Here is a 69,459-nt window from a genome sequence, read left to right as displayed (position 1 = left end):
CAGCCACCAGCTGACTCCACGAGAGCCCTTTGGACCGATGCCCTGCAGGAGCAGAGATGGGCATGCAGCCTCGACAGGTAAGTCCTTCACCTTTGCCACAGTGGCTCATGGCTGTAACATAGATCCATAGAGTTTGTGGCGAGATGGGGCCAGCAGATCACCCCAGTTGGTCTCCTGTGTATCCCAGGCTATTAAATTCACCCAGCTACCCCTGTACTCAGCCCAGTAACTTGGGTTAGGCAAAAACATCCCAGGAGGCAAAACCGTTGTGCACCCCAGGCAAAGTGCAGGAGAGACCGGGGTTCTCCCTGACATCTTTGTCCTGGGAGGGGACCGATGAGGAGAGATCTATCCAGATGACCCACGCTGCAGAGGAAATCAGAACAATCTTTCTGCTCCTTAGCTGTGATCAATAACCTGCTCGTGACTTTGCTTTCCATTGGAAACAGCCCCTCATGTCTCCAAAGTGCTCCAGCCACAGAGCCAGATTCTGAGCCCCGTCTCTGGTGGAGTTACTCCTCTAAATCACAAAAGGGGTGGAGGGAGGGAGCCAGGCCAAATTCACACAGCGGGGCAGGCATGGAACTCAGGCGTCCTGAGTCTCCAGCCAGTGCCTCACCCACTCGTGGGCCAACCCTTCTTTTAAAGGGATTTTATACTGAGCTAGAGCGATTGATGCTGCCATTAAAAAAAACCACCCAGGATCTGAAGCATTTGTGGACTGCATTTCAGATCTCTGAAAAGCCGGGGGGACTATTCTGATCTGTTGCAGGGGTGTAACAACAAGCCTGCCACCTCAAACGGCACAAAAACACAAGTCGGGTCCTCAAAATCCCGACGGCGTCTTAAAAAACGTGAGATGATTGTTTCAAAATGGATTTGGGGGCTTTGCTCCACAAACACGGTGGCTGGAAACAGTCATTATTTTGACAATTGAAGCTGAAAGCCTCGGGCCGCCCCTGGATTCCAGCAGCCAGGGCTTTCAGAGAAACCCCGACTATCACAAGACTCGCAATGATTTTGTCACAGCTGGCAACACAAAGTCAATGGAATCATTCCGGGTTTACACCGAGATTGGCAGCAGAATCCGGCTCTCTCTAGAGCTCTGCTCGTCTGCCAAATGGCCCCCCACCTTGTGTCCTGGTTGACATCCCTGTCCATGATCTAGCAGGCTTTGCACAGGTGCAAATGACCGTAGAAATGGCAAGACAGCAGAGGACTGGGCCCACTAGGCCCAATAAATACCGTTGCCCCTTTCTGTCCCGAGCGGCTAGCCAAAGTCCAGGGGCCTGGGGCCATTCCAGAGAGAAGCAGACATTGATGGAGTCTGGTATTTTCTTTGTTGCAACCCTGTTCATTGCCCAGGAATGTACAAAGGCCAGTGACTCTGAACACAGACGGCACCAAGACCAAAAGAAACAGTCTCTGAGCTTACAGCCCTCTACCGGGCTGCCCCTCCCGAGCCTCTTTAGCCAACCCCAGGCCCCCGAGTTCTCTCTGGGTCTTTTTCCAGCTGAGCTTACAGTTTCCTGCTTGGCTTTCTTGCCTCTCCCTCTCCCCTCTCCAGCCTTGTCTGCTCTCCATTTCTCTGCAATCTCGCTTTACCCGTCCTTGCCGGGTCACAATGCCTGGCTGAACCCTCTGCCCACATGGGGCTAGTTTCTATGGGGCTTTGTTTGAGGCACAGGCCGCTTGACTGTCTCTGAAGATTCATTCACGCATCAGTTTGCACTTAACCCATGGTGAGGTTTCACCCGGCTCATAGCAGTAATAACTCCCAGTTCTTATCCTCGCTGCATCTCAGTGTGCCTAAAAAATGGGGAAACTGAGGCACAGAGCGGGGGAAGACCAAAGTCACCTGTCAGGCCAGCAGCAGAGCCAAAATAAAAGCCACATCCCCTGAGCCCCAGTCCAGTGCTCTATCCGCTAGGCCAGGGGTGGGCAAACTACGGACAGTGGGCCGGATCCAGCCCATCAAGACTTTGGATCTGGCCCACGGGATAGTCCCCCATGGTGCCGTGGGCCCCGTGCTGCTCTCAGAAATGGCTGGCTCCACGTCCCTGCAGCCCCAGGGGGGGGGAGTGGGAAGGGGGGACAGAGGGCTCCGTGCGTCACCATTGCCTCCAGGCACCGCCCCCTGCAGCTCTCACTGGCCGGGAATGGAGAACCGTGGCCAAAGGGAGCCTGGCCTGGTCCCGGTGCGTGCCACTGCCACCCCGGAGCCGCGTTAGGTAAGTAGCACCGGGCCAGAGCCCAAACCCCACCTGTACCCCACCCCCCAACTCCCTGCCCTAAGCCTCCTGCCTGCACTTCACACGCCTCCTGCACCCCAACTCCCTGCTGTGAGCGTCCTGTTGTAACCTGCACCCCAACCCCCTGCCCTGAGCGTCCTGCTGCACTCTGCACCCGTGTACCCCAACCCCCTGCCCTGAGCATCCTGTTGTACCCTGCACCCCATGCACCCCAACCCCCTGCCCTGAGTGCCCTGCTGCACCCTGCACTCCTGTGTACCCCAATCCCCTGCCCTGAGCATCCTGCTACACCCTGGACCCCTGTACACCCCAACCCCCTGCCCTGAGCCCCCACTGCACCCTGAACCCCTCCTGCACCCCACCTCCCTGCTGTGAGCCCCCTTGTAGACCCTGCACCCCAAACCCCTGCCCTGAGCGTCCTGTTGTACCCTGCACCCCATGCACCCTAACCCCCTGCCCTGATCCCCCACTGCACTCTGAACCCCTCCTGCACCCCAACCCCCTGCCCTGAGCCCCCACTGCACTCTGAACGCCTCCTGCACCCCAACCCCCTGCCCTGAGTGACCTGCTGCACCCTGCACCCCTGTGTACCCCAACCCCCTGCCCTGAGCATCCTGCTGCACCCTGGACCCCTGTACACCCCAACCCCCTGCCCTGAGCCCCCACAGCACCCTGAACCCCTCCTGCCCCCCTGCCCTGAGCCCCCTCCTGCCCTCTGCACTCCCTCCCTCCCGCACCCCAACTCCCTGCCCTGAGCGTCCTGCTGCACTCTGTACCCCTGTGCACCCCACCCCCTGCCCTGAGCCCCCACCGCACACTGAACCCCTCCTGCACCCCTGCCCTGAGCCCCCTCCTGCCCTCCGCACTCCCTCCCGCACCCCAATCCCCTGCCCTGGCCCTGCATACAATTTCCCCACCCAGATGTGGCCCTCAGCCCAAAAAGTTTGCCCACCCCTGTGCTAGGCCTAGCTAACCTCGTTACAGAGGCGAACGACAAAGGGGGAAAGCCTACAGCGGCGTTGAAATGTACCCGACTGGGAGGAACACCTGCTTCCTTAGGCTCCAGGCTGGCCCTGTGTTGTTGATAACTAGAGGGATGCAAGTTGCATGAGCGACCAGTCCCCTTCACTGGGCGTAAATCCACCCTCAACGTAAAAGGCGTTTCTGCTTCCGCCCAGTGCAATCCCAGCCTCCTTGGGCTACACGTGGCCCTGGGAAATGTTCAGAACAAAACCCCAGAGGTCTTGGATTCCAAGGTGGGGGGTTTAGGTGTCTTATCTGCAAGGATCTGGGCCTGGGTTCTAGATTTAAAAGCCAGCAGGGCCCTTCATGATTACCCACTCTCATCTCCTGCATATCCCAGGCCAGAAATGCCGCTCTGCGCAGAGCTGATGGCTGAGCCTGAGCCAGAGCCGTCCCTTGGGTATGGCAAATCGGGGCGACCGCTCCAGGCCCCGCGCTCTGGGGGGACCCTGGGCTGGTGCAATTGGCCGGCATCAGAGACCCTGGGTGTGTGGAATGGAAGCCAGGACTCTGGGAGTGGGGCAGCAGCCAACACTCCAGACGCAGGGCTGGCAGCTGGGAGCCTGGGGGTGCTGCAGCACCCCCTGCACCCCTAGTTCCTGTGCCTATGGCAGGGGCTGATTTGTCCCAGGACCCGCCTAGGGACGGCCCTGGCCAGAGCAGAGCTTAGAGGGAACACCCTGAGGTCTAGTCTGCACACAAACATTCTGTTCCTGCTTGCTTGCTGCGTGCTTAAAGCAAGCATCAGTTTGCTTAAAGATTAGGTCTGTTTGGGGGACTGGGGGCTGAGCCAAGTAGCCTGCTAGGCTAGGCTAGGAGCTGCCGACCGAGGCTGTAGCCTGCCTCCCTAACCCTTGGCAAGGGGGCTGTGACATATGAGGTACAATCCAGCCTAGTGAATAGCTGTGTCACTCCTGCTCTCTAACTTGGGTGCCCTTCACACTGCTTCGCTGCTGTATCCTCCAGCCTGGATTGCTCACAAAGAACCTCCAGCGTGCAAGTCACTCCCAGCTATGTGCTCTGCAGGAACACCCTGCCTCTTACCAGCCCTGGTTAATTTGCTGGGTGACCCCAACACACTCCCAGCCTTAGATTCCCCCGCAGAAATGTCTGTCCTGTGCTGCCCAGCCCTCCCCTGGACAATGAAAATGATACAAAGTCTGTTGTTGGTTTAATAGAAATAACACGTATGCAACTTGCCATCCCAAATGAAGCTGCCCAGACACTTTAGTTCAAACGCACAGGATTTGATCAAACAGTGAAACAAGTTTATTAACTACAGAGAGAGGGTTTGAAGTGAGAACTAGTAATGAGGCATAAAAGCCAGAAATGGTTACAAGAAAAGTAAAGAGAAAACACAACCAATGCTTAATTTAACAAACTCTGCTAAATTCAAAGGAAAGATTTCTCACCACATGCTTTCAATAGTTTTACTGACCAAACTTCTTAGGACCCCTTCTCCCCAGAATCCAAAGAATGCTTCTTATTGCTTCAGATGCCATGAACGTGAAGGGCAGAGAGAGGGGGATAGAGGGTGGGGTGTCAGTCACCCTCAAAAAACCTTTCCAGCTGAGATTCAGGAGAGAAAGTGTCTATTAGGAAGGATGTTCCCTGCTGCTTTTTCCTCACTTGTTTAAGCACCCTTTGCCTCCCTTCCTGCTTGATGACTTTGTTTATTGCTTAAATGCAAACTAAGCAGAGCCCATATTCCTTCGATCAGGAAAAAGGGGTAAACAATGAGGGGGCAAAATTTGCAGACGATATAAAAATTACTCAAGATAGTTAAGTTCAAATCAGACCACAAAGAGTTACAAAAGGACCTCACGAAACTGGGTGACTGGGCAACAAAATGGCAGATGCATGGGTCAGTTCAAGGTGTCTTTCAGGGCAGTCCCAGGGATCTCTGGCCCTTTGGAATCCAACCAGCCAAAAAGATGGAAAATATTCCTGTGGCTTTATTTGATTTCCTTCCTTCAGCTTCCAAGCTCACAGATGGAGCTTCCTGGCACATGGCATTTCTCAGGTGCCAGAAAGGGCCATGAACCAATCATTTGTATTGCAATGATCCCTGATGGTCCATCTGCTTTCGACAGTCCTTCTGGAAAGGAAGGCTGGGTGTGGGGTGGGGGACGATTCCTGTGGCTGGGTTCACAAGTTCAGAGTGAACCTTTTCAAAGTTATAAAGCAAAACAGAGATAATTTCTTACAGCCTGGCATACGGGCATTCCACGTGGGATTAATGCCTTACACCCCCACCCGTCTGCCTTGCACACCAGGAAGCTGCCCCCACCCCCTCCAGTTGCCCTGTGCTTTCACTTGGGTCCAACCTCTCCCTGGGCCAGAGATTCCAAGGCTAGGAGGGGCCATTGTGACCATCTAGGCTGACCCGCTGGATGACCCAGGCCATAGGGCGGCACTAGATTCATTCCCGGTTGAGCCAGAGCAGATCTTATCGAAAAACAGCCCATCTTGACTGAGAAAACTGCCAGGGATAGAGAATTCGCCCCAGCCCCCAGTGAGCTGCTCCCTCCCTGCTATTGGAAGTAGTGGCCGTATAAGCTATGATGCTGGATATATGGAAATACCTAGCGTGCACAGGCCCGTGGCCCGTGGATAGCCACTGAACACTGGGAGGATTCATCCCGTGTCCCTCTGATTCCCTCCCAGTGTCTTAGCCCTCAGGAACAGGGGAATTGGGCATTCTCAGGGTCTCTCCCCCAGATCACAGGGGCCCACCAGATCCTTTGGTCTGACCTGCAGATCACAGGCCACTGACCCCCTCCCAGCTTCCCCCTCACCAAACAGACGTGTAGAATTCGACCCCCGTAGCTCAACCCCCCTGGGGCGGGTTGGCCGTACGCTGAGCTCTGGTTTCCCTCCGTGCAGCGGTGCCGACGGAGCGTGGAGATACAGGAGTGCTGATGGCCCAGCGAGGCGCCTGGATTAACATGGCCAGCATCCCACCTGCCACAAACGCCGTCCCCAACTCGTCCTTCCTGCCCACCCCCTCCCCAAGCTGCCCAGGGTCATCGAACGGGAGCTCGCCCGGCCTGGACGTGCCCTACTTCCTGACGGAGACCATCACGGCGGTGCTGTCCGTCTTGGGCAACCTCTTCATCTGCACTGTCATCCTGCGCGACAGGAAGCTGCGCGCCGTGGTGACCAACCACTTCCTGGTCTCATTGGCTGCGGCCGACATCCTGGTGGGCGCCGTGGCCATCCCCTGCGCCCAGATGGCAGACGCAGGGCTGCCACGGGGCCAGCCGACTCTGTGCTTGCTGATGCTCTGCACTCTGCTGATCTTCACGCAGGCCTCGATCTTCGGCCTGTTGGCCATCGCGGTGGAGCGGTACATCTCCATCCTCAAACCCTTCCAGTATCCGTCCCTCATGAGCCCCCAGAACTCGCTCCTGGTCATCCTGAGTAGCTGGGTGCTGGCCACTTTCATCGGGTTGCTCCCCCTCATGGGCTGGCATAAACCCTTCCCACCTGACGGCCAGTGCACCTTCAACGCCTTCATCGAGGGCACCTATGAGGTCTATTTCAACTTTGTGACCTGCATGCTGGTGCCACTGGCCACCATGCTGGTCCTCTATAGCCGCATCTTCCTGGAGGCCAAGCGGCAGATCCGCAAGGTGGCCGAGCGGGAGGTGGACGTGAGCCGGCATGCCCGGCGCCGCCGCGTCCTGCACAAGGAGCTGAGACTGGCCACCTCGCTCTTTATCGTCCTCTTCTGCTTCGCCCTCTGCTGGCTGCCCCTCAACGTCATCAACACCCTCCAGCTCGTCTGCCCCAGCTGCCCCGTCCCCAGCCCACTGACGCTGGCGACCATCGTCCTGTCCCACGCCAACTCCGCCATCAATCCTGTGGTGTACGTCTTCCGCATGCGCTCCTTCCGCCAGGCCTTCACGGCCGCCTTCTCCTGCGCCTGGCACCCCCTGCCCGCCTCCGCCCAGGGCAAGTTCTGCACCTCTGGACTCACGCAGTCCAATCAGCTAGAGCTGGCCAGCCGCAACAGCCCTCTGCCAGGAAAGTGACGTGGGTTGGTGGCCCACGGGATTGGCCCCCTCTGGGACTCCCGGAGCCTCTTTTATACCTAGAGGGTCACCGCTGAGCTGGTGAAGTCTAGTAAGACTGTCACTGCTCCCTAGTGGGAGTATGACATCCCCCTTTGCGGCCTCCTGGGCTAGGGACAGGGCAGATGGAAGAAGAACCCAGGAGTCCTGGCTTCCAGCCTCTTCACTTTAACCCACTAGACCAGCGGTTCTCAAACTGTGGGTTGCGAGCCTCTTTGAATGGAGGTCGCCAGGGCTGGCTTAGACTTGCTGGGGCCCAGGGCAGAAGCCGAAGCTCGAGGGCTCAGCCCTGGGCTGCAGGGCTCAGGTTGCAGGCCCCCACCTGGGGCTAAAGTCCTTGAGCTTCAGTTTTCGCCCCAGAGCGGTGTGGCTCGGGCAGGCTCAGGCTTCGCCCTCCCCCCACCCCGGGTCGTGAAGTAATTTTTGTTGTCAGAAGGGGGTCACGGTGCAGTGAAGTTTGAGAACCCCGCACTAGAACATGGGTGGAAGGTATAAGAGGTCTGGGCGGGGGGCTAAGTCTCCCCCCGAGGACACGGTGCACCTCCCTCTGGAGGTGTGCCAGCCCGTCCCCTTTGGGGTGCCGCTGCCCCCATGCTCTGCCCTGAGGCCCCACCCCCACTCGGCCTCTTCTTCCATGGCCCCACCCCTGCTCCCCCTCTTCCCCCCATGGCCCTCCCATACTGCTCCTCTTCCCACCCCCTTCCGCCTCTTCCCCCAGAGGTCCCGCCCTCACTCCGTATCTTCCCCCAAGGACCCCCAGGCCCACACCTCTTCGCCCCATCCCCCGAGGGTGGAGGGTCCTCAAGGTAGGGGGCCAAGCAGGAACAGAACCTGCAGTGGAGCCTCAGGGTGGAGCAGGGTCATGGTCTGGTCACCAGTGCCCCCCCACAACACTTTTAGGGAGTATCCCAGGCTCAAGCCCCGCCTTCCTGAATGTGGGAGTTATGTGCCAATCATGCACTAGACCCCACTCCCCTCCCAGAGCCAGGGCTAGAACCCAGGCGTCCTGGCTCCCAGCCCCCCTTGCTCTAAGCACTAGACCCCACTCCCCTCCCAGAGCCAGGGCTAGAACCCAGGAGTCCTGGCTCCCAGCCCCCCTTGCTCTAAGCACTAGACCCCACTCCCCTCCCAGAGCCAGGGCTAGAACCCAGGAGTCCTGGCTCCCAGCCCCCCTTGCTCTAAGCACTAGACCCCACTCCCCTCCCAGAGCCAGGCCGAGAACCCAGGCTCCCAGCCCCCCTTGCTCTAAGCACTGAGCCACTCCCAGAGACAGCCACATACATTTTAAAAAGCCCACATCCAGAAGCAACGTGCCCCCTCCCCGGTTTCTTCTTTCATTCTGGGTTTGGATGGGGTTGGTTTGACAGGCCATTCCTTGAGGCAGTGGCCACCTCCACCCCAGGCCCTTGGGTCAGCACAGGAGAACCCAAGAGGGAACTGGCCCAGCCTGTGTCCTCAGCCCCAGGCAGGAGAAAAGCAGTGAGGGAAGCAGCAGCAACAGGCCAGCTGGGTTTGCCGGGTGATGCAGGCGAAGCCGAGGAGCCAGGGGTGGAATTTCTCCTCTCAGGGCGCCGGCAAGCAGCTAGTTGTGGCTAGATCGGTTCAGACTTTCAGCTCTCCTTTAAATCAGCCCTGCGGGACCCTCGGGCCCAGGCCAGATCAGGCAGCATCTCCAGCCGTTCCTGGATCATCTCATTAAAGGCATCTCCCTGCTGACTTCAATGCTGTGCCGTCCTTCAGGAGGGGGGCGGGTATTGGGATGGCATGCAGGCAGGAGTCCTGGGAGCAGTTCAGAGGTGTGTGAATGCACCCATCCATGGGGCAGTGCTGGGCTGTATATTCATTTTGGGGCACCAGGGACTCCCCCTGCACCCGACCCCAAGGCATGCCTACAGTGCTGCTGTTTCCCAGCAGGGGGCGCTATGACACCACAGCTGTATTAGGTACAGCTGACCCCAGCCAGCGGAGACCCCTGGGCCAACAGACCCCCATCCGCACAACTCAGGGGGCTCAGGCCATGAAGACCCAGTTACCTCGCACCCCAGTGCTGGGTGGACACCAGAGCTCGGGGAGGGGACGGAGTGAGCCTGGTCCCAGATCCTAGCCTGGCAGCCCCATCCATGCCAGCGCTGTGCCCCCAGCCCCTCTGGCATGGGCTCCCCACAGGCGCTGGGCTGGATCCTGCTAGAGGCAGCCTGGAGCCTTGCAGATTAGCACACAGGGTCCCAGCTTCCACCCATGCCAGGTCCTGCTCCTCAGCCTTTCCTAGCGAGGGCGTTTCGTGGGGCGGCCCGGGCCCCCTCCTGTGGCTGTGGGAGGGGCTGGATTGTGGAGGAGAGGGTTGAGATAGATGGGCAGAGGGAAGAATGGGGTGTGGAGGTGAACACCAAGGGCTGGGAGGAAGGAAGAGATGGGGGCAGTAGAGGGGATGGGGGGAGAGCTGAAGGAAGGTGCAGTGCTGCAGTTGCAGGGGCGGGCACATTCACACACGTGCTGTCCTCCATGAGATGGGTGGGTTCCTGGGTCATGCAGCCTGGCAGAGGCCAAGCTTGGAGGGGCTGTTGGCAGCCAGCATTGGCCAGTCTCCCCAAACGAAGCAGGGGACATAACCGGACTCTGCATCCCTGACAGTGCCCAGATCACACCCAGGGCTCCCCGCTTAGCCAGTTCCCCAGCTCCCAGCGAGGGTGGGCAAAGGGCACCCACAGGGCCTAGCACACCACTAGCCAGCGGCCGGGTTTGCATTTCATGGGCGTGTGTAGGGGGCAAGGAATGGGGGGCAGCGGGGAACCCAGACCTTCTGACAAACCCTGCAGCTCCCTGGGATTGCAGCAGGCGAGTGATCTAGGCAGTGAGTTTAGCCCAGCTCGGAAACCCCCCTCCCCATTCACTCCTGGCCATTCCCCAGGCAGCAGACAGCACATCTGTGCATGGGTGGAGAGCCAGGCTGCCGCAAATCAGCAGTGGGCGCTCTCCCCTCACAGTCAGTGCTGGCCCCAGTGCAGTTAGGGGGTGCTGTGCTCCCAGGAGTGGGGCAGGGTGCGCCTCCCTTGAATGGTGGCATTTCACTGCTAGGTGAATCATTCCTATGTTTGCACGTGGCACACGGACCCTGCTCTGGGACTGGTGCCTTCAGGCCGTCCTACCACACAAATAACAACCCGCTGCCACTGGCCCAGCCCAGAAGTGGCTGCATCTCAATGCTAGGTGAAGTATTCCTGTACACATAACTGCCACACCTCAGCCTAGAGGTGGCTGCATTGTGGTGCTGGGTGCAGGTCCATTGAGACATTTAGGCCCTGGTACATCATGTTCACTGGGGCCCCACCTCCTGCCATGTCACCTAAGTTACATTTTGGGAGCCCCCTGTGCTCAGGGAGGCTGGTACAATAGGCCCCTTTCATCTCATCAGCCCTGACTGGGCGAGGGATCCTGTATAAACAGCTCTGCCCCCGACCCCAGAGGTCGCCGCCTCTCCGCCCACCTGGGACAATCTTGTCTGTGCTGCAGTTCCCAGGACCTAGCTGGGGTGAGAGGAACCAGCTCGATACGGCAGCTCAGGTTCAGCGCAGGCCGCAGCTTGGATTTCGCCTTGTCAGGTGCTTTTCCTTCACTTCCCCCAGAGGCAGTGACAGGAGGGAAGGGGATGATTTGGTTCGGAGGCGCAGCAGCAAAGGGCCGGGGTGGCTGAGCCAGCATGGCCTTATCACAATGAGAGTCCGACACCCGAGCTGGACCGGAGCTCGGGATCGATCCCTCACCCCCTGGGATCCTGGCCAGGCCGAGCTGCAGCTGGATGGCCCTGCAATGGGGGGCCAGTGACCCCCTCCATCCATCTCACCACTGCATCCCTTCCCCGCTCTGTGCTCCCCCCACAGCTGCCTCTTGTGCCAGGATCTGGGGAGACGCAGTCCCCCATTCCCTGGGAGTTAACTGAGCCCAGAATCTTTCAGTGGGGCTGGGAAGTGACCCCACACTCCCAGGAGCAGAAAGGCTCCTGCTCTGAGACACCCCAGCTCCCAGGGAGGCACCGGTGCCCAGCTAGCACCGGACAAGTCCGCAAGGGTGCCACAAGCCAGGGGTGCTGGCGCAAGAGTGGGCCTGGCTGTTTCTCTGCCTAGGCTGGGTCAGACCTGCCAGGCAAGGAAACGTCAGGGACAACGTGGAGCCGGGGTCGGTCAGGTCTGACGTAGACAGATGATCCCTCTGCCCCATGCCACGTTGTCCCCCCTTCCCACCAGCCCAGGCCCCCTGAACCCTGCCCATCGGGGCTCAGCGCCTTGCCCCAGGTGAGCAGATGTCCTGCCAAACAGCCCATCTGTCCCTTGATCAATAATTCATCCCCCCGGCAGCAGCAGGGGGCTTGTCCCCCCCGGCAGTAACCGATCCGGCCCAGCGGCTGCGCATCGGGAAAGGGGCTGTCCTGTGAGAGAGCAACACAAAAGTCACTTTGAGAGCGGATCAGAGTGCGGGGGCCCCGGGGGGCCGGCAGGCGGTCGAGTTTCACTGGCTGAGGAGCAGCTGGGCCCAGGGGTGAGCTCACGCTGAGATAGCCTGAGGAAGAGATGCCCGCAGATCTAGCAGTGCTGCGAGCACCGACCCACAGCGGCTCCGTGCACAAAGGAATAGTGTGGGGCTGGCTGGATCAGAGGGGCAGGGAATGGGACCTTCCCCCTCTAGCCCAGGGGGTCTCAACCTCTCTGAGGCCCCCCCGAACAAGCGATAACAGCACCCCAGCCTACCTGTGCCCAGCAAGAGGCTTTCGGCACAGTTAGTGGCTGAAGAGCTGTATTCTCTGGCTAGCTAGTTACACCCCCGCCTAGAACACACAACAGGAGAATACAGGGACAAGAAGAAACCCGAGCCAGGGCTTACGCCTAGTTTATTTTGGTGGGTCCTCAAACCACAGCTGAGAACCGCTACTCTATGGAGTGCTGGTGCCAATCTAGCCCTAGAGGTGGGGAATGGGGCCTTTCCCCTCTGGAGACACTGGCTCCCATCTGGCCCCTGGCAGGGCATCTGGCTGGGAGGAGGGGTTTGGACCTTTCCAGATTATTCTCCCATTCAAAGCCCCACCCACCAGGCCAGCAGGGACCATCAATTGTTCCCCCAGCTGCCACGCGGTGGCCCCCAGAAAGGAGTTGGGAGGTCTCCCTCCCCCCTCAAAGGGTCAGCTGCTCCCGTCCCAACAGACTCTCTGTGGCTGCCCCCTCCTCCCAGCCCTAGCTGGAGCAAGGGGTGTTGAAAGTGCAGGGCGAATCAGCCCAGCCTGCCGCTGCTGCTCGGTTGACAGACAGAGGCCATCAGGCCGCAGGGCCCTTGAGCCAGTGCCTGGGCCCAGCCCTGCATCCAGCCACAGCTTTGTAAGGACTCCGCAGCCCCCTGCAGCTTGCCCTGCCTGCGGGTTGCCTAAACTTGTGGCATCTGGCCCCCTTCGGCTCCTCACACAGAGACCAGCTCTGGGGGAGGGGAAGAGCCAGAGCCACGAAGAATGTAGCTCTCCGGGCTCCTGCTGACTCACAACCCACAGGAGAAGCCAAACAGCCTGGTATCCAGGGGAAGATGTGAACCAAAGTTTAAAGCATGTGGGTCCCATCCCTGCCCCATCTGACCACCCCTCTATGGAGGGGAAGCAGAGGAGTGTGGGTTTAACTCCGAAACAGGCATTCGGCTTCCCCGACTATTTACAGCCAGCAGCAGGCCCTCTCCTGCCCCAGCCTGGCTCACATGACAGTGCCTGCCAACAGCATAGCCCCCACATGGAACGGCAAGCAAGGTTCATCCCACGTCACCGGCCGTGCTACCTCTCTGCCCCAAAGCAGGCAAGAGACAGCTGAAGAAATCGAGCTGGTTTATTACAAAAGACCCTGGTGTCACCCATTTGCTGCAAGCAGAGGAGCTGCCCTTGAGGCTGGAGCTACAACTTACAAGATCCCGCTCCTGAAACTGCCCCATGGATACAAGGAACCCGGGACACAAGGAGCCACTAGCTCAGATGCCGCTGGAGGATCAGGGCCAGGAGAGCTATCAACACGAGATTTCTGCACCGATGAGCTGTGGGATTGTACCAGACATGACTTACCCCCAGCCCAGGCAGCGTCCAGAGGTTCAAGGTGAGGGGAAGAGGATACTTGGTCCCTGTCCCGCTTTATAGCAGAGTAAGGACCAGTCCTTCGTGCCCAGTGCGGATGCAGCTGAATCGCCTCAGCTGGTCCCGCTGGAACCAAGCCAAGGCTGACGCCACCCAAAGCTGTCTACACTAGGAGCTGAGCGGTGTTTCACATCACATTTGCTACCTCGACTTCCCTGGTGCCTCGCTCAGCTGGAAAGCGGGACCCAGACTCAAGTACAATCGCTGCTCGTCTGGCTGGGTCTGGGGAAGCAGAGGGTCACAAGAGGGGCAGCAGTCACATACACCTGGTGCCTCTCTGCAGGGTGTTTGCAGTAGGGTAGCTCTGCAGGGTGGAAATCCCCAGGGTAGACGGCCCCCACTCAAATCAGACAACTACAGCAGATGGTCCCCTTGAAAAGATACCTTTGAAGAGCTGTTCAGAGACAATTCTGTTGAGAGGTCCCCACTTCTGTTAGGCTGAGATTCCTGGTGCTTCTCTTTGTACCCAGCTCCCTTAGGAAACCTCAGTGCTCCCCATTCCTAGCAACCAAGCCCAAGAACAGGCCAGTCAGGGGGCCTATGAGCTAAAGAGCCTCTCACCTCTATGCAGCCTCCCCCAGGGCCAGCCGAGTCTGCAGCACCCAGCAGCAAGGCTACGGGTGGGCACAGAGATCCGGGGTAAATCCAGAGAAGCAGCGCCAGGACTTTCAGCTTTGGGCAGGTGGGTAACGGACGTGGGGAAACACCAGCCTGGAATGGACTTGCAACAGCTGGGGTCTCCTGACCAGTTCTGCTCCCAGACACCCCCTTCCAATCCCATGGGATGGTGGGAGGGGAAGGCAGCAATGGGGCGGGCGGTGGGGGGGGGGCGGTCTGTGCTCAGCCCTCGGCAGTCTAAGGACTAAAAAGGGAGGTACAGGCGACACTTGGGGAGAGCTCAGAAGAGTTGTTTCTGAACAGGACGGTCTTCACAAGTGATGCAGCCAGCAGGCTTCATCCAGAAGGGCTGGAGGCAGGTCCCCTGCTCAGCCTGGCTCTGGGTCATGCCAGGGTGAGGTTGGGGCCTTGGGACAGTTCTCTATTTGCCGGCAATGAGGGGGTTCCTCAGCACCACAATGACCGAGTCCCCCCGCAGGAACATCTTGGAGATGTAGCGATCCTTGTTGACGGGCTTCGATTTCTTCTTGCCCTTGCCGCTCTTGGGCACCTCCGTCCACATCTCCTTGACGTTCTCCAGCACCATGTTACAGTGCCTGGAGGGAGAGAGTCGGGGAGGGGGATCAGGGACACAGCAATGGAGCTGGGAGGAACCACTGACAACCCAGGCCCCATGGCCGGAGAGGAAGCTGCTCATTGCAGCCTCTGACCTGGCATCCCCTCTGCTAAGCCTGCCCCGCTGAACTCATTCCTGCTGGAATCAACTACTTAGTGCAGCAGTCGGGGTCTACCAAGGAGGCGGAAAAACTGTAGGTCCTTCCACTTTCCCTCCCAGACCTGAAAATACATCCCTGCAGCTCTGCCACCTCAGTGCCCCCACCACACCAATAACCACCAGGTCACCCTCCCACAGCAGGAAAAAGAATCCAGGAACTCTGGCTCCCAGCTCCGCTGCTCTGACCACTGGACAACATTCCGCCTGCTCAGTACTGCAAAATGGGTAGGGGACTCTTCTGCTTTTGCTGGGGAACAGGGCAAGCATAAACTGCATCCCCCTGGGTCCAGCTGTGAAGGAAGGGTATTTTAAGTGTATGGGGGGAGGAAACCGCACCTGTCGAAGGCCTTGACACGTCCCAGCAGCTTCTTGTTGTTGCGACAGTTGATCAGCACCTGAGTGTTGTTCTTGACCGACTGAGTGAGGACAGACAAGGGCCCTGTGTTGAACTCCTCCTCCTCCCGCTTCTGCAGCTCCTCAGGGGTCATCTCGCTCTTCGGTTTGTTTAAGAGGCTCCTGCAGGCACAGAAGGGGAAGATACGGCATTCATGGAGCCTCTGCCACTCCCTCCTCCTCCTCCTGCCACACCATCTGGGGCGTCCCAGCAGGGCAAAGGGCCCATCTCTCGGGCTGCCTTGTCCCTGACACCCCACGGTGACAGGGCACTGCCAGCTGGGTGATTCAGTCCTCGCTTTCCCATAACCCCACCCATCTCTAGATACCTCTACATAGCAGTAGTGGTGATTCCCAGCTCGCCTGGATGTACATGTGCTAGGGTCTGCTTGAGCTAGTGTGTCTGTGGTGGATCGGGCCTGCTGTCCCAGTATCTGCCTAGGGTCTGACAGGCTCATTCTTGGTGCAGCTGGGCATTTCGAGACGAGCTAGCATGGGCATAGCTAGACGAGTGGGAATCACGCTCCCAGCTGCAGTGGAGACGTACGCTAAGACTCGCTCTATGGCCTGTAAAGCTGCCCGGCGGGAATGTGTCCATTTCAATGAAATTTCATTTAGCGCAAAATGTAGCAGTGTCTCCATCAGGCCCAGCGCTCTATTTCAGCCTGCCCGGAACGTTTGGCGTTTTCCTTTCAAAACCCAGGTGATAAATGATACAAACCAAACCAAGTCCTAGTAAAACGCCTCGATTTCACGCCACCGGAAATGTCAGAAGTTCAGTTTTGCTGCAGTTGGGAATGGGAACATTTCAAAGTGTCGATATTTCCCGCAGAACAGAGAGTCCTGGATTGGATCCGCTCTACCGCTGCCCTGGGGTCTCCCTGCGGGGGGCCCCGCTGTCCTTTGGCGGGGGCCCCTCAACTCTCAGCGCGAGCGGGTGGCACGTGCTTCTGCCTGAACGTGGGTGGGTGGGAGAGAGGCTGAGGGGGGGGGGAGACTAGCCCCCTTCCTCAGGCTTTCTCAGCTTCCAGTCAGGGGCGGGGTGAATCAAACCTCCCGTTACCCCAACGCTCCCTTCCCGGGATCCCCAGCAGCATCTCGTCTGAGAGCCGAGCCGAGCCGAGCCGAGCCGAGCGCCCCCCGAGCCGGGCCCGGGCGGGGCTCCCTGGGCCAATGCCCCGCTACGGAGGGGGCTGGACGCGCGATCAAGGAACCGTCCCCGACCCCGATCCCCGGCACAGGCCCCCGCCCCCATCACGCGGGGGGGGGTTAGGGCCGAGGCGCTCCAGGCCCTCGCCCGGGGGCGCTGGTGAACGGACGGAGGGGACCGGCGCAGACTCCATCTGCCCCTCCCCCACCGGGGCCCCTCCCCTGTGGCCTCCTCACATGACGCCGCCGCCGCTCCCGCTCTCACACACGCGCCGCTAAGAATCTCGCGCCGCCGCCGCCTCTGCCGCTGCCGGGACTTTCCGCTTCCGGGTGACGGGTGAGCGCGCGTGCGCACTACCCCGGCCTGGCGGTGTGTGGCGGGGCCGCACTTCCGGCTTCCGAGCGGCCGCGCGCCTCCCGCTACGGGGCGGCCGGAGGGACCAGATTGCCCGGAGCGCGAAGGGGCCGGTGCGCCGGGGCTCCGCCAGGGGGCGGGGCCAGAGTCGATGGAGGCGGGGGCAGACCCACAGGGGGCGGGGCTTCAACCATGGGCAGAACCAGGCGGGGGCGGAGTTTGCAGCTGGCACAAAGTGACCCAGGCTGGGCCCAGCAAAGGGGGCGAGGGGGAGCCCCATGACCCCGGCTGCCCCATGCTATGGGGCTGGTACCGCGCCTGAGGCAGAGCTAGGGGGGCCCCTCACCCCACGTGCCCTGTGCAGCGGCCAACACAAGGGGGAACGGGGCGGATAACAGACAGCCACTATCACAGGGCCTCTCTATAAAGCCGGGGGGCGACCGCAGCTCAGACACGGGGTCGCCCCATCTCCACCGAGAGAGAGGAGACTAGGGACAGGTGGGGAGAAGTGCAATAAAAATGATGTGGAATATGGAACGACTTCCGCATGAGGGGAGATTACTAAAACGGGGCCTGGAAATGTGACGGCTAACGGGGGGGATATGCTGGAGGTCTTATCAAATCATGGCGGGGGTGGAGAAAGTGACTAGGGAAGGGTTATTTACTCCTCATAACACAAGAACTAGGGGGTCACTCAATGAAATGAAGAGGCAGCAGGTTGAAAATAAACAGAAGGAAGTATTTCTTCACCCAGCGCACAGTCGATCTGGTGGAACTCGCTGCCAGGGGTTACTGTGGAGGCCAAAAGTATCACTGGGCTCAAAAAAGAACTCGATAAGTTCTTGAAGAATAGGTCCATCGATGGCTAATGGCCAGGATGCTCAGGGACACGATCCCATGCTCTGGGTGTCCCTAAACCTCTGGCTGCCAGAAGCTGGGATTGGGCGGCAGAGGATGGATCACTCAATAATTGCCCTGCTCTGCTTATTCCCTCTGAAGCATCTGGCACTGGTCACTGTGGGAAGACAGGATACTGGGCTAGATGGACCTTCGGTCTGACCTAATATGGCCGTTCTTACGTAACCAGTGACTTGAAAATAAATTAAATGGTGGGAAAATTGAGTAGCCAGTGTCAGGCGAAGGGTACTGCAGGGGACAATTGGAGGGGACTGGGTCGGACCTAGTGCTAACCTGCAAGGCAAAGCCAGAGGTGGCCTAGGGGAAGACTGAATAGCAGGCTATGTTGATGCAAGGCGTGTGGCTACCAGTGCAGGATCAGGGGCTGGTTAAGCCAGGTGGATCCCATGCAGGATTGGGGGCAGGATCAGACCCCAGTGGTCTAACTCCATAGCCCTGCAGTGGATAGTCCAACCCCATAGCATTGCGGCAGGCAGATAGCCTGGGGATGGGGGACAGGATCAGGCCCTAGCAGCCCAGCCCCATAGATGTGGGTTTCGGGCTGCTGTCCGTCTCATGTTTTCTGTCTGCTCCTATGGGATTTCCTGCCCCACTGTGGTGTGTCGGGGAGGGGGCAAGGACATGGGGTCTCCCTGGCTTGACAGAGCCAGGAGCTTCACAGAACACATCTAAGCTCCTAAATGTCAACAGGCAACTCTGCAGGCAGCTGCCCGGGCCTATGTTTAATCAACAGCGGCCTCCAGTTACAGGCAGCTGCCTGCCCATCCCGCCTGGTCATCCAGCTCCCTGCGCGCCCCAAGCGGCTCCAGGGCAGTTTGGATTGGTGCCCTGGGCACTGGCAGGTGCAGGGAGCGGGGCAGGCACCAGGGCCAAGTGTGCTTAGATTTCCCACTCGCTTCTCCCATCCTGCCACTGCCCACTTGGGACTCGGAGAAGAACCAGATAGATAGATTAGATAGATGGGTTGTGTATGGGGATAGATTAAATTAATTCAATATTAACAAACCTAGTAAAACTCCCTCTAAATGTCCGACTTCTGTTTCCAAGTTTCTTCTTTGTGAAAATGCCTCTTTTCTGCCCCCAAAGCCGGTGACGAGCCATGTCCTGACCCGGTGCCTGACCCTGCGAGGGTCTTGCACCCTCGGTACCTGGCTGGGTCGGGCTCCATACAGCTATTTGCTTGTTCGCAGTCAGCTGCTCCCACGGCGAGGGGCTAGCCGCTGTGTCCCAGCTGTTGGATTGGTGGTAATTTGCGCCAGCAGAGAATTGGGCCCCAAGAGGGTTCAGGCCTGGGGAGAGCTCTCTGCTAGCTGCCCTCTGAGTCTGTCTGTCCCTCTGTACATGAGAAGGGAGAGTATGGCTGAAGATTGGGCACCAGCCCTGGCCGGACGGAGGGAGGAATAGGCAGAGGACGGGGAGGGAGGGAGGAGAGGACAAGGAAGCAGGGATATATATTAAGTTTCAGTCTCCCTTTGGTTTTAGTTGAGAACCCTGGGGACTGGATCTCCGAGGCTCGCCTCTAGGGGAGGGAGGGGCCCAATCTCCGTGGCTCATGGCCTCTCTGCTGTGACTGCCAGTGAGGGGACCAGTTAGCCCCGGTTAGAAACGGTGGCTGATTTTTCTGACATGGCCTGCTGGAACTAGGCTGGGACCACCAAACTCTTCACGCCCTGGGGATGCCCGGCAGCCTGACCGGTGAGAGAGACGTTCCAGGGCCGCTTTTCGCTCTGAAATCCACACGTGGCCTCAGATTTTCTTGAAAATTGCTGTGTGTCACAGTGGGAGCTGGGGAAGATGACTGGTCCAAATTTGAGGTCACTTGAGCAAAAGGTTCCCACGATACAGCCCCCCCCTTAAAAAAAAACCACGACAGCAAAATTGTACAATTCTCATAATGTTATTTTGCCTGGGGCTCAAACCCTGCCTCAGTTCCTCCCCAAACTCATCTCAGCCAGTGGGCTTGATCTCAGTGTCTCACACCCATGGCCCCTTTGGGGAAGCAATACTGAAAAAATTAGGGTACACGCTGGGTCTCACTTGTGGCTGGAGTCTGAGATACAGGGGTGGGGGCAGCAGGCTTGAGTCTATGCTGGGCTGGGGGGATGGGGGTGGAAACACAATCTGTAGGCGACATTCCTGGCTTTCTTCTGCCTGGAGCCGTGCCCCCTCCTGGCCCCCTTTGCGCATTTATAGTAGGTTATGTATACATGGTTAATAGCTAATAATAAAATAACAGCGGTTGTGAAAATCCCTCCAGTCCCTTTGTTACATGCACGTGGCAACAGGCCTGTTTGCTGAAGGCAAAAAGAGCTCAGGAAGGTAAACAGGTGCTGTGCCCCACCCCAGAGGTGGCTGCATCCCAATGTTGGATGAGTGATCCTTGCATAAACTGACACGCCATGCCCAGATGTGACTGCGTCTCGGCACTGGGTGAGTGATCCTTGTCTAAACAGTTGACACATCCCATCACAGAGGCAGCTGCATCTCAACCCTTGGTGAGTAACCCCTGTCTAAACAGCTGTTGATTCCACCCCAGATGTGGCTGCATCTCAGCGATTCCCACATGCACAGTGGGTCAAGTGCTTTGGAGTTAAACGCGCCGGAGAAACATGAGAAATTATTATTTATTAACAAGCTCAGGATCTCACTTTGACAGGTCCCACCCGGCCTGTCATTCCATTCACAGCTCTGGCAGACAGCTCACACACTAACGCCACGGCTCAGGTTCCCATCTCCTGGTGGGACCGGATATCAGAGACCCTTAAAGAGGCAGCAAAGAGCAATTAATCTTGGTAAATGGGGAGCAGCCCTCCGGGGGATCATTGTTAACAAATGATTTGTCAGGTTGGTCCTGGACTGCTCAGATACTGTGAAATAATCAAGGATAATAAATAACACCATAAAAAATCACCGCTCCTAGGCCAAATCAAGAGCTCCGGTTTGTATTCAGGTTAGAGATGGGTATATTCCCACATGGGGTAGGGGACCCTAAGAATTAGATCTTGATCCAAGGGGAAAGGCCCTGTGTCCCATTCCCCGTCCCCCTGAGCCAGCCAGTCCCATCACGCTGGGCCAGACTGCAACTCAAAAAATATTAGTTGGGGACAATGTTTGTAAAAAACCAAAAAGGCCAGGTTCTGAGATGGTGGAAATCAGCCTAATCCCATTCACTCCAATTTTCATCAACTGGGGATCTACTGATTTCAGTTGAGTTGGGTACATTTAAACCTGCTTGGGATCTGGCCCACAGGGACTCCAACTGAGTGACGGCTGATTTACCCCAGCTGGGGACGTGGCTACGTGTTTAGAACCTGACCGAAGAAAGAAGCGATTTCTGGAAAAACATTTTCATCGTACGGTGGTTTTCCATGGCCCCAGGCTGCGGCTGTGATCGCAACAAGAAAGATAAGTGGGAAGCTTTGCTCTGGTTTTATTCTTGTAAACATTCACAAAAGGGACTTCGGTATTCAGGGGACACTGCAAAACATTTTCAGAAAGTGGTTGAAATCTTAAAAATATATATTTTCAAACACCATTTCAAACTCAACACCAAGGATATGGACACCTCAAGCCGTTTTCTCTTCTTTTTCGCTCTGTAACATTGAGACCAAAAATGTATAGTTTTAAAAGGGTGCCATCAACATATTTAAAAAAATCATGCTTTTTTCCCCTTTTTGCAGCAGGTTTAGCTACTAATGTCACGAACGAGAGCCAAGATCTCTGATGGATTAGAGAAGGGGGGAAATGTTCTGTTTTTCAGTTTGTTTGCTTCACGCCTTGTCTGTCTTCTCAATTCAGGGCCGTGCCTTGCATAGTGAGTCCATTTTGCCCATTTGTGTCTTGTACAGCAAGAAAACATGAACCAAAACCGAACCATGAAAATGTTATTTTAAACCCTCAAAAATGGGCAGAGGGCAGAAATCGGACCTGGAATGACATTTAAGTCATTACCTGAAAATGATCAGCAGCCTGGAAAAAAACAACAACAAACCCTCTGCTATGAGGACAATTAAAAAAGATTGTGATTGTTACATTTAAAAGGAGACACGTGAGAAGGGATCTGAGAAGCCTATAAGATAATGAAAGGTCTCGAAAAGGGAGATATGGAGCTTCTGTTCTTACAGCAACACAAGGATAAGGGAGACGTTCCACTTAATTAAAAGGTTGAAAATTCCAATCAGAGCGAAGGAAAGACTTGCGCACACAGCGTGAGATTAGACTGGGGAACTCACTGCCACTAGACATTGCGGAAGCCGTGTGTTTTGCAAGATTCATAGAGGGACCGGACATTTCTAGGGCTAACAAGGATACCCAGCGTTAGAACAGTCCGCACTAAGAAGGGAGATAAAACCTCCCACTTCAGGGTTTAAACCAATCTCTTAACAATTAGGGATCAGGAGGAGATCTTCATTGGAGACAGATTATTCCAGGTCTGCTGCTGCAGGGTGCTTTTGCCTTCTTCTGAAGCAGCTGCTGTGGAAGAGGTGATATTGGGCTAGATGGACCCTGGCTCTGATCCTGTCTGGCAATCCCGACCTTTCTGTGTCTGAAACTGACTAGGTTCCCAAGCTTATGGCGTTCCCTTTAAACCACCTGAACTGCCCTGTGGAACCCCTGGAAGGGGACAGTCGTGCACAGCTCTTGCAGCTGCAGAGGGAGGAGATTAATGAGTTTGAACAGATTTCACCTTGTGGGCAAAGGTTTTGGACTGGACCCCTGGGGGAGCAGAGTCCCGATCCTGCAACCCCTAGGCCCAAGCGATTCCACGTAGGATGACCAGACAGCAAATGTGAAAAATTGGGACGGGGGTGGGGGGTAATAGGAGCCTATATGAGAAAAAGATCCAAAACTCAGAACTATCCCTGTAAAATCAGGACATCTGGTCATCCTAGTTCCACGGGTGCAGGGATCCTCCTGCAGAGAACTTGCTCTATGGCTGGGGCCCTAAGGGGCCTTAAGTTGTGCTGCAGATAGCTCTGAGGGATAGATCCTGCTCCACTAACGGCAATGGGAAAGCTCCCACAGATCTCAGTGGCACAGGATTAGGCCCATAGTCCTTAGTCATGTCACAGATTTCAGTGGGAGAGGGACTGGGCCCAAATATGGGAGTAACAACATTTATTAGATTTAAAAACAAAAAACTCCCCCAATACACCCAATTCTGCCGCTTGAACAAGTGTGTAAGCAGGCCAGGTTGTGTGAATGGATGTCTCTTCATTGTCTCTGAGGGAGGAGGCTGATTTGCACCATCTGGGGATCTGTTCCTAGAGATACAACACCCAAACACCACCCTATTCTCACAGAGCTCAATGGGAGTTTTGTCACCTACTTCAGGGAAAGCAAGAATGGACCTTGTATTATAATCTTATGCAGGTAGGACACTAAGATGACACATTTTTCAAATCTCCCAGGTAAGAAACAACAATCATCTTCCTCTGAGAAATTATTCTCTAGATTTTCTTTGGTGCATTCTCAAGAATAGAACCGCAGCATTTAAAAACAATGCATGACACAAGCCCTGATCAGCCAATGCTTAAAGGATTGGGCCTTCACATTATGTACTTACAATAAAAACAACCCTGAAGTTTAATGGATCTGAACTTTTCCAGATCTGGCTGGATTCTGCCTCCAAATCTCTCTTCTAACAAGAAAGGGCTTTGATGTTGTTATTTTGCAAAGCACCTTTCTAAGTATGGAGCAAAACGTTAAGCGACCGTTGCAAAATATGTACAATTTCTTTCCCCCTCTGACACACACATTTTGGATGCACTGCAGAAAAAAATAACAAAATGCTTTTTTCGCTCCACGGGGACAGTATTTTGGTTGAGGAAAAAGTCTCTTTTTAAACAAAAAATTCAACATTTTGGTTTAGGTTTTCAACATCTACAAAATCCAAGAAGCAGAGGGCTCGATCCTGAAAACAAAACTATGCACATGAGTAACTCTCTTAAGCTCCATGAGGCTCTTCGTGGTAACACATTTACTCTCATGAGTAAGATTTTAGCAGGGGAGATCGCTTGTCCTTTCCATTAATCCCAATCTAATTTCTTTTACAAATCAGTAAAACCTTTTAAAATCTCTGGACTAGATTCTCAGCTGTTTTCGATAGGCCCAGTTCTTTCAGTGACCCTACACCGATTTACACTAGGTGGGAGTCTGGCCCTTTTGCTATTTGTTTTAAACTGTAAACACATTTCCTGAAAGTTGGAAAAAAATGTATTTGAGTAAAAAAAATCTTTTTGTTTAAAGTGAATTCGTTTTAAAGCTTGGATACCACTTCCTGTGAATCGCATTAGCTATTTGGTTCTATTGAGATTCTCATGCCATTTTGCTCCGTTGCTTTGCCTTCTTTGTTTGCAGATCAGTTTTATATTCTTTAACAATTACAAATAAGCCCCAAAATCCTCAACCGCCAACTGGTTCAAAACTAGCCTGCCCTGTTAATTTCACAAAACTTCCGATCCCCTGTCACTGAGATCCCCCCTAGGGTGACCAGTCAGCAAGTGTGAAAAATCGGGATGGAGGTGGGGGGTAATAGGCGCCTATTTAAGAAAAAGAACCAAAAATCGGGATTGTCCCTATAAAATTGGGATATCTGGTCACCCTAATTCCCCACCCCCAGACCTCCCAAACGTGGTCATTTCGCCAAAGAAAAATGCTCAGACTTGATTCTGCTCTCAGCCGCAGTCCGCCCGCTGCTTTAAATGCCGGATCAATCCCTTCACAGAAGAATAGTCGGGATATGGAAAAGCAGTGGGACTGATCCCCTGGTTACTCACAAATCTGGACAACCAGTGTGAGCGGTGGAGTCACACTAGCACCACCGAGATGAGAATCTGGTTTTATTAGCTAGATAGTCTGCATAGATGTGATGTCTTAAACAACCATGCCACCAGATAGGAATAAGGCTGATCATTAATATGTAATAAGAATTCAGGTGATCGTTAAATAATATGAATAATAAATACTAATGTGACTGTTCATAAATAGTAATAATTTAGGAGAGTGACCCTGAAAGTGACCCTGAAACTCGATTTCACTGAGATCCATGGGACACACGTAGACTTTCTCATGTGTGTTAAATGTCTGCAAGACCGGGGCTTTCTGGGGTTTTCTCTTTAATGCTGTACGCTTTTAAATAAATACTTTTACCAAAAGGCTCCTAAAAAAAGTGCATGCATATCTCCCGCTGCAAAAAAAACTCCATGACCTCAGGATTTCCTCTTAAAACACAATCCAATAATGCAAAGAATTGGATTCCCTTTAAACAATACCACGGGGAATTATTTCTGCAGTCCTTAGATATGAAAGAGACATGATACAAGGCCAGATGCCCACCTCATGTAAACTGGCGTTGCTTCGCTGAAGTCTGATTTGCACCAGGCTCTGGATTCTGGCCCCAAGGCATTTCGGCATTTTTTTGTTTTTTTGAAAAATTCAAAGCATAATACAGAAATGAAAGCAACCGAACCACTACAAGAGTCAGGAAGGAACATGCAAAATGTAGCCGACTGCTGCCGATTGAAAACATTCCTACCAACAAGACCAGGGGAAAAATCAGGAGCTGGGGGAGAATTTTCCAACGGTTCCTAAGTGCTTGAGGGGTTTTTGACAATTTTACCCCTGATCCTCAGCTGGCGTAAATCAGCATTGCTCTGTTGAGGGCACTGGTGATTTACACGGAGGTGGCTCTGGTCATTCAAAATATGAGCAAGCAGTAGGAGGATCTAGAGGCCAGATCTCCAGCTGGTGGAAATCATCTCACAACGGGAGTCATACCAATGGAAGATCTGGCCCTGTTTTGCGCTGTTGTCTCAGACAGTTGCTAAGTGCCCAGGAGAGCAGCTGGAAATTGAACCAGCGCGGGATAGAAACGAACCCACCAGAACTGACCTTTGGTGGCCGGACGCCGTTGGGTGCTTTAGACGCAAACCAGGGCCAGATGCCTTCTGTGAGGGCTTGGATCTAGCAGAGGGTGGGTGCATTCAGGGCAGAGCCGGGTTAAAGGGAGAGCCCTGGTTCAGAGAGGCCAAGTAGCCTGGGAACAGAGAGGTCCCAGCTGGCGCAGGCTGTGGTCTCTGGGCCAAGATGTAGCTGGCCTGTCCCGCCAGGAGATTGAAGGAATTGAAGGTGCTGGGTGCTGAGAAGCCACAGGACAAGGAGGAGCCTGCGGTGACCTGCTGGTGATGCCCCCCGTATGGGACGTCCCCTCCCCCAAAGAGCCCGTCTGCCCCAGGGCAGAAGGCTGAGGAGTAGGAGCCGGAGTAGGAACCGTAGCCGGCAGTTGGGGTGGGCTGCTGGGGCAGGGCCAGGAAGGGAGGCAGGGGCCAGTAGAGCGCGCTGGCGAAGGCCACCCCAGCCCCTCGGCGAAAGGCCACCTTGGCCTGCCCGGTGGGCGCCCTCCTCCGCAGCTTCCCCGTGGTACCGCCGATGAAGACGTCCTCGCTGGAAGGGTGGAGCGTCCAGTAGCTGCCCTTGCCCGGGTCGTCGTAGTGCCGTGGCACCTTGACGAAGCACTTGTTGAGGCTCAGGTTGTGGCGGATGGAGTTCTGCCAGCCCTGCCGGTTCTCCCGGTAGTAGGGGAAGTTGCGCATGATGAACTCATAGATGCCGTTGAGGGTCAGCCGCCGGCCGGGGCTCTGCCGGATGGCCATCATGATCAGGGCATTGTAGCTGAAGGGGGGCTTGTCGTGCTGCTTCCCCGGCGCCTCCCCCCTTCCCTTCTCCAGCTCGCCTCCTCCTCTTGCCGCTGCTGCTGCGCTCCTGTCTTCCCCGGCCCCCCCACGGCTGCTGGCCATGGCAGGATCCGTCTCGGCAGCCCCTCTGGGAGGCTGCCCTGGCCTGTCACTCAGCGCCACGTCTTGGAGGAGGCTTGTGATGCTGAAGGAAGACTTCAGGGTGAAGCTGGCTCCGGTTAACCCTTCCATCACTGTGGGATGGCCTCCTGGGTCCCCAGCAGCACCCTGTGGCCAAGGGGCCCATCCAGCTAGCCAAGCGTTCAGCCAGAGACTTTCCCTTGACGCTTGGTCATTATAACCTCGGGCTCCCTCTCCATCCGGCCAACCAGGGGTTTGCTGGCTTGCCGCTGAGCCAATCGCGCCCGGCAGATTATACTAGCCCAGCCCCCCATCTCTTGTCCCCTGAACCATCCTCACCAGCAGAATGGGCCTGATTCTCACATCGCCAGCACCGGCCTGACTGGTGACTGCGGGGGTAGATCTGGAGCTTGCTTGGTGCAATAGGGTTGCACCTGATTTGCACCGAGAGGCAAATCGGCCCCACTCCTCCGGATTTACACCATCTGGGGAATCAGATGCAATCTACGTAAATCAGCACTGTCAGCCTACGGCGAAATCTCAGCCCAACCCAAGGAACAGAGTCGCGATCAGAAAAAACAGAGCTGGCTTTACCCTTCTGATCCATGTCAAATATTAAATATATTCCCCCTTCCAGCAGACTTTTCTGGCTAGGTCACATGGGAGATATTGGTTCAACAATCCACTCTGCTTAAAACAGAATGAATAATTAATTGGCCGTAATTTGACACAGATCTCGTATGGATTTGAGACGTGGCTGCGAAATAGAACTTTGGCATCAGAAATTGCTGTGCGATTGGATTTAATTGTCCAATGATCGGAGGGCCAGTGGCAGGGCATTTCTGGGATGAGTATGTTTCAAAAGGAAATCAAATCAAATCGTTCCTTCCCCCTGCCCCCGCGAAGTGAGGCCTGTGTGCCTTTCGGTATGGATAGTTGCTGATTTTTGACCATTTGAAAAGAATTCCCCTTCATTCGAGATCTGACTTTCCACATGAGATTTTTCGAACTGTGTGAAGGAGGCTTTTAAATAATAATCATAACAAAGTTCCATCTATTACCCAGCTCTGCTCGCATTACAAGTCACTTTATAAACAAACAAGATGTTATGGCACTGAAAAATACGCAAATTACCATTATTTTTAGGGATTCATTTCAATTCCCGCACTAAGGTCAGAGTCAAACACTACAACCCATGATGACAGTTCCAATTGATTTCAACAAAGCAGGATTGATCCCAGCCCCAAACAAACGGTTTTTATATTTTAGGGAAATCTTTGCCTGTGTGAAGTTATTGGCGTTTTTCCATTGATTTTAGTGGGGCCCGAATTTCACTCTACTTACAGCCTTATCCTGCTATTAATGGGTATTTTGACTCAATAACAAACCGAGCTGGTGGAGCCCTTTAAAATGGTTTCATATCAGTAAGGCTCTTGCATCGCAAATTGCATTTAAAAGAAAAAGATTGGGTCTTTTTAAAATCTCCAATGTGTCATTTTTTCGAAGCTCACAGTTTTGCAGAATGACACTTTCTCTTTTTGGAGAGGAAACTAAAACAGAAACAAAGCAAAACCTGCCACCCGAGAAGCAGGCGGAAAGCAGAGAGAGATTCTGAAGCTCTCTCTTTTTCGAGATTTTTTTAATTGAGAAGGAAATATGTTTGGCATCAGAAAGCGTAGACGGGAAACAAGGCCTGGGAATAGTTTGTTTGGTCCAGATGATTTGAAAGTTTGATTTTGGTGGGCAACAAGATCAGATCATTGAGGGGAAGAACACAGAGAAAGGAAGAAAGAAATAGGTAGATTGTTGGAAAGAAATTCAGGATTAATTTTGCACTGTCTTTCCCTATGGTAATGACAATAACGAAGAAGCCTACTTAGCTCTTATACAGAAAGCAACACACTAGAAATGCAAACTGGTTGCTCAAGATAAAGCGGACTGATTTTTCAGACCCACATGCCAAGTGACCGAGCCCTGCTGATGTTCAGACGGGTGTGTTCTAAGAGATTCTGTTGGGGCATTCTCTCTCCGAGGGAAACTTGTTTCTGTTTTCATGCGGTTGCTCCGTTTGACCTGTAAAAGCAACTTGGGGGCAATTCTTTAGCTGCTGTATATTTACAAGGCTGGCCCTTGCTGTTTAAGGGGGCACCGAACTGGGGCTTGACGGCACCAGATAACAGGCCTTTAAGGTACCTATGAAATAACGTCGTCTTAGTCCCCTGCTAGTGCTTTGAGCGCGTTACTGTTTATAGCAGAGTGTGGACAGCGGGGGGGAGATGATACGGCTTGAGTGTCACATACACAAATAGATATAGTTGCTCACTCCTTGTACGCACACATTTGTGCAGGGCGCAGGGACACACATGCATACCCTTTATGGGCCTTTGAAATATACACAACGTACACACAGTTTACCCAGACACACAAATACGCCCGTTATATGTACACACACTTACTACTGGGGGCATTCTGCACCGACAAATTAAAAATTCTGTGCAAACAAATTGAAAATTCTGCGCACGGTAATCTAAAACTCTGAAAATTTTGTCAAAATAGCACTATATAATCATACCACTTCCAATTATTTTGGTAATTTATTTCAAAATACCCATCAGCAAGTATGTCTGTAACAATACAGACACAGAGAAATTCACCCAGGAGTAGAGAGTTAAAGAAACCCCTACGACAAGCAAATTCCTGTTTCTCTGCCCCCTTACCCTCCCCAGAGATCAGCCAGGGGGCCAGACACTCACAACCCTCCACCCAGAGCCCACCTGCGGGGCCTTCCCCAGCCATTTCCCCCAAAGCCCCTTCCTCCCAGAGCCCAGCCATGGGGCCACCCCAGCCCAGATACCCGCACCCCATCCCCACATGTCCCCGGTACCAGATGCAGGGACACCCCTTGCCCAGTCACTTGCCCCACCCTCAGCTCAGAGATCCAGAGGAAGAAACAGCCTGATGCTGGGTCCAAGTTTCCTGCCTCTCCTTCCCTCAGAGTGTGGTGGGAACTCCAGCTGCCAGAAACCCTCTAGGCTCAGGGGTTCTCAAACTGGGAGTTGGGACCCCTCAGGGGGTCACAAGGTTATTACATGGGGGGTCGTAAGCTGTCAGCCTCCACCCCAAACCCCACTTTGCCTTCAACATGTATAACAGTGTTAAATATATTTGTTTTTAAGTTATAAGGGGGGCTGCACTCAGTGGCTTGCTGTGGGAAAGGGGTCACTAGTACAAAAGTTTGAGAACCGCTGGTCTAGCTCCTCCCCCCCCACTCCGCCCCATGCTGGCAGTGTCTTCTATGTGCGAGCTGGCCTCTGCTGGGTCCAGTGACTCCTAGTGGCGGCTAGCAGCACTGCAGCCTATTTCTGTGGGGGAAAGGACATTCTGTGCATACAATGTTAATTTCTGCAAAATTCTGCACCACGCAGTGGTGCAGAATTCTCCCAGGAGTAACACACAATAACACTCTTTATAGCTCTGGGTTTGTTTCTACCTAGTGTGTTGTTTGTGGGTACTGTGGTCAGTGTGTGTTTTGTGCACTTACCAAGAACAAAATATGGGTGTACTGTGTGTGTGTATTGCACACAGCATGTGTGTATTATGTACAGTGTGAATTGTGTATATTGTGAGTTACTGTGTATTGTGAACAGTGGGTGTTGTGTTGTTTATATAGTGTATGCATTGTGCTTTGTATAGAGTATGTTCTGTGTGGGGTCTTGATTCATATATAGTGTGGGTTGTGTGTGCGTGTTGCACACAGCGTGTGTTTTGTGTCTGTGTACTGCACACAGTGTGTGCACTGTGCGTATATTGTATTACACACAGCATGTGTGTATATTGTGAGTTACTGTATATAGTGCATGCTGTGCGTTGTGTATACAGCATGTGCAGTGTGTGTGTTGTATAGTGTCAGGTTGGTGGGCAGAGAGTGTTGCATGCAGGGCATGTGCAGCCTGTGGGGGCAGGGACACGGGAGTGCCCGGGGACAGTACAGGGAGTGGTTCCCCCATGTGGGGACGGGGACAGACAGCTCCCCCAGGCCAGCACCTGGATCCCACTTCCCTGCGCCCGTGCTGGCAACAGCATCCATCTGACTGCAGGGGCTGAAGCCGGATACACTTGTGTATAGACAAGGGCTGAGCCCTGCCCCTCATTGCCCTCAGAGTCCCCTCCCCCTACCCCCATACCTGCCTCCCATCCCCCATCCCTGCCCCCAGAGCCCCCAACCCCATCCCTGCCACCAGAACCCCAAAAATTCCCCCATCCCTGATCTCAAAGCCCCCTAACCCCTCTCCCTTCTCCCAGCCCTGCCCCTAGAGCCCCCTACCCCCTCCCCTATCCCCGTCCCTGCCCCTCATAGCCTCCTAACCCCTTCCCATCGCTGCCCTATAGACCCCCCTTCACCCTCCCCCTCCCAGAGTCCCTGCTCCTCATCAATCCTTCCCATCCTCTCCCGCCATCCCTGCCCCTCCCCATCCACTCCCCTCCTTCCACCTCCATCTCTGCTCCCCCATAATCCCCCGGCCTGCCCCCCCAATCCATCCCATCTCCTGCTTTCCCTATCCCTACCCCCAAAGCCACATGCCCCTCCCCAATCCCTCTGATCCCTACCCCCTACCTCTGTCCCTGCCCCCCACCACCTCCCATCTCCCTTCCCTCCCTGTAGCCCGCTTGCTGCATTCCCTGCTGCTGACACCCCTGCCCTGCCCCTGGCACCCCCTTGCCTGCCGCTGCCTCCTGCCCCCCCTTGCCCTGTCTCTCAGCAGCCTCACAGCTAAGTCCTCCAGCCTGCCCACTCCAGCCCCTCCCCAGCATTTCCCTCCAGCATTTGTTGCGGCTACGAGCCCCTGTGCCCCCCCACACACAGCGGGTGCCCTGCCACCTCCTTTCCCTTCGTGCTGGGCCCAGCCCCACCCCCACCCCCCCTAAGCTGTCAGGGCTGGACAGAGGCCAGCTGTGGGGAGCCAACCCTGGCTACAGAGTTTTCCAGAGAGGGCTGTCCCAGTGCTGCAGGGACGGGCTCCCCGGCCAGAAACACCTCCCCCCCAAACCGCCCCCCCATCCCTGGGGTGCTCAGCCAGGATCTCCACCAACCCAGCCCACTGCTCAGCTCCCACCGGCTTCTCTTCAACCCCCAGGATTGAGCCTTTGACTGCATCTGGTTCTGTCTGCCCCCTTCCTGCAAACACGATGCCTGCTGGTGGGGGTGGCCACCCTGCAAAGAAAGGGGTGTGCTTAATGTGGGATTGGACGCTGGCGGGGCAGGCCTGAGTTCCACCTCCACCTGCCCTATAGGCTCCCACTGCTAAGAGGAGTTTAGAACACCCCCGTTTTGCAGTGTAGATGTCCCACAAGTCCTGTGTTTCGTGGCACCGTCCCTCTTTCATGTCCCAGAGCTTCTTGGCCCAGCTGAAACAGCTCTTGTCCTGGGGGTCTGGCTGGGCTTGGCTCTCTGCTCCGGACATTGCAGTTGGGACCACTGGCAGAGGGGGGACGTATGGCTGCTCAAGTTTGGCCTCGGCACCCCCATCTGAGGGACAGCAAGGCCAAAAGTGAGCAGGCAGGGGGCGGCCAGTGCTTCCCCTCCTGCCCACTGCAGTGGAGCTGACTCCAGGACCAGTGCCCAGGCGCTGGCTGGGGAGTTGCGGTCAGGGCCCGCACGGGGGAGCTGGCTGGGAAAGGGAGGCGGAGAGCCTTGGAGGAGTGTCCTGCTTAAGCCACTGGAAGTGTTGGGATGGATGTGGTGGGGAGGAGGGGTTAGAAGTTGCTCCCTAAGATTCTGAATCCTTTTTCTGCAATGACTGCTTGGGCCTGATGAGCTTTGACAGTGTAAGGGGCCCAATCGGCCAGATACTCAATTTTTTAAAAATGAAAATTGAGATTCTCAGGTAATCCCGTGACTCTGAGAGCTGGGACTTTGTGAGAAGACCAAGTTAGAAAACCCTCATGATTTTTAAGCCAACCTCAAGGTTTGGAGGGGATGCAAGTCATGGTTTTTGGTCTTGTTGGGTTGGTAAGGCTGATGTTCTATGATTCTGTGACCTGTCTGGGCAGGGCTGTGGAGTTTGGAACATATGTTAATAACACCATACAGGGGAATCTTATAAGTTCACATACAATGTTGCCACACATATTGTACCAGGACAATAATGTTCAGCAGATTGTGGGTTTTCAAATGATACCTTACAAGGCATACTTTGCACAAATATTATTACAATAGTGTGTAGGGTGTGAATACAGGGATGTGTTCTGTCATACTATTGTCTGAACTGATCAAGAGGAACTGACCTCAGAACTAAAAATTAATCTTAACTTAGGTACAAGTGATCATGACTTAATCACATTTATAATGTGCATGCACAATAAAGTTCAGATAAGTATTATATACACTTGGTGCTTTCATAGGGCCAGTTTCACAAAGCTGAAAACAATCATGAGCCAAATCAGCCGAGAGGAAGAATTTAATCAGACAAATGTGAATGATAATTGGGAATCGTTTAAGAAGACCTTAGCAAATGGCCAAAAGGCCACACTCTAGGAAGAGGGCTGTGATGGTTACAAAACCAACCTGGTTTAGAGAGGAAGTGAAGGCAGCTGTACAAAACATAAATATAAATAACAAATGGAAGAAAAGGGAAGTTGATAATAGTGCATATAAATCAGAAGTTTGAAATTGTAGAAAATTGATAAGGGAAGCCAAGGGACATAAGGCAAACTCTATGGCCAGCAGAGTTAAGGACAACAAGAAGGAGGTTTTTTAATACATTAGGAACAAAAAGAATCCTGACAATGGTATTGGTCCATTACTAGATTGAAATGGTAGAATTATCAATAATAATGCAGAAAAGGCAGAACTATTCAATACATGTCTTCATTAGGGGAAAAACAGATATAGTCTCATCATATGGCAATGATACCACTCTTTCCATTCCATTAGTATCTCTTCAGGATGTTAAACAGAAACTACTAAAGTTGAACATTTTAAAATAAACAGGCCCAGGTAACTTGCATCCAAGAGCTTTAAAAGAACTGCCTGAGGAGTTCACTGGAGCGTTAATGTTGATTTTTCAATAAGTCTTGGTGCACCAGAGAAATTCCAGAAGACTGGAAGAAAGCTAATGTGTGAAGTGTAAATGGGTTGACCCGGGGAATTATATGACAAACATCAATCCTGAGCAAGATAATGGAGCAGCTGATGCAGGACTTGATTAAGCAAGAATTAAAGGAGGGTGATGTAATTAATGCCGATCAACATGGGTTTATGGAAAATAGCTCCTGTCAAACTAATTTGATACCTTTTTTTGATGAGTTTACAAGTTTGGTGGATAAAGGTAACTGCATTGGTGTAATATACTCAGACTTCTGTAAGGCATTTGACGTGGTACTGCACAATATTTTGATTTAAAAACTAGAACAATTTAAAGTTACCATGGCAAACATTAAATAGATTACAAACTGGCTATCTGACAGGTCTCAGAATGTAACGGTACATGGAGAATCAACATCGAGCGGGTCTGTTTCCAGGGGGTTCCCACAGGGATCGGTTCTTGGCCCAATGCTATTTAACATTTTTATCAGTGACCTGGAAGAAAACATAAAATCCTCACTGGTCAGGTTTGCAGAGGACACAGAAATTGGGGGAGTGGTAAATAAGGAAGAGGATGATCTGGATCGCTGGGGAAGCCGGGCACAAGCAAATACTATGTGCTTGAATTCAGCCACAGGTAAACGGGTACCTCTAGGATCAGAGAATATCGGCTGGGGACTGTCTCTTGGGAAGCAGTGACTCCAAGAGAGATTTGGTGGGGGAGGGAGGCGGCTAATCAGCTGAGCATGAGCTCCCACTGCCACTCTGTGGCCACAAGGGCTAATGCCATCCTGGGATGTTGTAGCCAGATTAGCTGCCACCCTTCACAACCCCCTTCTCGGGGTCTAGTTTGATTCAGAGAAATTAAAGTCAGAAGTAAAACTCCAAGCCCCCCGCTGTCCCCCCGGCACCACCCCAGGGCTCTTCGACATCTTTTATCTGTTTTTTATGAGGTGACCTGCTCTGGGGTTGGGCTTGCGGTTGCCCTGCTAGGTGCCGACACCCTTGCAGACATCCTAGAATCAGCTCCCCCATCGGGGCTCCCTTATATCAATATTGGCTGGTTAAGGGCCCAAGCCCATCCCTGGGCCAGGTACCTCTAGTTGGCTCTTGTAGGACTCCTGAGCCAGGGTTCAAGACTTCTGCAGGTGGCTCCCTCGCTCCTTTGCTCTCAATGTGTAAACGGGGAGCAAGCGCAGAGAGGTGATTTCATCTCCGTATTTGCCACAGCTGTGACCACGGCTGGGATCCTGGGTCCAGTTCTGGTGCCCACAATTCAAGAAGGATGTTGATAAATCAGGAGGGGTCAGAGAGGGATGATTAAAGGGGATGGGGATGATTAAAGGATTGGAAAACCTGCCTTGTAGCAAGAGACTCAAGGAGCTCAGTCTATTTAGCCTAGCAAAGAGAAGGTGAAGGGGGGACTTGACCTTGTCTATCAGTACACACATGGGGAACAAAGATTGACTCATATTCAGGCTCCTCAGTTTAGCAGAGACAGGTGTAACATGATCCAGTGGCTGGAAGTTAAGCTAGACAAAACCAGGTGGGAAATAAGACGTATATATTTAATGGTGAGAGTCATTAACCATTAGAACAAATTACGCAGGGTTGTAGTGGATTCTCCATCACTGACATTGTTTAAATCATGATGGGATGTTTTCATAAGAACATAAGAACGGCCATACTAGGTCAGACCAATGGTCCATCTAGCCCAGTGTCCTGTCTCTAACAGTGGCTGGTGCCAACTGCTTCAGGGGGAATCAGCAGAAGAGTGATCCATCCCCTGTTGTCCAGCCCCAGCTTCTGCCAGTCAGAGGTTTAGGGACACCCAGAGGATGGGGTTGTGTCTCTGACCATCTTGGCTAACAGCCACTGATGGACCTATTCATCTTCACAACATCCCCCAGCAAGGAGTTCCACAGGTTGGCTGTGCGTTGGGTGAAGAAGTACTTCCTTCTGTTTGCTTTAAACCAGCTGCCTGTTAATCTCATCAGGTGAGCCCTGGTTCTTGTGTTGTGTAAAGAGGTAAATAACACTTCCCACTTTCACTTTCTCCACATCAGTCATGATTTTATAGACCTCCATCACATCCCCCTTAGTCGTCTCTTTCCAAAACTGAAGAGTGCCAGTCTTTTTAATCTTTCCCCATACAGAAGCTGTTCGATACCACTAGGCATTTTTGTTGCCCTCCTCTGTTCCTTTGCCAGTTCTAATATATCTTTTTTCAGATGGGGCAACCAGAACTCCAGTTAGTATTCAAGATGTGGGTGTGCATGATTTATATAGTGGCGTTATGGTATTTACTGTCTTATTATCTACCCCTTTCCTAATGGTTCCTAACATTGTGTTTGTTTATTCTATTTTTTTGACGGCCGCTGCACGTTGAGAAGACGTTTTCAGAGAACTGTCCGTGATGATGCCAAGGTCTCTTTTCTGAGTGGGAACAGCTAATTTAGACCCCATCATTGTATATGTAGAGTTGAGATTGTGGCTTCCAATGTGCATCACTTTGCATTGATCAACAGTGAATTTCATCTGCCATTTGGTTGCCCAGTCATCCAGTTTTGTGAGCTCCCTTCGTAACTCTTCGCAGTCTGCCTGGGACTTAATTGTCTTGAGGAATTTTGTATCATTTATCAACTTTGCCACCTCACTGTTTACCCCCTTTTCCACGTCATTTCTGAATGTTTTCCAGCCCTGATCCCTCCTTGGCGAACCCACTGTCTACCTCACTCTACTGTGAAAACTGACCATTCATTCCTCCCTTTTTCCCCCATCTTTTAACCAGTTACTGATCCAGGAGAGGCCCTTCACTCTTATCCCATGGCAGCTTCCTTTGCTTCAGAGTCTTTGGTGAGGGACCTTGTCAAAAGTTTCTGAAAGTCCAAGTACACTATATCCACTGGGTCACCTTTGTCCACATGCTTGACGGCCCCCTCAAAGCGTTCTAATAGATGAGTGATGCATGATTTTCCTTTACAAAACAGTCTTACCTAAGTGATCTGCTCTATGGATTATGTTGGGGCAGGTCTCTGGACTGGGCTATCTGGCAGGTCAGACTAGATGACCACACTGGTCCTGCTGGACTTGGAATCTATGAACCCTTTTGATTTAGGGGAAGATCAGAAACGGGGCAAAAGAGCCCCCCCCCCGGGGCCCCACCATCTGGCAGCAGAGGTAGCAGCTTTGGCTCTACAACTGTGCAGCCATCAACACCTTCCCGTACAACAATCGGACCTCTCAGCACTGCTGTCCCTCCCAATGGAGCTTAACAATGTGGACATGCTGACAGACAAAAGAAAGGAAAATGGGAGGGAATGGGGGGCACAGAGAGCCCCTGGCAGGTGGGAGGGGGCATGGGGGGCACACAGAGCCTCTGGCAGGGGGAATGGGGGACACATAGAGCACCTGGCACAGGGAAGGGCGAATGGGGGGGCTCTGTGTGCAGGTGGGCTGACTGTTTAGCTCAAGCAGAGCAGCTTGTCCTGTCAGCGCTGGAGGCCCCAGTTTGATCCCCGACCTGCGGCCCCTCTCGCACAAACCCAGTGCGAGGGATGAGATTTAAGGGCTTTGCAGATAGCTTGGCCCCTCCAGCAAAGACCCCACCCCCCAGGGCTGGACTTCCTCCACCCTGAAGTCGGGGTCTGGTTCCCCAGTCTCAGGGTGTGCCCGTCTCCTCGTGGTCAGGCCCTGCTCTGGAGCAAGGGCCAGCATGAGACAGCCCCAAGGCCTTGGGCAGGGGGAGGAGGGGAAATGCCCTGGCCCCCTGCCCCACTCCAGGGTCCCCCAGAAAAGAAGGGGAGCAGTGTGGACATGTTGCTGGTGTGCACCTGGGGTGCTTGCCTCACCCCAGTTATCTCCAGAGGGACAATGGCTCAACCCCCCCACTCCAACCCCTGGTAGCTCAGTCCACTCCCTGCTCAATGGGGGTTTCTTTTGACCACCCTCTTCCCTCAGAGTAAAAGGGGGGTGTGGCGATGCTGCGCTGCCCCCTGCTGGGCACAGTGGGATGATCAGTCTCAGTTAATGCCGTAATCGTAGGAGTAGGACTGGGTCCCTTGAGGACCTGAACAGCCACGGGGGAGAGGCCTTAGGAAGGGAAACTGAGGCATGAGACAGGGAAGTTGCTTATCCTAACATCATCTAGAGAGTTAGTGGCTTAGGTGTCAACGGCTCTGTGCCTTGGTCCTACTGCCCTCTGCAAGCTGGAGAGAGAACCCAGGAGTCCTCACGCCCAGCCCCACCCTACTCTTATCACTAGATCCCCAAATCATCTTTAACGGGGCCAGGATTTCACCCTCTATGTCACTTTCCCAATGCAACCCCAATAGGCCATGCACAGAGCTGATGCTGTGAATTGGGGGGGGGTGGATTCCTGGGGGTTCCGGGTGCAAGCCAGAGAGTTTGGTAGCTGCAGCGCTCCCTGACTTAGCATCCGCCCAGCTCAGCACCCTGTGCTGCAGCTGATTTGGGAGATACAGGCTCCATCGCTTCCCCGTCATGAGCCTCATAGCCTCCGTGGTTGTGACTGTCTCATGTGGGGGTTATTCCCAGAAGCAAGAGGACTGGGAGCCAGGACTCCTGGGTTCTATCCCCTGCCCTGGGAGGGGAGTGTAGCTCTGATGTCCACATGCAATGACAAGAGGGGAACAGGGTGAGACCTCGGCTCCATCCTGTCCCCACTGCAGGGCCACGCCATGTGCACATGTCATGGGAACGTGGTTACAATGTGTCGGTCTCCTCTGCGTTGCATGATTCAACTATGTTGGGGATGACACACGCTTATCGTGGTGCTGTGGTTTTCGGGTCGACGTGTGCTAGCTTGGGGCACGCAGCCCTGACACCCTCTGTCTCGTGGGTAGGATGACACTGTCAGGGGCCATGTGCCCATACATTCTTCCAGGGATGTGATTAGCCTTGGCTGTGCAGATCACATTTTAAAGGGGGATTTTGCTTGACTCAGATCCTCCAACTCAGAAAGGATTCGACTGTAGCCAGGAACTTCCTGGGTCAATCTAGTCTCAATTTACACTGGTGTAAATCCAGAGTGACCCCCACTAGAGTCACTCCAGATTTACCCTGGGTCACTACAAGCAGGATCAGGCTCCAGCTCCACTGATGTTAATGGGATCACACTGCATTTCCCAGTCGGGTCAGAACTGATTCTGAATTGCACTGAAGTCTATGGAGCCAGTCTGGATTGACACCAGGAAATAGATCAGGATTAAGCCCTAAACCTATTGCAGTGAGGCCATATGGTGTAACTGAGATCCAAATTGGGCCATGACTCCCTCCTCTTCGCTGAAGTCACTCCAGATTTAACTCAATGTCATGGATCAGAATCTGGTCCTCACTGTGTTTGGAGCCCTGATTTTGGCTGGTCCCATGACACTGCTAGAATAAACATGATTAATTATAATAACAAAGGGTTGTCTACCCAGGGAGCTAATCCAGATCCACTCTGTGTGTACAATCTTGTTCCTGCCTTGTTCTGGTTTAGCATAATTGATTTTGGAAGTGGATTCAGCTAAACTAGAACAGGGCACTCCATAATCTGGAATAAGAGCATTCACATACGGAGTTATTCAGGAATAGCTGTTCTCTTTTAAATTCACACTCTACCTTAATCTGAATTAACTTTTAAGTGTAGACAAACCCTAACTGCAGCCAGGGGAGGACTCCAGATTTACTCTGGGAGAGCTGAGATCAGAGTCTGGCCTGACCCTGTTACAGTCAGGGCGTAATTCTGGATTGACCCCAGGGGCAAGCTGAGATCAGAATTTAGCTCTGTTAAACCCCATTGCAGTCAGGGGGTAACTCCGGATTGACTTTCCCCAGTTTCCCAGGGGAGCTGAGATCAGAATCTGGCCCTGCCCCCACTGTACTTGGGGTGACTCTGCATTAACTCTGGATTAACTGGGGGTGGGGGAGGGCTGAGATCAGAATCCGACCTGATTCCATTGCAATCAGGGGTGACTCTGGATTGACATGGGGGGGGGAGGCTGAGATCAGAATCTGGCCCTGCTCCCATTGCAGTCGGGGAGTGACTCCGGATTGAAGCCAGGAGAGCTGAGAGCAGAATCTGGCCCTGCCCCCATTGCAGCCGGGGGTCACTCTGGATTGGCCCGGGGCCGGTTCGTGGCCCGCAGCTCCCGGCCGCGGCCGCGGAGGGGCTCCCGTGGGCAGCCATCTGCCAGCAGCAGGTTACCCCGGAGTGACACCCCCACTGCCCAATCCCCTCGCGCAGCAGCACAAAGGCCCTGCGAGTGTGCAAGGGCTGCACGGCGGGGAGGGGGCCCCGGGCTGGGGGGGAGCCAATGGCACGGCTGGGGGAGGGGCGGCGGAGGGGGAGTAGCTTGCAGGGGAGTGGGTTTCGCTGGAGTTGGTGGGGGAGGACGGAGCAGTGCAAAAGGAAGCGCTGCAGAGCTGAGCCATGGAGAGCAGCAGCCTGCAGTGTGCAAGGTACCGGGGGGCGGGGGACACCCACTGCCCAGACACGCCGGGGTTAACCCGTGAGGCCCCTGAGGCGGGGCGATCTGGGGGCTCGGGGCCTAGTGTGTGTGTGTTGGGATGGCGGAGGGGAGATGCACGGGCTGCAGCCGGGCTGGGCTGGCTCGATACAGCCCCTGCACCCCCCGCGTCCCGGGGTCTTGCGAACTGCCGAGTCAGCAAGATCGCAAGCAGGGGCGTATTTACTATGGGGCACGGGGCTGGCAGTCCCCCCCCCCCACTGGATTTTTCATAGGTCTCTATGTTCCCCCTCCCCGGCTATGCAGAGATAAGATAATCACCTGTAATGTTCTTGAGGCTGCACACCCCCCCCCGGAATTTGTCTGAAATAACACCCCGCTTTGCAATGTTCCCCCCAGTTCTGTTTGGAGTGGGGCAGTAGTCACAAGCGCCCCCTCTCCCGGCTTGCATTGAGTTCTCTGGTTGCTTTCGGGGGTAGCGGTTGTGGAGGGGGCGAGTCTTTGCAGACGAGGTTGATTGCGGGTGGGGGAGGGGCGCTGACTTGATAATGCCAAAGTTTGGCTCCTTGTGACGTCAGCGGGTGAATTTCCCCCAGGGGAGTGTATGTGGCGGGGAGGGGTTTAGGGGGGTTATAGTTTCGGGGGGGGGGAGCAGGGATGCACCCAGCTGAGCAGAAGCTACAGCTGTGCCACGGCTGATCGGCGAATATGGTGGGGGGGAGAATGGGCTGGAAGACCCCCCCCATCTCATCTCCAGGGCCAAGCTCTGCTTCTGTAGCCAAGGCATGAGGAGGGAGTGGGTGTGAGCAGATTCCCCCCCCCACACACACACACACTCTCCTTGTTTGCAGTCTTGCTCTGAGCCTCTCCCTGAGCTGCCCCCACTGGAGTAATCAGGATTTGGGGTGCTGTGTGCGGAAGGGTGGGTAAGAGAAATGCAGCCCACCCTGCCCTCCCCGAGAGCCTTGGGGACAGGTGTCTGATCACAGCAGGGACCTCTCTGGTGCCAGGGTCATGCCAGGCGGGGTCTGCGTCTAGACAGGCTTGTGCTGGACCTGGGGCTGAGTTTTGCTAGACTTTTAAACCCTGCTGGTTTCCAGGCAGCGCCCTGTGGGCTGGGGCCGAAATCTACCTGAGCTGCGCTTGATGTCCAATTCCTTCAGAGACGGGGGAGTTTGGCCCCAGATCAGAACTTTCCCTAGAGCTGGGGGGAGGGCTGGTGCTGGAAGGGGTTAGGTGAGCAGTTTGGCCTTGAATGGACACTCCCACCAGCAAAGGTGTGGCTAACCTCCCTGAGGTTGATCCCAACCAGGGGATGGCTCTAGGGACTTTACTCTGCCTGGGTTCTTACCCCACGCTCATCACCGTCCGGTCTGAGCACTTGGATCAGAACCACCGGGGGTGGGGCGAGTGGGTTGGGTCTCAGGGGCTGGGTGTCCGGTTTCCTCACCATTATAGGAACGGGGCCGGAGGGTGTGAGGTTGGTGTGAGGATCAGAGCTCTCCCTGGATCTCTGGGGCGGGGATCGCGTCTCAGGACTGTCTCTGCTGCTTACGGAGATGAGAGCGGGTCTGGGGCTCGAGTGGGGGGCAGCCAGCCCCGAAGTTTGCCTTCCAGCTACCCCGACATTTAAGAAACAAAGTTATCCGAGAGCGGCTATCGGGCCGGAGGTGCTGGGCTGTGCTGGGAGCAGGCTGAGCGCCAGGTGGGTGTGTCAGGTTGTTGTTTCTTTGGGATCGGAGGCTGCCGTCAAAGTTTTTCCTGGCCCATTGGGGTAAAGGGGCCTTGATGCCAATGGAGCAGGGCCAGTCAACGCCAGCCGGGGATCTGTCCCCTTCTGAAATCCTGCTGGTGTCTCTGTAACCCTTGCCAGTGTTTGGGGCACACAAGAAACCCCTGCCCCACCTGGTGCGGGGGATGACTGTGGCTGCAGCAGAAATCCAGAAGCCCTGTGTGCTGATCTCCTCCCTGCTTCTCCCTCTTGGCCGGGGTGGGGATCGCTGCCTCTCCAGCCCCTCGCGGGTCCCTGCAGCCTGTGGGCCCACGAAAGGGATTTCCCAGCCCTGGGATTGAAGGTTGGGGTGACACGCTGTGCCCAAGCTGCACTTGGGTATCCCACCCCTTGCTCCTGCAGCTGGCACACATGTCTGCCCCCAGGATGCTCCCCCGTCCGTCTCTGCACAGCGCCCCCTCTCGGCTGGGAGATATTTCCTTGGTGCCCTGTTCTCCCCCCTCCCCTGTAGTGTGGTTGGCCCAAGGGGTGCCCCTTGCCCGCAGTGCTCTTCTGGGTCGCTGTGGCACTCCCAGAACTGAGTGTATATCCCTTGGGGCACAGCTCCCTCCTCCCCTCAAGGGTGCCCTCGCCTGGCACCAAGCCTGGTCCAGCCCAGGCAACTGACTCTTTCCCTCCTGGGTTCCTCCCCAGCGTAACAGGGCTGTCCGGCTGTCCACGGGTGCTTCATGGGGGGGTGGGGCGCAGGGGGAGCGCGCCACGTGTGTGTGTGTACATCACATGTTCCAGGCCGGTGCCAAGCCGTGACGTGGGGGGGGGAGGAGCTGCGCCCTCTGGTGCCATACGGAGCAGCCAAGTCCTGCTGATCGGGGCGGCGCTGATCCGGGGCTGGTGGCGGTGGTTGGTGACAGGCGCTGGCATTCGGGGCCAGCGGGGCGACTCGGTGGGATGCTGGCATGGCAGCCACACGGAAGCAGCACCTGTGGCGTGAGTCAGCACCCCTCGCGTATCTCACCAGCATCTTCCTTCCTTTTTCCACCTATCCTCTGCCTTTTCTCCTCTGTCTCGCTCATGCGCTCTCTCCTGTTCCTCCTACCCCACTCACGGCCCTCTGCAGGTCCCCAGCTTAGCTGTTTAGCTGGGTCCCACCCCGGCGCTGGCGGGTAAATCTCTGCCACCTGAGCTGGGCTTGTGCCACAGCCCTGGCTAGACTGAAGCAGGTGGCATTCTCTGAGCCCAGCTCGGTTGGGGGGTGGCTGGGAGAGGGCAGGGCATGATCCGGTGGGAAGCGGGGAGCCGCGTAGCAAGGATGATCAAGAAGCAAGTTCAGAGGGGTGATCTCCTGCTGCCCCCTGGCACACATCTGGGCTGCTGCGGGCACCGTGCGTGAGGTCCTGCTCCCCCTCCCACCTATGGCTGTGTCCAGCTCCAGCCTGGGAAGCCATCCAGATGGCATGTCACTCGAGAGGCACCTTATTCTTCTGGGTCATTTCTCTGCTTGGCAGGGTAGGTGGGTGAGTGAGGGCTAGTGGTTAGAACAGGGGGAACTGGGTGTTGGGACACCTGGGTTCTCTCCCCAGCTCTGGGAGGGGAGTGGTGTATAGTGGTTAGAGCAGGGGGAACTGGGTGTCAGGACTCCTGGGTTCTCTCCCCAGCTCTGGGAGGGGAGTGGGGTCTAGTGGTTAGAGCAGGGGGAATCTGGGTTCTATTCTCGACTCTGGGTCTTTGGGCCAGTTGCCATCCCCTGTCTGTGCCACTGTTCCCACTTCTGCAGAACCTCCGACATCCTAGCGGAAAGGTTAACGGGATCGTGTTACTATGGGTGCACAAGGCTCTGTCTGCGGGAGTGACCAGCAGGGGGCGGGATTGGGGGTGGAGGTATTGCTGCTCGGACCAGCTGCTCAGCTTGGAGGTGTCTGCTTCTGTCCTTAAAATAGAAGAGGAAATTGCAGGGAGTCACACACACACACCAGCCCATCCTGGGATATGTTCATGGAGCTCTTTGTGACCCTCTGATGGAAGGTGCTTTTCCTGATTCAGTGTCATTGCTCCTATCTTACAGCTGGGGAACCAGAGGTGGGAGGGAACGCACCCGAGATCACCCAGTGAGGGATAGAACCCCGGAGTCCTGACGCCCAGCCCTCCTATTCCAGCCACAAGACCCCACTCCCTTCCCTGATCTGGGGATAGAACCCAGGAGTCCTGATTCCCAGCCTCCTCCTACACTAACCACTAGACCCTACTCTCATCTGGGGATAGAGCCCCGGAGTCCGGCCTCCTAACCCTGTATTTATCGCCAAGTCCGTCCCTGCAGTCCTGAGCCCAGAGAGCTGGAGACCTTGGTGTAACGGGCACTAAGACATGTCCATGGTTGTTCTGGGTCCCTTTTCTGCATGAATCCCCGAGTCTGATGGGACGCGTCTATGGCTGTGGGGCAGCCGAGTCCTCTCTTGACCCCCTCTCCGATCCCACAGCTGGAGGGCGAGCGACGTTTCCGTGAACTGACACCTCCAGCTTCCGACATGGTGCCCGGCTGGGCCCAGCTCCCAGCTAGACCTGGGGGCAGGGAGTTTGGTGGGGGCCAGTGAGGTTGGCAGGTGGGAGCAGCGGAGGAGGGTGGGCAGGTCACTTGCAAGGGGGGAGGGGGAGGCTGGGTCAGCAGCCCAGACTCCTGCGCCCCTTGCCACCCCCCCCCAGTTCTGTCCCTGGAGCCCAGCAGAGGTGCAGGGGAAGTCACCTGGGGTGGGGTGGGGGGTCTCTGGGAGGTTACATGGCTCCTGCTCCCCCTCAGTTCTGTCCTTGGTTACCCTGGGTTACTCTCCTGCCAGTTTGTCTCCCCCCCCCACACTTCTGTCCCATGTCTGAGCCCAGCCCCCCTCCATATCCTTTCCTCTGTGTCCCACACCGGGTCTCCTCCCCCTGCTCAATGTGTGCCCCATAAGCCAGCGGGGAGAAGGTGCGGGGGCTCCCTCCAGCTCAGCAAAGGGGCTTGACCCCCCTCCTCGGGCAAACTCCCTCGCCCTGTCTGGTCCCTGCCCCCAAATCCCCCTGTTGCTGCCTTGGAGCAGGGCCGTGGTTCGGAGAGAGCTGATGGGGGAGGGCAATGGGGGGCTCGGGCCCAGCTCTGATGCCCTATGGCAGCACCCTGTTCCCAGCCAAAATTAGTCGGGCCCTGGGAGCAGCAAACAGGAAAAGGACTGGCCTGGCTGCTGCCTCCCCCTCCCCTCGCCAGGCTCACGTAGGCGGGAGAGGGGCCTCTGGGCTGCCTGCCAAGGGCAGTGGTGTGGGGGGGCAAGCAAGGGCTAGCACTCCTCCAGCTCCCCCCCCACACATCAGTGCTCTCTGTGGATGGCCGGACCCCTGCCCCCCAGGGAAGGGGTTAACCTCCCCCGAAGTATGACTTCTCGTCACTCAGGCAATCCTCCCCACTTCCCATGTTTAGCTCAGCTCTGCCCAGCCACATTTCCCTAGCGGAAGGCTTCCCATGGGTACAGGGCACCCCCCGACTATGGGGGGAGCTGTGCCGTGGGCGGGACTTGCCCAAGGTCACAGAGCAGAAAGAACCCAGGAGTCCTGACTCCCAGCCCCCTCCCTGCTGTAACCACTAGACTCCCACTTATCTGAGACAGAGGCGGGGCAACCCTGACACACTGGGTGCCCTGAACAGCGAATGGCTGGGTGGCAAATTCCGAGCTGAGCTGCTTTTAAATGAAAACAACAGTTAGAGCCCCAGCGATGGGAAGGGGAAAGGAAAATATATCCAGGGGGCCGTGAGCTGGGTTTGGGATCCAGAAAGCGCTAACTCTGGTTCTGGTTCTGAAGGCAGCTCAGTTCTGGTTCTAATTTGGCTTGGATCTGGTTTTGATCTGGATCTGTGTCTGGGTCTTATTCTGGTTTGCCTCGGATCTCGTTTTGAGCTTGGGCTGGTTCTGACCTGGTTCTGTGCTGGCTCAGTTCATTCATTCCCACGCAGTGTTCTTGGCTCCGTCGGCTGGGCCATGGAATCATGCCGAGGAAAGATTGTGTTGCCTGCCAGCGTTGGCCGGCTGTCCCTCCCGCTGCTGGCAGCGCCAGGATGCAGCAACGTGGCCCGTGGCCATCCAGGCTTGTGCTGTTGGGTCGGCACCCGTGCGCGGGGCTGGGCGTGGCACGGGATCGGATGGGAAACCCAGGATTGATGCTCTGACGGCTGTGTGATGTGGGATTGGTCATTCAGTAGGGGGTACTCTCCCAGTGCAGTCGGTGCTGGCCCTGTCCAGTGCTAGGGGGTTCTGTGCTGCAGGGAGTGGGGTCTCAGTGCCCCAGCATGGTCTCTTCCTCTCCTGAGCACATTGTTGTGAAGTTCCAGCTGCCGAGCCCCAGCCCAGAGGTGGCTGCATTTCAGTGTTGGGTGAGGGATCCCTGTACCAACCAGTCCTTAAAATGCTCTCTCTGTGTGTGTACCACTGCACACCTGTGTGTCATAGGTCCCATACTGCTCCCAGCTGCTGGGGATTCTCCGTTCTCATTTGGAGCAGGGGAAAAAGGTCTGTCCCCTGCTTTGGGTGGAGTTGATGTGCCCTATGCCAGGGCGGATGGGGGTTTCCTAGGGCACCACCTCCCTCCTTCCACCCTTGCCGGTGCGGGTGGGGGGGAGAGTCCTCCCCATTCTTCCCTGCTGTCCAAACCTTTTTGGTGGAGGGGAGGAGGCTGGGCAGGTGCAGAGGGGAACTGAGGGCTGAGAAGCGGGTGGTGCCAGCCCCTTGCTGGATGAGGAGGGGCAGTGGGGCTTCACACCCCTTAGCCCTTGGGAAGCTCAGGTACAGGCCCTCCCCCGCCCCCCTGCACTGCACCCCCTTGGGTTGGGCAGCAGGGACAGAACGCTCCCAGCCCAGAGGGGCTGGGGGCTCAGGCTTTTTGCCCGCTCAGAGGTAGATGGGAGGGGTAGGTGAAAGGGGGTCCTGGGGATCCCCCCTCCCAGGCATTTCTAAGAGGCCAAGCAGGCTGGGCAAGGGGACCCCTGCCCAGGGGTCTATTGTTTGGAGGGGAGGCAGGCTGGGGAATAGGCTCTAGGAGCCGATCCCACCCCAGGGGGTGGCTGCAGACTGTAAAGGGAGGGGAGGATTTTGCCCTGGAGGGCGGGGCTGGTTGGAAGGGACCTGCTGGGATTGGAGGGAGGGTTGGTTAGCAGAGTGGCTGGGCTGGAGGCTGACAGCTTCCCCCCCACCCTCCCAGCCCTTCCCGCAGCTCCAGGCAGCCAGACCTGGCACCCAGCCCGGTGTGCAGAACACGGTGTCCTGGACAGGCTGCCAAGTGCACGTGCGGACACGGCATGCAGGAGGGCGGGGGGGAGTGGACTAGAGGGGAGGGGAACTCTGATGTGGGGGGAGGGGAGCTGTGATTTAGGGAGTCTGTGCTGTGGGGGGGAGGTGTGATACGGGGGTCTCTGCCATGGGGGGGAAAGGAGGAGGGGTGATTTGAGGGGGTCTGTGCTGTCATGGGGAAGGGAAGCATGATTTTGAGATTTGGGGTACCCTCTGGGGAGCAGGTGCCCTCTTATTGGGAGTGAAGGACCCATGTGGGGAGGTGTGAGGCAGAGGTGCTGTATTTCATGGGCAGATGGTGGAGAAGTGGGTTAACTCGCTGCTCGGGCAAAGCTCACAGCACCGGGGTCCCACACTGGGTGCCAAGCAGGGCACTGCTCTGGGGAAGCTCACAGCTCCGGGGTCCCACACTGAGTGCCGGGCAGGGCACTACTCTGGGGAAGCTCACAGTTCCAGCATTCAGGGTGTGAAATCGAGGGGCACATGCATTTTTTTTGGGGGGGGGGAGTCCTGTCCTCTGAGCTGTCTGTTCTGTGGGGCTGGGCCACCCGCTGTCACGTGCTCAGTGAGGTAACTCTCAGCTGTCAGAACATAACATGGATGGGGGAGGGAACGTTTCTTCCCCCACACAAGCTTCATCAGGTGTCAGGGCACTGCTCTGAGGAAGCTTGCAGCCGCACATCTTAATTTCTCCCGCCCTCGCACACACTTTCTCTGGAACAGGCATCAGGGCACCGCTGTGAGGAAGCTCGCAGCCACGCCTCCCTCCTCGGCCCCTCTCGTGCAACAGCTTTCCCAGGGCTCCCTTGGCATCCCCCCCTGCAGTACCTGTTGCACAGAGAACTCTGCATCTCGGGGCATGAGTGAGCGGCTCCCTGCAATGGCAGGGCTTGGTGTGTAGGTGCCCTCCTGCCCCATGCTGCCCCCTAGATTCTAGCCCCCTTCCATGGCTCTGACTTTTCCCCACTGGAGCATCCCCAGCTGGGGGCTAGCCCCCCGCCCCCCACCACTGTGCCAAGTTCCGACCTCTGCCCACAGCTGGTCCCAAGCCCCACTCCCACGGTACGTCGCTGGCGGCTAAGACGCGGATACCTCTGGCAAAGCCCCACGTTGTCCCGGGGCGCCCGGCTCCCAGGGTGGGGTGGGAAGTGGGCAAAGGGCCAAGGACAGAGGCAGAACAGGCTGTTCTCTCACGGCCGGAGAAGGCGGGGGGGGCGGGGGGGCTTGGCAGCTGGGCCTGGTGGATTGTGGGAGGATCCGGCCGGAGGAGGGTGAGCCAGGCTTGAGGGGGTGCCAGGCTGACGCTGGGGGCACAGAGACGGGGGATGGTTTGGGTAGGAGCTGGGGAGTGGGAGGGAGGGGGGGCTGGTATTGGGATATCGGGGTGGGCAGCAGGTACCATGATATTTGGGAATATGGGGTGGGGAGTGGGCACTGGGATATTGGGGGGGTTCTCGGATGGGGAGTAGGAAGGGGGTGGTGGGATATTGGGGTGCAGAAGTGAGGAGTGGGCGGGGCTATGGGATATTGGGAGTACAGAGGTGGAGAGTGGGCAGGGGGCACTGGGATATTGGGGGTACAGAGGTGGGGAGTGGGCAGGGGGCATTGGGATATTGGGAGGTGCTGGGATTGGGAGTGGGCAGGGGGTGGTGGGATATTGGGGTGCAGAAGTGAGGAGTGGATGGGGCTGTGAAATATTGAGGGTACAGAGGTGGGGAGTGGGCAGGGGGCACTGGGATATTGGGGGTACAGAGGGGGGCACTGGGATATTGGGGGCGCTATATTGAGGAGCAAGCAAGGGGCACTGGGATTGTGTGTGCGCTGGGGTGGGGAGCAAGCAAGGGGCACTGGGATTGTGTGTGTGTGTGTGTGGAGGGGGGGAATGGTCCTAGTCTCTTTCCTATGCATAGTTGGCTTAGACTCCCCTCCCCTCCCCTCCCTTCCCCTCCCATCACCACTCTCGCCCCCCTCCCTCGAGTTTCCCCACCACTCCCTTTTGCCCCCTTCCCCCGGTCCACACCGCTAATATTAACATCTGTTGGGACCCCAGCGGACCTGGCTCTGAGCAATCCTGCATCTGCTGAGTGGTAAGTGTTGGGGCTTTTCGGGTTGCGGGGAGCTCTGGGGGGTGTGCCTTTGCAGGGGGGGCTGCCCTGCCCCCCTGCCCCCAGGGATATCCGAGGGGTCCTGGAGAAGCTGGGTGAACAGGGCTTGGGTGACCTTGTTTTGGCTGAGTACAGTCAGGGGTGAGGGAGCCATGTCTGGCATGGGTGGGTGGGGGGCTAGTGGGGTCAGAGCATGGAGCCTTTCAGCCCCTCCCAAAATCAAACCCAGTCAGCAGTACAGCTGGAAATAGACCAGAAATCCTGGCACCCAGCCCTCTGCTCTAACCACTAGGCACACACCCCATCCCCTCTCCAGAGCTGGGATAGAACCAAGTGTCAAGGTTTGCTCTGGGCCTGGCATGTGTGTGTTGCACTGCTGGTGGCCAGAGGCGGGGGGGGATGTGCGTCCCCCCAGATCAGTGGTGCCCTGACGTGGTGCCGTGTCCCTCCCCTCCTTGGCAGCCGGTCTAGACGGAGCTCCGCACAAGAAGAAGTCACGGATGCGGCGCGATGCCGCCGAGCAAGGAGACGAGGTGTTCTAACCAGATGGCCCAGCACCCTGCCCTTCGCCGGGGGTCCCGCCCACTAGACAATGGCCGCCATCATGCGCCTCACCATCAGCTACCTGCGGAGCACAAACTTATCACCTCGGGGAGGCCCCCTCATTCCGCTCCCGCTGGCCGCTCGACAGGCGAAGGGCGGCGCCAGCTCTGCTGCTTCCAGCAGCTGGGTGGGCTCAGATGGCGATCGCAGGCTTCAGGGCGCGGTGGGTCGGGGTCAGGAAGGGATCCCGTCCCCTCCGGGCATCGTTGGAGGAGACTCGGCTGACACGGGAGCCGACTGGGATTGGCCATTGCTGGGCATTGGCTGGAGGGGCTCCATGGGTCTGAGTGGTGTGGGGGAAGTGAGGCAGGAGATACCAGGACCTGGATGGGCCTCCGATGGAAGGCTAGCAAGGGCTGTTATCACTGGGGGAGGGTTGTGGGGCAGACTAGGACCCTGCCCCTCTCTTTCATTAGAGCCCTCCTTCGCCCCCCCGGGCTGCCCAGGGTGGGGGCCTCTGCCTTGACCCTGTGCTTGGGCTGCAGAGGAGTGGCGTGGGCAGCCAGGAGCAGGTGGAAACGCCTGTTGCGCTAAGGGCCCGGGACGGTTTTCTCATGGTGGCTGACAGAGGGGCGCCCCACATGCGCTTTACCTGTCGGAGAATGTGAGTAAGGAAAAAAAAAAAGCACCTGGGGCTGACCCAGGTGAGTGTGTGCGCCCCCCACCCACCGTGGCAGGGGAGCAGGGGGGCTCCCTCCCCTGCCCACTCTGGGATCCCCCTGCGGCCCTTTGTTGGTGGTGGGAATGAGAGAGATGGGGTGACTGTTTCCGGGGGGGAAACGTATCATCAGCTGGTCCTGCTCAGTAGGCAGGGAAGGGGCTGCAAGGGAGGTGCCTGAATGTGTGTGTGGGGAGGGCAGGTTTGGCATAGTGTGACTCCCCCAACACTGATGATTTTTTCTCCCACGTTCTCCCCTCCACCAAGCTGGAGCTGATTGGACACAGCATCTTCGATTTCATCCACCCCTGTACGGAGGAGGCTGCAGGACGTGCTGAGCCCCGGCAGGGTAGTGCGCCCCCCCCCAGGGTGAGTGCCCCCTCCGACCCGCCCGCCTCCCTTCAGGATCCCCCTGCAGGATGAGCACTCCCCCCCCTCCGTGCATGGTGAGTGCCCCCATGTCAGTGACCTCTCCCCATTATCCCATATGTCCCCTGTCCAATCAGCTCCCCCATCTTGGAGCCCCACTCACCAAGACCTGACAGCTCACCCCCACTGTCACACGCAGCCCCTGTAACCGCCCCCACACTCGCCCCACTCTTGTGACTACCCTCCCCCCAAGTCCCACAGCCTCCACTGCTCCTCCGTGCCTCCCAATCGCCCCCCCCCCACCCAGGCACCAGTCTCCCGTCCCGCCACCGCCTGATGCTCCCCTGCCCTCTCCCCGCCACAGGCTTCTCTAAGAAGAAGGAGGTGAAGACCGAGCGCAGCTTCTCTTTGCGCATGAAGAGCACCCTGACCAGCAGGGGGCGCACCGTCAACCTCAAGTCAGCCACCTGGAAGGTGAGCGGGGCAGGGGAGATGTCTGGAACCGAGAGGGGTCTAGAACAGCTGGGGGAGGGGAGAGATGGAACTGGGTTCTGGATCAGTCCAGGGCACCATGGAATTCTGCTCTAGAACAGTAGTGGAAAGTATTGGAGTGGCTGTGAAAACGGGGTTCTGGGGCAGTACCCAGGTGTTAGAAATGGGGTTCTAGAACAGGAGTGGGCAGTCGGCATGGATATGTGGTTCTGGGACAGTGGTGGGTCACTGTGGAAACAGGGTTCCAGAACAGTTGTAGGTAGGTCGCTGTAGAAACAGGGTTCTAGAGCCGCGCTAGGGTGAGACGAGAATGGGGGCTGAGGAGGTTGGCATGGATACAGGCTTCTGGAACAGTGGGGGATGGGCCACTATGGAAACAGAGTTCTGGAATAGCTGCAGGTGGGTCGCCATGGAAACGTTCTAGAAGAGAAATGGGATTGCTATCACAACAGGGTTCCAGAGCAGCAGCAGAGGACTTGCTGGGAGATGGTGGTTTTGGAACAGCAGTGGGCAGGTTCCCATGGAGATGGGATTCTAGACCCCACCAGCGTGGTGTCCCAAGGTGGAGCCTTGTGAGAGTTGGGGGTGGAGTCTGGAGCAAGAGGGCTCTGATTGGCCCCCCTCTCCCCCCCCAGGTGCTGCACTGTGCGGGTCACATGCGGTCCTACACGCCGGCGCGGGAGGGCCCGGAGGAGGCGGAGGGGGGGTATGCGGAGCCCCCACTGCGCTGCCTGGTGCTGATCTGCGAGGCCATCCCCCACCCCGCCAACATCGAGACCCCCCTGGACAGCAGCACCTTCCTCAGCCAGCACAGCATGGACATGAAATTCACCTACTGTGATGAGAGGTGAGGGGGCGGGGCCACTGGGGGCCCCACCCTCACACTGATCTCCCCTGCTCCACGAGGGACCTGGCTCTTCTGCTGTCCCGTCCCGTCCCGTCCTTGCTCCCCATGAGAGACCCTGCCCTCATCCTTGCCCCACAGGGGTCCCCGTCCCCATGAGAGGCCCCTCCCTCCCCCCATGATTCCCCTCCCCCGCCCCCATGCAGAACCTTTTTCCCCTCCCCATCCCCACTGCTTCCCCTGCTCCACCTCTATAAGGGCTCAGCCCTGCCCCCAGGGACCCTTCCCTTTCCCAGGTTGACCCCACAAGGGACTCCTGACCCACCCCCACGAGGGCAGAACTCCACTCCTGGGAGCCCCTGATCCACCCCCACTGCTTCCCCCTCCCCCACCTTGCTCTCCTAGGGGAGGGATTTTTTTCCCTGGGGTCCCCTCTCTTCACCCCATGCTGCTCTTTGGCCCTCCCAAGGGTCCTCTCTGCTCCTCTCTGTCCGTCCTCTCCCCCACAGGGCCCCCTCCTTTCTGCCCCTCGCAGCCCCCCACTCCAAGCACGCTGATGCTGCAATGACTCTGGGGGTGAAGGCTGTTCCAGGATACTGGGGCACCACCCCTGTGCTGGGAGAACCCCTGGCCTGATATTGTGGGTGGGGGATTACTCAGCGCTACGTGGGATCCAGCCGGGGTGGCGGGAGGGGGTTGATATGGGAGTGGGGGAGGGGTGTCTCACTGATTGGACTCCCACCCCTCCCCGGTCTCTCGGGCAGGATCGCGGAGGTGGCGGGGTACACGTCAGACGAGCTGCTGGGCTGCTCCATCTACGAGTACATCCACGCCCTGGACTCCGACGCCGTCAGCAAGAGCATCCACACCCGTAAGTAACTCCCAGCGTCCCCCTCCCCCCACCTCGGCTGCCCCCGCAATGGAAGAGAGAGCCCCGGATCCCCTTCCCCTGCTGCAGCTAAAGGAGAATCCCCATTAGCTGTGAGCAGTACTGGGGCTATGACACATGGCGGAGCAGTTCCCATTGCGTCCAGCAGGGGGTGAAAGCGCACCTCCTAGCCTGTGCATTATATGGGAGAAGGTATGCCAGATCCAACCAGTGGCCCTCTAGCTTGGGGGACACCCCCCTCAGTCAGACCACGGCCTATCCAGCCTGGTATGCCCCGCCCAGTCAGCGCAAGAGCCTCCTTCCCTACAGCTCCCTATCTCTCGCCATCCGTTTGACCATGCCGTCTCTCTCAGTCCATCTGTCCTTTCTCTCTCTCACTCTGTGTTTGTCCTGTCCCATCTCTTTCTCTCCCTCCCATACTGTCCCTCTCTCCTGTCTTGTCCTTTCTCTCCTGTCTCTCCCGTCCCGTCCTCTCCTGTCTCTCCCATATAGGGTGACCAGACGTCCCGATAAAATTGAGAGTGTCCTGATTGAGTAGTTTGTCCCGCATCCCTACCAGAGTACGGTCACGACGCCATTTGTCCCAATATTTTGTTTCCTGGTCTTCGGCGGCAGTTCGGCAGAGAATCCTTCAGTTGCGGACGGTCTTCGGTGGTATTTCACCGGCGGGTGCTTCTGTCTTTGGCGGCCAGGTTTACTACCTACTGCCGAAATACCGCGGAAGACCATCCATGACTGAAGGGCTCTCCGCCGAACTCCTGGATGGGTGAGTGTAAAATATTTTCCCCTTAACATCTGGTCACCCTACTCCTGTCCCGTCTTGTCTCGTCCTGTCCTGTCCTGTGTTGTCCCGTCACTCTTGACCCATCTTGTCTCATCCCATTTCTCTCTTTCCCGTCCGCTCCCCTCCCGTCTCGCTCCTGTCCCGTCTCTCTCTCTGTCCAGTCTTTCCCTGCGGGTGGCTCTGACCCCTCCGCTCCTCCCCACAGTGCTGAGCAAAGGGCAGGCAGTGACAGGCCAGTACCGTTTCCTGGCCAAGAGCGGGGGCTACCTGTGGGCCCAGACCCAGGCCACCGTTATCTCCAACAGCAAGAACTCCCAGCCCGAGAGTGTTGTCTGCGTCCACTTCGTCCTCAGGTGGGAGGGGCCGGGATGTCGGGGTGGGGGGGAGCATCTGTTGGGTGGGGTCATGTCCCGGGGCCCCCCAGAGATGTGCAGCAGCTCCGACGAGAGCAGGGTTATGGCCCACCTGGCATCAGGCCACTTTTGCTCTGTGTGGCCCCCATTGGCTTGGCCCAGGGGGAGGGGCTGACCCCAGGGACCAGATGAGCTCAGCTCAGTGGGGAGGGTGATGCAGGAACCAGCTTGGAGTGGGGAGGGTGCTCGGCTTGGCTGGGATAGAGGTGACACTGGGCCCTGCTCGGTCTGTATTCCCTGGTTGTGCTGGCAGGAGCTGAGCTGTAACAAACCTGCGGTTACCAGGGGCTTTCTGGCCATCTTGTGGCTGGTGCTTTGTGGCCACTCGGCCTCCCTCAGACAGAACCCAGATTGCCTTACACCAGCGGAGCTGAAGGAGAATCTCCATCAGCTGCTGGCAGTATAGGGGCTATGACACACAGCACCACGCCCCTGACTGTGTCCTGCAGAACTAGAACTGGTGTGAGCTGCTGCACCCTGACACCTTTGTCTTCCCCTCCTCACTTCTGCCCCTGCCCCTGTTTCCTTTGCAGCCAGGTGGAGGAGACAGGCGTGGTTCTGTCGCTGGAGCAGACCGAACGCCAGGGTGAGGGGCGGCGCCTGCCACCGGAACCTAACCCTGCCCGCCAGGCCAACGGGAGCCCTGAGGAAGTGGAGCCAGACACCGGGGAGACCATCCTCAACCTCAGCTTCGGTACGGAGCATGGGGAACGGGAGCCCGTCGTGGACGCTGGAAGGGGAGCAGTGTGGCTCCAGTTAGTTCCTGAGGAAGTGGGGTATGGGGTGGGTGTGCTGGGTCTCTGGGATGCCGGGGGAGTGAGCCATGTGGAGTGGTTGGGGTGGGGTATGCGGTGGAGGGGGTTGCTCGGGTATGGGATGAGGTGTCAGTGGGGTTTCTGGCAGAAGAGAGAGGGTGCAGGGCGAGGTGCTGGGGAAGTGGGGAGCAGGACATTGGAAGTGGGGGCAGGTGGCAGAGGTGGGGCATGTGGCAGGGCGTTGGGGGGTAGTGATGGCAAGGCGGCAGAGGTGGGCAGGGGGGCAGAAGTGGGGTATGGGCAGGGTGTTGGGATTTAGTGGGGTTGGGGCAGGGTGTCAAGGGACGGTGGGGTGCGAGGTGGGGGTCTGGTAAAGAGCCTGCTGTGGAGCATTGGTGTAGGGTGTTTGGGGGTCTCCGGGTGCCGGGGCACGGTGGAAGGGGCTGGGGGGCATGAGGGCCGGCAGAAGTGGGGCGCGGGGCAGGGTGGCAGGGGCAGTGAGGGCAGGGTGACAGAGAGGGGGCACGGTACGGGGTGTTTAGGGGTCTCTGGGTGCTGGGGCAGGGTGGAGGAGGCCCGGGGGCGCAGGGCAGGGTGTCTGTGGCGGTGAGGGCGGGGTGCCAGAGGTGGGGCATGGTGTGAGGTGTTTGGAGGAGGCCAGGCCAGGGGTCGGGAGGGGCACCGCTCAGAGAGCAGGGTGCCGGTCGCCCCAGTGACCCTCCACTCCCCCCCAGAGCGGCACGGCCCACGGCTCCTGGCCTTCCTGCGCCCGGCCCACGTGAGCGAGGCGGAGCTGCAGCGCGACCCGCGCCAGTTCTGCAGCCCCGACCTGCAGCGGCTGCTGGGACCCATCTTCGACCCACCCGGAGCCCGCGCCAACAGGGAGGGGGCCCCGCGGGCACGGTCCTCCCCTCGCCCCCGCAAGGCCGACGGGCCACCCCAGGACTCTGCCAAGAGTACTGCCCCGGTAAGGAGCCTGCTGCAGGGCAACAAGGGGGCTGGGCTAGTGTGGTGGGAGGGGGGGGCTGACAAATGGGGGGGAAGGGCTGCGTCACATTCTGGGGACAGAGGATGTCTGAGGCTTGTGAGGGGGAATGAGGGGCAGTGGCTGTGCTAGGGGGCAGCAGGGGTGATGGGAGTGGGGTTTTCAGGAATGGGGGGTGATGGGAATAGCAAGGGGCAAAGGGGGCAGTAGGGGGACCGTGTCAGTGGGGGACTAGGAGGGGACGTGGGGAGGAGGGATGGGGTGCAGGGAGCTGTGTCTGTGGGGGCTACAGGGGGTCTGTTGAGAGTGGAGTGGGGGGAAGTGGGAGTGGGGCTGCATCATTGGGGTGCAGTGGGCTGTGCCCATAGGGGGAGGGGCTGAGAGGGCTGCAGGAAAGGATGCAGAGGCTGGAATGGGGTAGAGAGTGTGTTGGTGGGGGGAGGGGCTGGGGGAATGCAGGATGGGGACCAAGGTTGCACTATCGGGGGCCAGGTGCCGTGAAGAGGGGACTGCCAGCTGGCCTGTGCTCCCAGCCCTCCAACCGTGTTCCCATTCTCCCCCCAGGCCGAGCTGCTCTTTGACATGGAGAACGTGCAGAAGCTCTTCGCCTCCACCCAGGAGACTGTGGAGAGGGCGCTGCAGGTACTGGGGTGTGGGGGAGCCAGTGACCCCTATTGCTGAAGTCTTTGTTCCCCTGGGGCTCCCAGCCCCTGCTCCCGCACCCCGCAAGCAGACAGTTCCCCAACTGGACACAGCCAGGGAGTCGCCTCTGAGAGTCAAACCCAGTTAGTGACTCCTGGATCCACGCGTAATCCCACCCCGGTCCTTATATAAGCGGTCCCTGTGCCTTGCCCCAGAGGTGGCTGCATCTTGGTGCTGGGCAAGGGGTCCCTGCTGCTGCTAATACCGCACTCCCCCTGCAGGATTACGAAGCACTCGACCTGGAGATGCTGGCTCCGTACATCTCGATGGACGACGATTTCCAGCTCAGTAGCACCGACCAGCCCCCCTGGCTGGCCGAGAAGCGAGGTGATCCTGCCGTGGCCGGGGGAACAGGCCCCCCGCCGCCATCTGCCTCGCCCCCACCACGTCCTCGCTCCAGCAGCTTCCATGGGGTGTCTGCTCGCGAACCCGGCCTACCCGGCCTTCCCCGCTGGGGCAGCGAGACCAGCCTGAGCCAGCCCCGGTCCCTCCAGCCCCCAGAGGAGGAGCCCATGGAGCTGGAAGGGCCTGGGTCACCACCAACAGCACCCTCAGGAGACAACCGCAGGGTTCACCCTGCCTCACACCTGGGGGCTAGGAAGAGGTGAGAGGGTGGGGCAAAGGGAACAGGGTGGCCAGGAGCCACAGGGGCCATGAACCTGGTATCCCCCATCTCTGCCATCCCAGATCAGACCCATGTGGCCTGGCACCCTCCCCATCCAAATTTTAACTAGTAAATTCCTACAGCAGGTAGTCCCAAAGGTTAATGCTTTGCTTCCGTTTGGTCCCTGTGAGGTTTGTCTGCCTTGTAGCTGCCTTGCCCTGTTTCCCCCTTGTTCCTGTGCCAGGAGTGAGGTGGGCAGGGAGGGCATGTCTGGCCAGCTCAGTGCCAGCCAGCTCCTTATGTGCCCCGCTCTGCCCCACCGCCCAGGGTCTTGGAGCTGAACCTGGAGGAGGAAGGAGCCGACTTCCTGGAGGCAGTGCCTCTGAAGCGCGCCCACGGCTCCGAACCCGATGGCTTCCTGCTGCCCTCCCTCAACCTGGTACGTCTGGCGCCCTGATACCGACAACTGGTCTGAGAGATTCAGGAACATGGGGCAGAAGGGGTGGGGGGCAGGCCAGGAGTATCAAGGAAAGGGTGGGGGAAGGGATCAGGTTGGGGGGAATGGGAAGGGTTAGGCTGGGTGGGGGGCAGCCTATGGGAATTAGGGGATCACCCAGCCCCATCTCCCCATCTTCTCAGCTGCACTACTCTTCCTCCCCCCGCCCCAGGGTTTCCTGCTGAGTGTGGAGGAGGGGCTGGACGCCGGGGTTCCCCGGGGCAGCATGGTGCTAGGTCGGAAGCTGCTGGCCCTAGAGGAACCAATGGGTGAGTGCTGCATGGCGTGGGGGTGGGGCTCAGTCTGAGTCACGATGGGGGAGGCTGGGGCATCCCTGGGGGGCAGGGCAGTGGATCCGACCACCCACAGCCCATCTTGTCCCCCCAGGAGGCACCTCGCTGCAGATTCTGCCCCAGGGTGGGTTTCCTTCCTGAGCCCCCACCGGGGAGCCACTTCTGCCCCAATGTGGGAGGGGAGGGACCTGCTGCCCTAGGTAAGGTCACAGCAGACACTGCTCCCAGCAGGGACTGGCCTGGCCCCCTGCCTCTGGGGCTATGGGAGAATCAACCATAACAGTAGAGGGCATTCACAGGTGAGCAATTCTGGCTGCATCCAGCAGAGGGCAGCAGCACACTTACTGGCTCGCTCCTTGCACTCCTTGGCTGGCGTGCTTTGTGTCGGCTGCCTTGTTAACCAGCGGAACTCCCTGCCACATGAGATTAATTCCCCCTCTCCTTTTTCCACCCCCCCGTCCTCTCCTAACCACCCCCCATCCCATTATCTTTCACACCCTGCACCCTACCCCCTCCAGCCCTGCTGGGTGACATGCTGCCCTTCGTGGTGGATGGTCCAGCGCTCTCCCAGCTGGCCCTATACGACGGTGAGGATGAAGCCTTGGAGCAGAGCGGCGGGCACTTCCAGCCGGGTGAGGAGCTCCTGGGGGAGCTGGACCAGGCCACCTGATGGGTCGGACTCCCGCCCGATGCTCCCACTCCGCAGATGGGACAAACGGAACCAAACCTGACCCCAGTCCGTTCCAGGGGGAGGCACCTGCCTCTTCCTGCCATCCCCCCCACCAGCAACACTCACGTGCTCGCCTTCCCCTACGGGGCCCAGAGAATGCTACCTACCTCAGCCCTGCCCCCCCCCCCCCCCCCCTACTGGGCTTTCTGTCCCTTGCGCCCCCCCCCCCCAAAATACTGGGGTGTGTCAGGGAGGGGAGTTCACCAGCCCTGCCCTGGGGTGTGAGGAGGGGCGAATCTCCCTTTAATGCTGGCCGCCCCTTAATGATGCTGGGGGAAATCTGCCCCCCTAGGGGTTACAGTTGCAATAGAAGCCAACCAAATGGGGGAGGGGGCAGTCCCCCCCCTTCCTTTCCCCTGTACTCTGGAGCCATGTCTGGATCAGAGAGCCGGGCTGTCATGCTGGCTGGATCTTGGCCCCAGCTGGGGCAGACCTTAATAGCCGGGAGACGTTGACGGGACTGGTGATGGGGTACGGACAGTCCCTCTCATCCTTCCTGCTCAGGGAAGGGTGCAGGGTGGGGTCCCTTCCCCCAGTGCAGTCGGGGAGAGTCGAGATTTGCTCTCCCTATGTTCTGCTCACCTCACCAGAGCCCCCCATCTTTCCCTGCCCTATCTGGGACCACCCTGGGGGGTTGGGGCTGCTCATACTCCCCATCCCCAGTCCTTACTCAGAATCCTCCTGGTGCCTCTTGCCACATTTACCTCAGCAACGCCGTCTTCTCTTGCCCCCCCCATGGGGGGAGGAGCACAATGGGGGGCCCAAGGGATGACACCCCATCAATCGCCAAGTGGCAGCTGTTTTTCCCCCGGCAGAATTTGGCCCTAGGACCCCAAATCTCTCCATTTTTTTTTTTTTTAGTGGCCAAAACAGTGGCTTTAGTAGCCGCAGTGCAAATGCTGCAGAGGCCAATTAAGCGTGTGCACCCCCCCGCACCCCCACCCCCCGGTCTTTAGGCCACTCGGGATTGTGTTTCCAAACCAGTTGCCCGGTCTGAGCCTCATGGCTCTGAATGGTCATTTTCCAGCTGGCGGCTCCCACAGTCTGTAGCCACAGCCCCCTCGCTCTGCCTAAGAGGGGACCCCATTTTCCAGGGGTGATCCGTCCTGCACCGGGTGTGTTCCTTTGGCTTTCCAGGATGTTCTGGCAAAGGGGGGGTGTTATTTCATGGGGGGGGGGCAGAGAATTCTCTTTTCAAAAGCGTTATTTTTAAGCTTTGTTTCTGGTTGATCTGGGAGCAAGGGACTCTCCAGCCGCCTTCTAGCGTCCGAGTCCAGCCTCGGATCCAATTTTGCTCATGCTGACGCTGGAAGGGGGAGCAGTGCCAGCTGAGTGCCCCCACCCTGCGGATACCACGCGCCCCAGAGCAATGCCAGCTCCTCATCCCCCTGCACTGCACGCTGCCAGCTCACGATGGCTTATGCTCGGCATGAGCAGGGTGGGTGATGGCGAACTGGGCGTGATGGGGCGAGGGGCTGCAGAATCTGGACAGAACCGGGGCTGCAAAGTTGAGTACGTTGAGAGATGAGGGATGTAGGCAGGGTAAATTATCTTGTTCTGATCCTGCTGAAATCCCACAGCAGGGTTTCAAAACCTGCTCTGGACCACCTTCCTACTGCGTTTCTTTCCTTCCCCTATCCCCACCTTTCCTTCCCCTCGGCCGGGGCAAGACCTGACTCCCCTGCCCGCTTTGAACAATTTTTTCAGTCACAATGGGATGTTTTCCTAAAAGCTCTGCTCTCGTTCAAACAGGGCCGAATTGATCAGACTAGAACAGTGGTTTTCAACCTGTGGGCCGCATGCCCCTGGGAGTCTGCAGCCTAATACCCAGAGGGGTCTGCATCTCCATTTGAAATGTTTTAAGAGTCTGTCACAGGTTGGAAACCACGGGCCCAGCTGATCGCAGCAGCCCTGTCTGGCCTTACGAATATGTCAGGTTGGGTTTTTACTGGTAGGATTCTATTAGACCAATCTCGAATGTGGATGCAATTATACTTGGATTAAGTTAAACCCATGAAGCATATTCTCCTTCCTATACAGGATGAGCCCTAGGGAGCGTTGTACTGCATTCATTACCCCGGTGCAGTTAAGGTGGAGTAATTATTGTGTGACGTAAACCTCTGTTTCCCCACCTAATCAGTTCCACTTCTCCAGCCCTTGGGTCGACGGGGGGAGGAAATTGAACTAGATCGATATTTAAAATCCTTTTTCACTGATCCCCTTTTCAAAGCCACTTAGTGGGAAAGTTTCACCATGATTTGAATTCTTTGAACAAAAGTTGGGGAGAATGAAAGTTGGGGGGGGGAGGGGGGTTATTGGATTTTTTTTTTTTTTTCCTTTGCCAAACCCAGATGTGGGGAATTGCTTCAGTGGAAAATCCCTTGTTTGGTATTAAATTGGATTTACAGGAATGGTGGTAGCGGTGGGACAGGGGTGATGCTTCCACCCTGGGTCCTTGTGCCACCGCTTGCACTAGTGCAGAGCCTGCGCTCCCAGCTGGGCTCGCTGGGCACTGGGGTTGATGGTTGCACAAGGCGTGATTCAAGCCCCATCTTTTTTCCTTAATGGCAGTGGGTTTTGTTTTTCCTTTTCCCTCAGATGTTCCCTTTAAGCAATGATGGACATGCCTCCTCTACCTCCCCCTTCCTACCGTATTTATCTTTATCTTTCCCGATGCCAGTTGCCGAGAAGTAGGGTTGCCAGTTTTGGTTGGACGTGTTCCTGGAGCTTTGATCACTTGACATAATCTTTTAAAGATTCATCTTGAATTCCTGGAGACCCCAGGACAATCCCAGACGGTTGGCAACCCTAGCGGGAAGTGGAGTGAAGGAGGGGAAAGAGGGGGCTGAGCCGAGCTCCGCGTGAGGCGCCATGTTTCAATACTGACTGTTAATCGCGTTGCAAACGCAACACACCCACCCACACACGCGCACAATCTGTAGATGGGCTCCGCCCACCCAGGCAGCTGTTCAGAGCCGCACATGGCCACACGCACAGACCGACGGCCTTCTCTGAGCTTGGAGGAGGACGTGCCCAGGGCTGGGGGGTGGGTAGGGCCGTATGCCCCTTTCTCCGGCCGCGGCTCGGCTCTGCCCTGCCCTTCCAGCACCTGTGTTTTTGGTTTTGTTTCGTTGATTTCATTTTCCGAGACTGTGGTGCTCTTTTTTTAGTTCTTGTCCTTTGTTATTTTGTAGGGTTAGCGTTTTCCTTGTTGTCGGGTTGTTACGCGCACACACTCCCCCCAAAGTCTGGCACCCCCCCCCAGCCAGCCCCACTGTTGGGGGTGTCTGATGCCCCCTTCCCACCCACCTGTCCTCTGACTGATCCCCCATTAGCAACCTGCCTGGTACATGGCAATGGGGATCCAAATTAGCCTCTCCATATCCCTGGGGTCTTTACCCTACCCCATGGCAGCTAGTCCACACCGGGGCAACCCTCTTTCAGGAGCACCCTGTTTTTAATTGGGGGGGATTAAAAATACTGTGACTTGGGTCCCCTCTTTCCCTCCTGTAATAATGGGCAGGGGGAATCTGGGGGAGATGGTGGAGCAGGGGGATACCCCAGTAGAATTTGGAACTCCCCTGCATTGTTGGGCATTAGAGCTGAGCAATTTCTTCGGGGGAGGGAGAGCTCTTGGCCCTGTGTATCTTGGCTCCTCGCAGCCCCACCCCAACCTTTGCCCCCCCGAGCCAGGAAGCCCAGGGTCTAACACCCTGGAGCTGGGGCAAGGTCTGATTCAGATCTTGCTGACCCCCTGGGAATCAGGAGTGACTCCACTGCAGTCTATAGGTGTTAATCAGGAGTGGCTCCAGGGGGGTGCTGGAAGATCAGGATCGGGTTGTCCAGAGGAGGTGAGGGGGGCAGCCCCGGGAGGGTGAGGGTTGGTGCCAGGCTTTGGGAAGGGGGGTGTATATTTTCTATTGTCTCCTCTCCCCGTGTGCGACCGGTTTCTTTTGGGGCCGGACTGTCCTCCGGCGCCCTCTGGACCTATCACTGTTGTGAGACATAAACACCTCTGGTAACAAACCTCGGCTCGCCTGGTCATTGGCTGCAGGGACCAAGCCGGGGGTGGGGGGGATCTGATCTGGGGTCAGGAGAACCCCCCTGGGCCAAGCCCATCAGGAAAGGGGAGCTCTAGGAGCCTACAGGCTGAAGCTGCCAGACACCTCCGTGTTCTCAGTTGGCTTTCTTACAAAATCAATCCAGGAAGACCTTGGCACCTGGAGGTGCCTCATTGCTCTGGCTCTAACCACGAGACCCCACTCCCCTCCCAGAGCTGGGAAGAGAACCCAGGAGCCCTTGCTCCCAGCCCTGCTGCTCTAACCACTAGACCCCACTCCCCTCCCAGAGTTGGGGTTAGAACCCAGGAGTCCTGGCTCCCAGCATCCTCCTCTTCTAACCACTGGACCCCACTCCCCTCCCAGTGCTGGGGAGAGAACCCAGGAGTCCTGGCTGCCAGCCCCCTGCTCTAACTCATCAACAGTCTGACAGAAGCCCTAGTCTGGAGAAATTGCCCCTCAGAGGTGGAGCAGGGGCATGGCCTTGGGACCAGAGTTAAGGCACAGAGGAGCTCTGTTACTGCCCTGCTGAGTGACCTGAAGTTGGTCCTCTCCCCTCTCTGTGCCTCAGTTCCCCCTGCCCCCCCACGTCTGTCCAGTGCCTCGGGTACATCTAGGGTGATCAGATGTCCCGATTTTATAGGGACAGTCCTGATTTTTGGGTCTTTTTCTTATATAGGCTCCTATTACCTGCCACCCCCTGTCCTGATTTTTCACACTTGCTGTCTGGTCACCCTAGGTACATCTGACTTGCCTCCTGGGAGGAGGGTGGGAGTCAGCTGTGCGGTCTCTGGGTGCATGCCCCCCCTGCGTGTCTGGCGCACTGCACTGCAGGCGCGTACCCACGGAGCACGGGGGGAACCTGGAACTGGCTGCCTGTGCCTGCCAAAGTGCTGCTGGCGGGGGCAAAACCCCTCCTCCCTGTCCCCTTACCATAGAGCCTTCTGGTGTGCCATGGGCTCCATGGCCAAGGCCCTGGCCCAGCTGGCCAGAGAGAAGCAGCTGGCTGGAGCTGCACAGGTGCAGTCTTATCCCAGGGGCGAGGGATGCAGTGCTAATAGGGGGTACTGGGGGGTGGTATGGTGAAGGGTCAGCCAAGCTCAGCTTCCCCCTCTGCCCCCCACAGGTAGGGCTCTGTCATCCCAGCGGGGAAGGCTCCAGTGCCCCTCAGAGTGTGGCATGGTGAGGAATGGGACATTGCGCCCATTCCCTGCCCAGCCAGGGCAGTGGCCACGATCCACGGATTCCTTGCCCTGTGGCAGGGCACCAGGCCTGCCTGGGCATAGGGGAGTTTTGGGCCAGGACATGCACCAGCCAGGGCCTCTGGCAGGTCCCTGGTCATTGTCCCAACTCAGCAGCCAAGGAAGCCACTGAAAACCTCACCACAGGGTTGGTGTATTGGGTTGGAGGAGCTGGGCACAGGACCTCATGGTACTGGGCCCTAGGCTGTGGTTCCTGCTGGAGGAGGACAGAATGACACGCTAACTGAGATCAGGGCCCCATTGTGCTGGGCACTGCCCAGACACTCAGCGACCGAGCTCAGGGCCCCGTCGGGCTGGGCACTGCCCAGACACACAGTGACTGAGATCGGGACCCCGTCAGGCCGGGCGCTGCCCAGACACACAATGACCGAGATCAGGGCCCCGTTGGGCCAAGCGCTGCCCAGACACACAGTGACTGAGATCAGCGGGGCCGGGCATTGCCCAGACACACAGTGACTGATATTGGGACCCCATCGCGCTGGGTGCTGCCCAGACACACAGTGACCGAGATTGGGGCCCCGTTGCACTGGGCGCTGCCCAGACACACAGTGACTGAGATCAGGGCCCCGTTGGGCCAAGCGCTGCCCAGACACACAGTGACCGATATCAGGACCCCATCGCACCGGGTGCTGCACAGACACACAGTGACCGAGATTGGGGCCCCGTTGCACCGGCCGCTGCCCAGACACACAGTGACCAAGATCGGGGCCCCGTCGGGCCGGCCGCTGCCCAGACACACAGTGACCGAGATCGGGGCCCTGTCGGGCCGGCCGCTGCCCAGACACACAGTGACCGAGATCGGGACCCGTCGCGCCGGGTGCTGCCCAGACACACAGTGACCGATATCGGGGCCCCATCGGGCTGGGCGCTGCCCAGACACACAGCGACCGAGATCAAGGCCCCGTTGTGCTGGGTGCTGCCCAGACGCACAGTGACCGAGATTGGGACCCCGTCGCGGCGGGCGCTGCCCAGACACACAGTGACCGAGATTGGGGCCCTGTCGGGCCGGGCGCTACCCAAACACACAGCGACCAAGATCACAGCCCCGTTGCGCCGGGTGCTGCCCAGACACACAGTGACCGAGATCAGGGCCCCAGCGTGCTAGAGCTGCAAGAGCCCACTACAGCTGGAGCCATCCCATCAACCTCTCGGCCACTAGAGGGCATCAGAGCACTGCATGGGGGGCGGGTCCCACTCCCAGCACTTGCTCAGCGCATCCCTATGGGCTAAGTCCGCAGGGTAGGGTGGTATTAGCCCAGGAGTGGGGTAGAGTCCAGGTGCTAAACAGAGTGACGGGCACCCCCTGTTTAATCACCCCCAGCACTGCACTGGGAGAGTGAGGGGAGAGCGCCCCCTACTGAACCCCAGCCCTGCTCCTTGCAGCACAGTGCCCCCTAGTGCTGCATTGGGGTCAGCACTGACAGCAAGCGCCCCCTACCGCTCTCCCTAGCCCCACTCCTTGCAGTACAGCGCCCGCTAGTGCTGCACTGGGGCATTGGCGCCAGCCTTGACTGCAAGAGAGAGCGCCCCCTGCTGGTTCAGTTACAAAGCATTCCTTGGGCTTTCCCATAACACGGGCCTAGTTGCTAGCCCAAAGCTCAAGGCTGAGCCACTTGGCATCCCTGAGCTACCCTCCTCAACCTGTCTCTGGACAGAGAGACAGACAGCCTGGCCCCCCCAGTGGAGGGTCCTTTTGCCATGGGGCTGACATCTGTCCCCGTTCTCCCCCTCCAGCGCTCAGGCTGCTCCAGGCTGGGAGGTGGCTGGCAATGGGATTCCCATCCAATGCAGGTGGAGGGGCAGCAGGCAGGTGGAAGTGACCCTGCTCCCAAGGGCACCTGGAGGAGTGGAACAGGGAAGGGGGGGGTGAATTCTTTGCTGGTCTCCCCGGCCCTCGCTGCTCTTCCCAGGCCCCACAGGAGCTCTCAGCTGCTGCCTGCACAGGCCAGGGGGACTAGCTGGGTCAGCAGCATCCAGGCCAGAGCCGTTGTCAGAGCAGCAGGCAGAGATGGGAGCGGTTCTGCCTCCAGCATCACTCTGGAATGTACACCGAGGGACACCCCCCCCCACACACACAGATACACACAGACCCCAGATACACACAAACAGAGCTACACAGATAAATATCTAGACACACATGTATACGCATACAACAAACCTCGCTGCCAACTCTGCCCCCATATTTACACCAGCGACACTATCACAGGACCTAACCAGATCAGCCACACCATCAGCGGTTCATTCACCTGCACGTCCACCAATGTAATATACGCCATCATATGCCAGCAATGCCCCTCTGCTATGTACATCGGCTAGACTACTACAAAACCAGTTTCTCCTCCTTTGGTTTTCACACCTCAACTGCTAGAAGAGGGCCTCATCTTCCCTGATTGAACTAACCTCATTATCTCCAGCCTGATTCTTGCTTGCATATATATACCTGCCCCTGGAAATTTCCACTACATGCATCTGACGAAGTGGGTATTCACCCACGAAAGCTCATGCTCCAATACGTCTGTTAGTCTATAAGGTGCCACAGGACTCTGCTGCTTTTACAGATCCAGACTAACACGGCTACCCCTCTGGTAATGGATACACAGACACACACTGATTCACAGATATCTAGACACCCAGAGATACACAGAGACAGGGATACACACAGACAGAGCTACACAAATATCTAGATATACACATGGACATGGATATCTAGACACTCATGGATACACAGACACACGCACACAGATCGGGACACAGCTATATAGATATCTAGAGACACGCACACAGATACACACAAAAAGGACACACACACACACACAAAATGGAGGAGCAGTAGATGCTCCACGCTTCCAAGACTGTAACTGATTTTCCCTTCCAAGCTTGATAATTTCCCCTCGCTAAACTGCACAAAGCCCCCAGACCAACACCCCCCGCACACATCCTCCCTGTCCCACTCTGGTCAGCAGGTTCACTGCAGGGATAAGGGAGAATGTTTTCCTTCACTAAACATGCAATGGCTCCAATAGGGGCCTCCTGACTCGGGTCCCCAGCTGTCGCTAACTTGGCCTTTTTTGCCATTCTCTTGCAAACGAATAACAGAAAGAAGGGGTCAAACTCGCGTCCTCAGCCCCCTCCCAGCTAGGAGCCAGCGCTCAAGAGCTGCTCTGGGAGGGTGCAGGGGACGCTACAAGCCAGACGCCTTTTCTTTAGCCACATCACTACGGACACCTGGCGTGGTCTGTTGTAGACGTACCCATGGTCACAGACGTGCTCTGCCACACATGCTCACACACACATGCTCTATCATACAACTTTCTCACAGTGTACATGATCACACCCACACGTGCTCAATCACGCACAAAACGCACTCGATCATGCACCTGTTGTATCTCACACAGATACACGAGCACACTCCATCACACACACAAACTGTCACACACAATCAGACCCCAGCTCTTTCATGCACAATCACACATGCACATGCTCGATCACGCACCTGTTGTATCTCACACACATATACAAGCACACTCCATCACACAGACACACAAGCTGTCACACACAATCACATGCACACTTTCTCTCACACACATGCACACAGACCATCTCCCATGATCACACTCACGCTCCATCACATCCTGCTCACACTCTGTCCTGCACACCTCAGGCACAGACGCCCTCTGGCGGAAGTGGCTTCTGCTGGACCCTGCAGAAGGGCTGCGCCCTGGCTGGTGGATGCTTAGTGGCACCTGGTGTTCAAATCCAGCAACAGCCACTGAAAACACCTTTCCTCCTGCCCTCCCCCCCCACCCCCGTCTCTCTCCCTGTACCAATTCTTCCCTTTCACCCCCTAGCGCTGGCTTTTCCAAGTGGGTTCATATGAACACACCCAGCTCCACGCTCTGGTTCTGGGCCGGGACGGAAAGCTGTGGGGCCAGGACAGGCGGGATGCTGCGCTCACATCCCGTCACAGGGCAGAGGTGCCCGTGTGGCTGCAGGGAGGGGGGGGGTTGTGTTGAGGACACCGGGAACAACAGAGAGGGCCCTGGGGCAGAGTAGAGCCCACCCAGCCTGCAGGGGAGTCTGTGCGCAGCATCAGGAAAGTGCGGGGCAGTGGTGCAAGCACCCGGACTCCTGGGTTCCAATCACAGCTCTGAGACAGACTCATGCTAGGTCCCACCCCCCTGCCAAGCTCCAGCACCCCATTCTGTTACCCAGAATCCACCAGGGCCCTGCCCGTTCCCAGCGCCCCATTCTTGGTTACCCAGAATCCCCCAGGGTCCTGCCTGTCCCCAGCACCCCATTCCCCGTTACCCAGAATCCCCCAGGGCCCTGCCTATCCCCAGCGCCCCATTCCCTGCTTCTCCTGTGTCCTTCCCAGCGCTTGTGCCGCAAAACAGCTGTTTCTCACGGCAAGCGCTGGGAGTGAGGGGGAGGAAGAGGAACGTGGCGTGCTCGGGAAAGAGGCGGTGATTTGGGGAGGGGCAGGGAGGGGTTGGAATCAGGGTGGGGCTGGCGGGGGCACAAGCACCCACTGGCGCCAAGAAAAGTTGGCGCTTGTGGCCCTGCCCCCTGCCCTTTCTCCCAGAGCCCCACGCTCTTGCCACCTATTCCCCCAAAGTCCCACCATCCTTTCTCTCCAAGGCCCTGCCATCATGCTGCCCCTTCCCCCAAAGGCCCATCCTGCCTCTCTCCCCCCAAGACCCTGCCCTCTGCTGGCTCCTCTCCACTCCGTCTCCCTCATCACTTGCCTTTCACACTGACACTGCATCGACCTCTTTTACATTGCCCGTGGAGGTGGAGTTATTAAGTCAGTGTGGCAGGGTAGTTACATCAACAGGAGCAAAATTTTAGTGTAGACACTTCCATTGTCAGGTCAACTAAAGCTGCCTTGCGTTGACCTAACTCTGTAGTGTAGACCAGACGTCTACCCTCAAGTGAGCATAAAGGACCCAGGCTCTGTGCACTGTTTTCAGGATGCATGAGCCACAGAGAAGCTAATGAGAAGCAACTGCCAGACCTGCTTACCCTGCACCCCTCTCTTGGGCCCTCGCACAACATGACCGTGGCTAACCACCAGCTCTGGGTTCTCAGTTCCCTAGATGGTTCCCAAATGACCCACGCTACTGAATATTCTCCCCTTGGAGAACTTCCTGGGGAGGTGGGTCAAGATGCAGGTTTACCCTGAGCATCTAACGATTTGGTCTAGATGATCATCGAAGGAGCCTAACATCTGCGGTCAGAGCCCCAGGGGCAGCTCCAGTGATATCTAGCAGCATGGCCTAGCACGTTGAGCACTGGACTG

General features: G+C 56.9%; 3 protein-coding genes and 1 pseudogene across 4 annotated transcripts; 2 read left to right on the top strand and 2 right to left on the bottom strand.

Moving 5' to 3' along the window:
- Positions 1-5,554: 5,554 nt before the first annotated feature.
- LOC116835280 (adenosine receptor A1 pseudogene) lies at positions 5,555-7,596 on the top strand (annotated as a pseudogene).
- Positions 7,597-13,185: 5,589 nt separating this feature from the next.
- On the bottom strand, positions 13,186-16,790 carry SNRPD2 (small nuclear ribonucleoprotein D2 polypeptide). 2 transcript variants are annotated; one of them, XM_075070664.1, is made up of 3 exons: positions 16,675-16,790; positions 15,232-15,408; positions 13,186-14,716 (listed from the first exon to the last, which is right to left on the bottom strand). In XM_075070664.1, exons 2-3 carry the CDS (start codon positions 15,381-15,383, stop codon positions 14,542-14,544), a joined length of 327 nt encoding a protein of 108 aa, XP_074926765.1. In that variant the 5' UTR covers positions 15,384-15,408; positions 16,675-16,790; the 3' UTR covers positions 13,186-14,541. The 2 variants fall into 2 exon arrangements, with proteins under 2 accessions (XP_074926765.1, XP_074926764.1); XM_075070663.1 differs by having other exon boundaries at positions 15,232-15,411; positions 16,675-16,783.
- An 8,659-nt stretch (positions 16,791-25,449) lies between these two features.
- LOC116835289 (forkhead box protein G1-like) lies at positions 25,450-26,637 on the bottom strand. Its single transcript, XM_032798014.2, has one exon. The coding sequence runs from the start codon at positions 26,635-26,637 to the stop codon at positions 25,696-25,698; it is 942 nt and encodes a 313-aa protein (XP_032653905.2). The 3' UTR covers positions 25,450-25,695.
- A 15,005-nt stretch (positions 26,638-41,642) lies between these two features.
- HIF3A (hypoxia inducible factor 3 subunit alpha) lies at positions 41,643-58,962 on the top strand. The gene is given in 16 exon segments (XM_032798012.2): positions 41,643-41,788; positions 49,686-49,879; positions 50,312-50,331; positions 50,333-50,470; positions 50,752-50,833; positions 51,218-51,327; positions 51,981-52,192; positions 52,954-53,060; positions 54,068-54,215; positions 54,809-54,969; positions 55,765-55,997; positions 56,580-56,657; positions 56,939-57,321; positions 57,649-57,760; positions 57,990-58,086; positions 58,629-58,962. Coding segments are annotated over 16 exon segments (2,373 nt in total). The 3' UTR covers positions 58,781-58,962.
- Positions 58,963-69,459: the final 10,497 nt, after the last annotated feature.

The sequence above is a fragment of the Chelonoidis abingdonii genome, chromosome 11 (assembly GCF_003597395.2).
Source record: "Chelonoidis abingdonii isolate Lonesome George chromosome 11, CheloAbing_2.0, whole genome shotgun sequence".
In the NCBI taxonomy this organism is placed as follows: domain Eukaryota; kingdom Metazoa; phylum Chordata; order Testudines; family Testudinidae; genus Chelonoidis; species Chelonoidis abingdonii.
The sequence above is the reverse complement of the archived record's forward strand: the minus strand, read 5'-3'. Positions and strand labels throughout refer to the sequence as shown.

Bases quoted from the DNA above. Each gene is read 5' to 3' on its own strand.
- LOC116835289 (XM_032798014.2), bottom strand. From the start codon at position 26,637: ATGGAAGGGTTAACCGGAGCCAGCTTCACCCTGAAGTCTTCCTTCAGC.
- SNRPD2 (XM_075070663.1), bottom strand. The intron at 14,717-15,231 runs GTGCGGTTTCCT...CTCTCCCTCCAG, and splicing joins CGTGTCAAGGCCTTCGACAG to GCACTGTAACATGGTGCTGG.